Raw genomic sequence first — 72,089 nt, 5'->3', positions numbered from 1 at the left:
AGCCACAAAATAGCATCTAGATGGCCATTATTCATTTGAACTGTAATGTGTGGCATGAATTTCCATTTTCCCTAGCCTCTCCTGTAGCTGATTTCTTCAGGGTTTATTAGGATTGGCTTTGACTAAGGGACTTACAATAGAGTCAGTCTGTGAGAGTTCTGCTATCTCAGTAGCCTCCTGATTTTTCAGATCCTGTTCAGATTGCCCTGCCAAATGGCATCCATGTAACTCTTGAAGACATGCCTTCAATTTCTGCGGCCTCATGCCTGCAGTACACAATATTGAATGCCTTCAAATACATCTCTTGACAACTTCTGCTGATGTTTCCAGGTAGGAAGTCCTAGATCCTCCAATCTTCATCCCCACAAGGAGCCAGAGTTAATGGCTTGAGAATGTGTTAGATGGATCATTCATTATATTTCTTACTTGAGTTTTATGTATACATTTATGAAACCACAAATGCTTCCAGCAGGAAGAAAGCATAGTACTCACCAAATTTGTTGCCATACCTGAAGATGTGTTAGTGTGGGGCAAGTTACCTACACTAGCTATCCTGGCAGAGAGCTCCCTCAAGACTTAAAAATTCAAGTACAGTCAGACACTTAAAAATGAACCACAGCTTTCTCAGCCAATTGTCACATCTCCGGTTAACTGCCAAAACAGGGCTTTCACAGCAATTTCTTTGAGAGATCTTAAAGACCCAAGCAGAGTATTCACAGTAACAGGGCATTGTGATCTAAAATAAGATTGTTTTTTGAATGTATAGAATGGTTTTCAGTCAAAGCAACGTAAAATTGAAGGAATGTTGAGGGGTTTTAAAAATAATTTTAAATGAAAATTGTGTGTGGGTGAAACAAGTTGTTTCTTTTATTTGTTCATTATTTATAACGAGTTACTTTTATTTACTTTTTAAATTTTCACTCTGTGTGTGTGTGTCTATGTCACCTCCAGGAATAAAACCAGCTGGGGATACTGAAGTCAATTCCCTTCTGTCTTCCTTTGTACAAAGCTGGTATTTATAATGAGCCTCCAGTCAGCTCTGTCATTATAAAATGAACTTTCTGAATTATTGTTGTTCGCCTGATTTCACAATCATCCCTTTGTAGCCCACAACACTGTCACTAGCAATCTAACCGAAGGCAAAAATTTCTCTAATGTCTAGACCAGTTTATGTTGGATAATCTCAACACCTTTCAGCAGCAGTAGTATTTAAATGCAGCTGGAGTGGAACAAAACAGAACTTTTTAAATTTTAAAAAAACCTCATGTGCCTGCTATTCTTTCTCTCCTCCTGGAATCCTGTAAGTTATAAATGTGGTGGGCTTCTTTCCATTTCTTTCTATGTCTTGCTAACACTTTGTGTCTTGTCTTGGGTGTAAAAGTTAGCAAGTTTTAAGATTGATAGTCTTGGACATAGGAAAGTGACTTCTTTGTTACAAAGCCAGTAGATTTATAAAGCTATATATAAATACTATGTTTAAAAACTTGGGTCAGGAAAAATCTATCAATTTATCAGATATATCTCTGTTTTTCTTTTGATGTGGATAGAGCGTTCAAACTATTGTCTTTTGGAACATCACAGGAATAAAATGGCCAGAGGCAGTACCTTTACTTGCAGCTTGAAGTCTATTTCTAGTTACCACTTAATATATATTTTTCTTTACTTTTCTATGACCACCTCTACTTACTGTTTTTCAGAGAAAGACAGTATCAGGTTGATGGGATTGGAGGAGGAAAGGAGAGGTTGTCTGTGCCCATTCTCCATTCATCATCTTTTCAATCATCTTTTCATCCCCTCTTGTACAAAAATGAAATCTTCTCAAAACACTAGTTAGGTAACTCTTCTTTCCAGATGTATATCTGTTGGGGTGAAATAAAATATTTCCACTGCCTGGTTCCAATAACTATGCTAAAAAAAGATGGATATAGAGTCAAAGCAGTAAGTAGTTCTTTTTAAGAAGATGTATTAGGTATACAAAACATTAATAAGGTTTTTTAAAAATTTAAAATATAATTCTTATCTCTGGAAGCAACAGAACTGTTTAGCTGCTAGGGTCCAGGTTGAGATGAGCTTTGAAAAAATGCTAGAGTTAGGCCACTGATGCATATTACCAGGATAAATCCTTTCTTTGTTATCTAGTCTTCTTCGTGCAATAAAAATGCACAGGCCTGTAAATTCTGCAGAAGACATGTGATTTCCTTCTAGTCCTATGATAGGGCAGTTTAGACTACAATCTGACTTTAATTCTGCTTCAGCACTGGCAGGAGTTTTACCTGTCCAAGGGTAGTACAGCTTGCCCAGGGCAGGGGTGCAAGAGCTTTCTACCTCTTTGAAGCAGCTCTGAATAACCTCACTAGTAACCTGAATGACTTGCCAAAAGAGTTATCAAAACTGTACATAGCTAGAATAGCTCTGTCACTGAGCTATAAATCAGAGGGGAAGAAAGGATGCATTCTCAGCTGTTAACTCACACTTTTTCCAGTACTTTAACTTGATATAAAACACGTGCACCAGCAGAGGGCATTACATGCCTCAATAAAATGCAGATTGATAAACAATTTGAAAGGAAGTGGATATTCTTCTAGCCTTCTTAGGATATTGGACATCTTATATAACTAACCAAAAGCTTAATACAAACTGAAATATCCCAAGCACATGGTCTATCAGATATTTCTCAAGTGCTCATTCATTCCAGTAGCTCCCTGTAGCTCCGTTACTGGGAAAAATATTAAATTAATTAATTATCACTTGTGAACAAAGGGTGAAACTAAAATTCTTAGAACTGAAAACATACATTTAGATTTATATCTATAATTATAATTTTCTATAAATCAAGCAAAGTGAACATAGTGACTAGAACTGAAAGACAGTGACAGGAAAACACAAAGAAAGCAGCATTTGTCATAGTTCTGTGGAGCTTTTCATTGCAACTGCCTTAATATTTGCATTTCATTTTTTTCAAAGTCTGAGGGGTTTAGCAGCACTTGTAATGATCCCTTAATTTCACACATGAAAACAACTTTACTGTGAAAAAACAAATTGTCCATGTTGAGATTCAAAAAGAAGTTATCTCACAAACATTTTTTTATCAAGTAATATCTTTCTACTTTATAATACTGTTGTATTTGTGTTCTTCAGGTAGAAGTAGGGTCTTCAGGGAAAGCAATACAACAGGAGAGTTCACATACCAATGCATCAATGCAGAATTATGTCTAAGCAGATAATCTAATACACACTTCTTCAGTTTAGTATACTAGTAATTTTCCAGAAAGTTTTTTTTCAAAAGACAAAAAAAAAAAAGAACAGATGGTAAAGAATCTTTGTTAATTCAAATTAGCAGACAGAATTTGGAAACATCTGTATTTCTGAAATACAGAGCTTACTGAATAAATTACATAAAACAATACATTTCTTTCTAGAAAAATACTGAATTATAATTGAGGTCGTTGACAAAACTTTGTTATGTGAGAAAACAAAAATATCTAAAATGTAGTTAAGTCATCAAATAGTAAGAATGAAACGTAATTTCTTTGGTGGAACACTTTTTGAACACAAGGATGTAAATAATATGGCAGCCAATGAGCTTTTTATTATACAAAGCGTTCCAGCTTTTCAAGTTTGTAGATGAGTATGTAATTTTAGATCTTAGAACATAAACATAACAGAATAATTATTTGTTTGCTTACAAGGCAGGAATATGCAGTGATTTAAATATATTGCTTGGATATCACAAGTCCATTGGGTAATTTTCAAGGTGATTTACAGAATATCATTACTGGGTATGTTGCACTCATTTGTCTTTTCATTCGGTGTGGTTTTCCTTCCTAGTATCCTGGTATAGAAAATTAATAGCTTATATAAATGTATATATCAGAAATATTAACATTTGGAAGTACAATGTTTGCATTTAAGTCCAGTCCTAAAATTAAAATACTATTTCCTACTGCTTTTGTGGACCAATAAAAATAAATGCCCAGAGATATATATACAAATGACACACTAACACTCTGTGTATGTTTCCTTCTGCTTGTTTCAGAACTCAGGAAAACATTTTGTTGGTCATAGATGAGAAAAGCCTCTGTCCAGCTAAGCCTAAAATGGTCTTAACTTTCAGCATCATCTAGGCTTCTCTACAAGCAGGAAGGGCTGTTGGTCTTCAAAGCAGCTGTCCTAACAAACAGAACATATATTTATGAGAAACTATGGAGCAATATTAATTCAAACTCTTAAGGTTAATAAGGATAGTATTTGAAATGTAAAACTCTCTAACATAAAAAAAAAAAAAAAAAGTGCTTTGAGTTTAAATGGACTGATGTTTAGTGATTTTTGTCCACAAAGCCTGGTGAACTAGAAAACAGCTGAAAGCCCATTTCTGGAAGTGGGCCCTGCAGTCCCATACTATCCTGTTGTAAAAGCTTATGCAGGGGTTCTGAAATTTGAGCTATCGAAGTCAAGGAGACTGCTCTCAGAAAAACAAATAAGATACATATATATCTTGTGCTTCAGGTCAGAAGGAAGACATGACAGAAAGCCTTAAAAATACGTTACATTTCCTACTGCTTTTTCTGACACTTTTTATTTTCAAATGTCAACTGCATATCACACACACTGTGTAACCCCGTTGGCATGCAAAGAGGTTAATTTACCACGTCAGCCAATGCTTCTTAAGTAAAAACCTCTGCAGAAATAAAGACTAAGTATGCATGTGGTAAATTTTCATCCATATCTTAACCAGTAATAAATTTACTGAAAAGTTATACTCTCTAGCTAAAAGATTGGCTTTCAACAAATAGTTGTTGTTACTACATCATTATCAGATCTATGATTTATTAATGTATTTGTGGGGGCTTGGTTTTTTTGACAGATGATAGAAGGGTGTTGCTAAAAGTCATCCCAGATTATAGCAAAACCTGGAAAAAAGATAAATTTAGACTAATTCACATAAGGAAAAATGTGCTGCCACTACTACTGGTACCAAGAACAGGAACTGCAGGTCAATGACAGCAGCTGGAGGGAGCCTAAAAGAAGAGGTGAGAGGATACGAGTCACTAGCATGATCAAGGGAGAGATGCCTCTGCATCAACTTGTAAACAAGCACTTTTATCATGTTTGCTACTTCGTTAGCATCTGAAAAATTCAGACTGAGATATGAAAGATGGTTTTAGCTCCCTTGTCTTTTATGCAGGTCCTGGACGGCTTTAAGCAAAACACTTCTCATCTGAATAATGAGGATACGAATAATAACATTTCTCTACCTCAAAGGGCTGATTATGAGAATAAATTAGATGCTCAGATGTTATGGTAATGCTTCCCAGTAAATCAAAAAGAATTTTCAAAACAAAATAATCACATTTACATTATTTTTTAGATACCTACAATTCAAAAATCTCTTTTTGGCAATCATAAGCCATTTGTATGTAAGCAAGGAATTTCTGGATGGTTAACCCCAGAAATGTGAAGAACACTTATCCGGAAATACTTCAGCTAGTTGACAGCAGAATATATAAAGAGGAGACTATTAAATTACTAAATGACCTACACTACATCTTCTCATATGCAGTTTTGCAGCTGGAGGACAAGTGACTGCTAGGATGCTTAGTTTGTTCTCTTCAAAATGTCTACAGTGAGGCTCTGGTTTGAAAAGTGATTATGTAAAAATAGCACTTCCTACTCAGCAGATCTGTTCTTGTGTGCTTTAGTGGGGAGAGAGAAAAAAGAAGAAAATCACTGCATGACTTCACTGCTGAGCCACCCTATCTCTGGGGGAAGAAATTGCATTATACTCCAGTTTATGCAACTTCATCAAAATCACCAATTTAAAGCTATAGCGTACCTAAGCAAAACCTATCATTTCAAAATTGTGCCCTTTGAAATCAGACCTGCATAACCTCATTACCTTCAGCTGAATGGAAGTGAATGAAATTAAAAGAAATAAACCCTTCAGACTGAAAAATCATGATTGGATTTCCTCCAGTTTCCTATCATCACCCAAACTAATCAAGCTATTTCACCCCCAGGTGGAAAATTAAAAGAAAGAGACAGGTGATGATGATTCTTTTTTTAAAAATATTTGGCAGGTAGTCTCAGAACACTGAGCCCATATAAGTTTCAAGAGGTTACATGAGGTCTACAGAAGGCTAATAGTATGATAACAGCAACCAGCACAGGGGTGTAACCAACTCAAAAACCAGATTCATGCAATTTGGCCAGCTTGTTGCCAGGGTTGTCAGACACCTGAGCGATGGAGTGGGCTTTGCTACTATCAGCTGCTTCCAAAGGATCAATATATCACAACAAATCTTCCTCTTTCAGCCGTTCAGGAGAAGTCACCTTTATCGGTGTGATTTTTTTCCCCAAGAAGATCAGATGAGGAGGCTCTTGTAAAAAGGGGAAAAAAAAAAAAAAATTACAATTCTTTACACTGGAAAATGCATACTTAGTATCTGTCTAGAGATTTGAAAGGATACTTTGATCATTCTTGCCAATTACATACCTGTTAGAGGCGAGTATATTTACATATTTAACATTCAGTTAATCTCCAAAAACTTCTTTGATCAAATAGACATGCCATTTATCCTCAAACGCTGTGCCAAAATCTCATCTCTAGATAGCCTAATGTGTGAAGTGATGAATTTGTTTTCAAGTCTTTTACAGAATGCCTTCCATTTTTCACTTCAGATTAAAACACCTACACTTTTAACAAGTGTATTGCCTCTCCTGAACACTATCTTTAAATATAAAAGAAATCATACCAGAATGGTTCCCTTAGGGTTTTGCCTTTTGACATTTCTCTACTTAGAAAACTTCTGAGAAGGAAAACTAATGGCACTATGCTTGCAGACACAATCATTTTCTAAATGAACAGAAATGTCTACATATTTCTGCTTCCCATCTGTGACATGTTCTAGTGTGCCTTATAGACACATATCCTGCATGACCTTCACTAAGTCCCTGGAGCAGTGGACTTAGAAGCAAAACTAGCCCTAGAACTGCAAGTTCTGAGTTACAGCTTCTGCACAAATTGGAAACGGAAAGATTACTTCATCAGTCTGCAGAAAAAAAGCACATAGGTTCTGACAGAGGTCAGTCCAGCAACAGAGGTTTTGCAATATAATCTGGACTCAGGTCTGTTACGTTAGACATGACAAATCCCAAGCAAAAGTGTTGTATTTTTGTGATCAAACTGTGTTCTTACAGAATACGTGCTTTCCAAGCAACATCTAAGATTGTCATTCTTTTCTTCTTCTTCTATACCAAGCTTTCTCTGAAGTCTCTTCAAAAAATTCCCCAAAATGAAAATCCATGAAAGAGTGTTTTATTCAACAGAGGGAGATGCAAACACAGCATCACAATTCCTTTATGTATTTAGAATGCAGAATTTGCTTTGAACCTCAAACTGTGTCTTGGAGACCTTTCCAGCATGGTCTACATGTTTACAGAGGATGTTTTGGGCATTCCTCTCCTTACAGTACCAGTCATTCTAACAGTAGAAGGTTAAGACCTCTGGTAAGTAAGGCATACAGTGAGATAACTAAACTGTAATACATCTGAAGTCACTGTCAGCAAAGCACCCCTTCATTACAGTCCTAAAATTGAAGTACCATGATAGAATCTCTCAGAAAAAAACAAAACAAAACAAAACAAAACAAAACAAAAAAACACTGTTAGAGGTACAGCAAGATTTTATTTTCAAGGCCTACCACAATTACTTTTGTATTTTTTCAGAATACTCCTTAGTGTTTGGTTGGCACTTTCAGGGAGCAAGTGTACGAGGCTTTGTATGCAGGCAGCTCTGGACTATCACACCACAGTAGGCCAGGGTTTGCTCATCAGCAGTATGCCTCATTAGTGGCATTTGGGACTTTAAGGAATGACTAATGTGTGTAATTGTTTTCACGGTGTGAGATGCAACTGTGCTGACTTAAAGCATGGACCACAGAGCTTGTTAACCTGTAAGACGCAATATAGACAATGAAAATATGAGAGAAACATTTAGTTACAGAAAAAAGTGCTATTTAATAGAGTGTAGCAAACTTTTCATCCTCATCCATCACAAAAAAATTTTGGAGGTTTTTTTCTTAGCAATGATTAAATGAATAAACAGTACAACTTACTGTAAGGATACAAATAATATTATTAAAAATTCACAAAGATAATGAGCCTTCAGTGAGGAGGTTTTTTAGGGTTTTGTTTCCAAATCACTAGATTTTTTTTTTCTTCCTTTAGTCAGAAGACTCATTTTCTTTGCAAAAATGTTTTTTCTACCTGGGACAAATTTGTAGAAACAGATTTACTGAGAAGAATTCTGACACTTTCCTGGCAACTTGCAGTGATGCCTGGTGAAAACAGCTAAATTTTACTGTAGAAGAAATTTGCAAAAACTCATGAAAACAGCTTTTGAACTCATCCAAATGTCATCCCCCTAAAAACAAATCTAAATAAAAATGTCAGGATTGTAATTTTTTTACTCACTTCAGGAACCCCATTTGGTATACTGCCTATACAACTGAATATTTAAGGGAATTTTTTCCACAGAAAAAAACCCTGACTTTAAGTGTTGATCCTGATTTTTCTTTTAAAACTGCCTAAACTGGTTATATATCATATAATTTTGCCAGGAGACTGTTTTGCTTCTAGTGATTTCACCTCGAAGTCTCCAAAATTTGTTAAGATCTAATGACGAATGAAGAAAAATGGTGGGTATCCCTGTTTTGCCCAACTACCCATAATCAGACACAAGCAAGTAAAAGAGGGTCCAAAGTAAATCTAAGAGCTCTTTTCCTGCATGTCATGAATTACAGTTCAGTCTCCTTCGCCTTGTAAAAAAATGTAAGGCTTGTAGTACAAAAGCTACCAAAGGACATCACCAGTATTTCAGGCTCCCTACAGTAGCAGGAAACTTGTTCTGCTTAAAGGAACTCAGCAGTTCCACAAACTGGCTATTTCTCCTGTATTAACAACATTTTTGTTTCTGTTTTGGTGAGCACTCATCTTGAAAAGAAAGTCCACAAGAAAATTGCATCCAAAAAACCAGCATGACAGGGACTTCAAACTGTGCGTACCTGAGAAAACTCATCTTCAGTGCAACATTTTTTATATCCTGTCTTGATAGTTCATCTCCTAAATAAAATTTAGAAGCCTCTCATTTAAATTTTTCATGGGTATAACCTGATAAAAGGGGCTTCAGATTACAACTTAATAAAGGCTGATCTTGTGAAAACAGATGTCAAGAAATTGGACAACTATTCCTGGTTTTCCTTATTTTTTTCTAATTCTTAGAAATTTGATTAACCTTGCTGTGCTTCATTGTATTCTCTAGAAAACAATGATAATGATACATGCCTATTCTACAGATATCTGGGAAAATAATTATCTTACACTGAAAAGCTATGAGAATGAAAAGTATCATTACTTCACTGGTATTTAATTGTATTAAAAACTACCCTTCAACTTCCATTGAAGTCTTTGGTATTAAATATAACAAGAGTGGGTAGAAGTAATGAATGCCATAGTGCTTTATCTTCTCCATGGGCAAAGGTGTTTACTAATACAAATTGATTCACAGATCAAGTCCTATTAAACAGAACCTATCTTCTGTTTGAAGGGTAGTTTTGAAGAATCCCTATCAAATTCCTAGCCACTTTGTAGTGTTTCAGGTCTGGGAGCTTTTGGGTTTTGCTAGCATTACAGAGCTGCTCTAGAAGTTACACTGAAAAAAAAAAATAAAAAAAATCTAAAAATAAGCTAAAGAAACCAAGCTCTGTGGTGTTAACGTCCCAGATGGGAGGACAGTAGCATGCTGACTAGACACAAATCTCTCTGCAGCTTTTTAATAAATCTACCTTAATACAGTGTTGACATAAATAAGGTGTTTCAGATAAATTTTTGTTAAATATGGATCTTATTTTATGACTGATCTAAGGTTCCACTGAAAATTAGTAACAAGTAGGAGCAGTGCAACGTAACTCCCTCCTTTATGCTAACCAATGACTGTGTTGTGTTTCTGAAAGCAACTCTTGCAAAATCAGAAGAGTTGTCAGCAGGAGGATTACTACATCAATATCATAAGGTCAGAAGCTATTTGATCTATTGAAAGGGAATATTGTGATAGCTGAGCTACACAGGCGAGATGCAGTAATAAAACCATATAATGATATTCCCTGTTCCAAAAGAATTTATTATTAGGCAGAGGAAATAATGGAGATGTTTCAGATGTTACTGACCACTGCAATAAGACCACCTTTGGGTGTTTACTGATTCTCATGACCACTGAAAAAAAAACCAAACAAAAACCCCACAAAATTTGTGCAAGAATAACCCTAAGAATAAAGGGTGCTTAAAATAAACATCCAGGAAGAAGTTCACCAGAGTTATTTTTTTTATTTATATTTAATAAGTTTTTATGGCTTCAGATAAAATGTAGATATTGAGTAGCAGATCAGAGTTACAACTGAGCATGCTGGCAGGTTTATATCATGTCTCACTAAGAAAGCAATTGGCATTATTCAAACACTGGGTCTTTACCTTTCCATATTTCCATGTCTTTTCCTTTCTGTGAAAAGAAGAGCATATTTCATCCTCTAACTATAAATGTCTTCAGACATTACAATTCCCTGCAACTCCGAGTCACAAATCATGTACTTATTACAGTCTGGACTCTCAGTATCTGATTGTGTTTTGATTCCCAAGTTTTGATTGCAATGAATGGTGCTGCTCTTCTGCAACAGCTAGTTTTAAAAATCCACACAAACATGACAACCATATACTCAGTTTGTTTCTGTTGTAGAAAAAAAGATTAGCCTGTGATAAAAGAAATTAATGATAATGTTGAATGGGGTCAGTGAATGAGTTAAATGAAGGTTCTGTAAGACTTCTCTCACACTGAATCACCAGAAGAGCTACTGTTATCTTCTGAAATGATCCTTCCTGGCTGCAGGGTAGAAAGTCAGAGTAAAGGTAATACATTGACTTTATTAACGTCAGTGATAGTAAAGATAATACCAAATGAAAGGCCACGAAAAAGCCTCAGGGTCGCTTGGCTAGATGAACTTGCAAGAGCTGCATACACACATTACACAAGGAATTTAAGCTACCCTGACAGTCAAGGTCTAAAGGGTCCAAAAGTTCTGAGCAAGAAATTTCACTGAAATTTTTAAGGATCTGGGATAAAGTTGGATTGAACAATGTCTAAAGCTGCTTCTGTGTCAGAGAAGAAAAAAATCCTAACTAGAATCCAAGGAAGTGTGCCATTTGTAAAATTATTCAGAACTCTTAGATGTCTATGATGCATCTTTCATTGTGGCTTTCTAAAATATGTTTCTAGTGAATTATTCCAGAAAATAAGTTGCTTTTACCCTCTCCTCTTCACAGCTGAGGTTCAAGAACGCAATCCCTTTTTCTTTTATATTCCTTTACAGATTCTGACAACTTTTGGAATGTAGAAGACTATCATTAGATATATGAAGAGCTATGCAGTCACCTTCATATAATTTTAATGTTAAAAGATGTGTACAAAGTGGAATGTGATTAAATAGCCTTAGTTAGGTGGGGTCTTTTTGTTTTGTGTATTTATTTTTTATATATCTATAACTTTATCCTTAATACAGTCATATATGAAGAAACACCATGAGTCCAGCTGGATACCAAAAAATTGCATCTGTCATATAACTTTTAGCTATGTGCTTATTTACATGCTGGGTAGTTTCTAGTGGCTTCTTCTGCCTAGAGACTTGAAACGATTTGGATGCTATTCTGTTCACATGTCTTAATCACTAACTTTGTGTTAATTATGGATTCAGTTTGCTATTATATGCCAAAAATACAAGTGGCTTTATTCAGGTCAATTAAAACATACTGAGAAAAAGTATCAGTTACTTTCCTACTGAAAGCAAAGGTCTTGAGCTTCACTTCCCATTCTGCAGCAGAAGCCTTCTTTCCAGAGAGTAGGAGTATTAAATCATCAGGGCTCTGCAATTACCGACTACTTAGAAACCAGTTGAGATTTAGGTGTAAACTTTGTCTATTGATCTGCGTTGATGCTGGCACAATCTAAATATGCATGTTTACCTGCCACATAGGTTTATGTGTGATCTAGAGTATGCTTTGAGTTCTGTTTTTTTCAACAGGACATGGCTATGTGAGGCACTGAAACACTTAAAAATTAGCTAGATACAGACTTTAACAACAGCAAAGCCAACAAAAATAATTAGTGGTCATTCTCTAATATTAACACATTGTTGCCTATACACTGCAAAGCTGCAGATTCTGATCGATTATATCCCAGAAAATACAAAAAAGCAGAACAATTCAGTTAAATACAGTTCATTTCTTGGGGGAGAAACAAAAGGTTTGTATTATCCTTGCATTTTTGCCTGCTTCAGTAGCAGGGTATTAAGTCATACAGAGGCAAACTTACTACATAAAATAAACAGTTGTATTCTTTTTCTTTAATATACTGAGATTTTATTTGTTCCAGGATCAGATTCTGCCATTGCTATAATGTATAGCATAATGTTAGCAGAATAATTTTTATACTTTTATATAGCATTTATACTTTCTATCTTAGAGTCCACTGAAAACTTTCTTGCCACTGTAAGGCTCAACACACAGAAGAAACGCCATGTATACCCTCACGCTTGCACGTAGCCCCATTGATTTCAGGCTGTCATTTTACTTGAGAAGTTGTAGACTTTAGAGAGCAATTTTCACACTATAAAAAACCAAATCAAATAAATCTTCCTTTCTCATCCCTGGGTTTTCTTCAATGTTTTTTTTTTTCTTTTCATGTAATTGTATGAAAAATTAGAGATTGACTAAAACAGTTATAGGCATATAATCCCTATGAAGACTTATAGTTGTTTTACTGCCACATATTTGATTATTTATTTTTTTAATTTCTTTGGGTTAGTAGGAAATTGCAAACTGCCAGGAATCAAGATGAAACAATTTTTCACATGACTTAAAGGGTGGAGATTCAGGTATTTATTCAGATCTTCTGGAGTACAAAATGCTCAGTCTTGTAGTTGCACGCAAGAATGAGTTCGCGTTAACAAAATCTTCTACTACCATCAATATGCAGTAAAGCAAAAACATTGGCTTCAGCATTTACTCAAGGCTTAACACAAGCACTAGTCTGCTTACTCGTCCTTGTCTTGCACATTAAGATATATGCATTGGCCAAATAAAACAAATGAGAAAGATCACAAACCTATTTCTTATCACAACAGTTAACTGTGTAATTTCTACGAGAGACCTAATGCCTACCTGAGGTCATCTGAATCAGTGAAAGCTTTTTAACTGGGCGTACCTTAAATAGGACTAATCGGGACAATCTTAATCTGGTTATTATACCCTCCACTGATGTATTCACTGCAAAGTCTGGCCTGCCAAGTTATGTCATGAAAGAGCTTAAGTCATTTGGGCTTCGTCAGTTGAAAAGCTCAATGTCAGGGCTAAGTGCACCGATAGGCTGTAATTGCCCCGATGAGCCCCACCTAGGACCTCCACTCACAACCCCAGCCCATGGCCCCAGAAGTTGCATTTAGCCTCAGGCTGTGTGCTATGCTATTAGGTGTACCTACCATCCCCACCTACCATCTCCATCCCTGCAGTGTTGTTTGGGTTTCCTGGATTCACCTTTGATCTGGCTCGTTGCCTTGCTTTTGCTTTATGATCTCTGGACAGTTCATAGGATCTGTTACTGTTACCAGCCTGCTTTGCTCATCCCTCTCAGGGGCTATCGGACTGTGCCCTGGCAGTGAGGGCACTGCTCATCCTGTGCTGCGGCTGCTCTCAGCTCCTAGTTTGCTTTTAACCTTAGAGTCCTGCTCTTGCTGCTCCCTGGTACTCAGTGTCCACCATTCCTGTCAAGAATGAATCTCTCTTAGCAGTGAGGCACCTGAAAGCATTCAGAATAACATTCAAATAGGTATGTGTGGAGGAGCCCAGGTCTAGCACTCTCACTATCAGTGTACTTCACTTAAAAGATTTGCCTTGAGTATCTTTTTTCTTTCTTTTCCTTCTTTAGCTGCTCTTGTTTTTCAGAACCTTTCCCAAATGTGCTAGTGACACTTCCACATGATGCAGAGACCAGGGTCTAGCTGTGCTTCAATCTATGTGGCTTTGTATGAGAATAGCTGAAAGCAGAAAATAACTTGCAGTCAGTGCTAGTGGAAACAGCTGCAGAAATGGCCAGAAATCTGTGTGGTCAAAAAAAAAAAAAAAAAAAAAAATGATCATTAGCTATTTTCTGTAACCTTCTGTAACTTCTCAGATCTCAGTTTCGTGTTACACCCTTCTTCTTGTCTCTCATCCTTTTGTTTCCTGCCTTGTTCTTTTATCCCAACTTTCCTTCACTCTTCAATTAATCTTCTCCTACCTACCTTTACATGCCATAAAGTTGTGAAACTAACCCAATGCTTGCTACTGCCATATAGTTCACTCACATGCATATTATTCTACATAGACATATTCAATTTATTAATTTCGACAGCGGTATCTTACCTAGCCTTACCTAGCTACCATCTCATAATTTTTATCTTTCTCACCATTGCTCTAAGAGCTGGAGGAATAAAACAGGGCAGAATACTGAAGCCATTTAATTTCTTCTATTATATACCTAAAAAGTATGGTGTACACCCATGGATGAGGGATTCTAGGAAAGCACTCGAACTGGCTGGGAACGAATCTCTTCCAGAGATCCTGTATATCTCTCCTAACAATCTAGTTTCATATAACTTACTAACTAATGTGCTCCTCACAGTTGTGAAGTTTCACTTTTACTGCCCCAGCCATCTGCGCATATGTCAAAGACTTAATAATAGTCAACTACATCATCCAAAAAGCAAAAACAAGTAAAAAAAAGGTGTAAAACCTCTGCCAAATTTGGAGAAAAACAATTGGTTTTTTTGGAAAGCATCAAGAGTTTGGAGGAGGCTAAAAGAAAAGATTATGTTCTGTTAAAAGACCTTTAAAAAGAATCTGCATGATGAATATTAAGCACAAATCTTTTGGTAAGTCTGTTGGATCTAATATATTCTTTCTCAGTTTCTCATAAAAATCACTTAAGCCGTAGAATATTATATCCTATGAACAAAAAGCACACGTTAATTTTAATAATCTCAATACAATAAATTATTGTTTCCATGTCTTTTTGGTAGCATGTTAGTAAAGGATGGCTTTATACATTCCAAAAGAAGACTAAATCAGTGTCTGTAACAACTCAATCCTATTGATTAAGATTTAAATTCTCTTAGGAAAAAAATCCTATAATGTTAACCTTCCCACTTTGTCAAAATATTAAATGTTAGAAATGAAAGTAGAGACATTCAGATTTTTGACATATTTACAACATACAGATAGCTTTCCTCATCTTTCCTACTTAAAAAGCAGCATGTAAGAAATAGATACCTAACAGATTGTCACTCTAAGTAAATAGTTTTAAAAGCTGCTGAAATTATTGCACACAGGCCAGCTGACTATCAGTAAGAGGACTATTGATAGTGTATTATCAATCCATATATAACAGAGAAAAGATGCTCTACAAGTTAAATGTTAATTCATATAAATTAAATCACATTGCTCCATGTTTGATTAACAAAATCAGGCAAAATTACAGGCAATATCCCAACATTTATTAATTTCAGAATAAAATGTTTGCTATTATTTAAAATACAAAATACAGTAACTTCCTTTCAACATGACTCATTCAAGGGAAGCTCACAGACTGTTTGGTTTCAAACTACTAATCATGGTGGCATATAATTTTTCTCAGTTCAAAGGACTGTGTTGTTTCTAAAAAAATAGCATTATAAATTTAGCAGAACACCCTATTGATTTAAGAAAAGGATGACATAGTCTGTTTTTGACTCACTGTCAGCTAGAACCAAAGACAAATCAAGATATTTCCATGGAGAATGTCTCGTGCTTGCAGTTTACAATCAATGAGTAGGACAGAGGTGATAATATATGACACTTTCTGCTGACACATTCATTTTGTAACCTAATATACCTCTAAGACAAGTTACAAATGGCTGAAAGCATAAACAAGACATTTCTATTCCCATCACGGGTCATGTGGAAAAAAAAAAAAAAGTAATAAAAGTAGGTATCCATAACTTTTTGAAATAGAAGAATGGCTTAATTTACCCTATTATTTGTAAAATATCATTACAGATGAATAGGTTACTTCTACACATGAAATCTAAAAGACAAACATTTGCCTTGATACCAAAGTCTGAAATATTTTTTTAACATTTGATTGTGTGACTACATTTAATAGTATATCAACTGTTATCTAGACGTGATCAGTTTGTTGTGTTTACGAACAACATTTGGTTCTACATGTATCAGTGACTACAGGCCAACGGAACCCTTCCATTGCTACAATCTCAGGCTTGGTCTTAACAGAAGAAACAAACATGAAGACACAAGCAGTAAATTGGAAAAGTAATCCAAGGAAGGCCAGACAGCTGATCATGACAGCTTGAAACCTATGTCTGTGACCACAGATTCCATTTATTTTAATTTCATTTCAGTCATTTCCATCCTTAAAATATTTTAATTTTTTTTCTAGCATGTTCTTTCAATGTTTTAAAATATGAACTGAGCACAGCTTATGTTCTGGCAGCTAAAATAATACTTCTGGCTCTGCGCCATCCTTTGCCTGCAGTCAGGAGCACTCCCAACATGACTGCTCCAGGGGGCTTGAGCGTGTTAACACCGCCCTAGCAGAGGATTTCATGGCAAGGGAAAAAAAGCCTCCTGCACTCTCCTAACCAAACGTATTCGGGCATATCACCTCTGGTAATTATCACCGCTATTTCTGCTTACCTAGGGAAAAAAAATAAATTTCTGGTACTATTGTATCACATCTCCTCTGACAAAGGAGGTAAGAGTTGTGATCACTTAAATGGGGCATGAGAGGTGGGATGCAGGGATAGATTACAGGCATCCCAAATAAATGTATGTGACTCAAACCTCAACACATTTTATTTGGAACTGATTCTGTGTGCTTCAGAGGAGCATGATCGTGATCCACAGCATGTGTAACACTGTTCAACTGCTTAATGAAATTCATGTCTAAGAAGAGTGTATTTCAAAATCTACAGCAATGAAAATCTCTATTCCTTAAAAATTACAAATGCCTTAGCAAGGTTACAGTACCAACTGCCTCTCTGAAGGGGGTGGGAGAGGTACAGAGGGTGCAGTTCTAAAAGAAAATTAAAGTGGCAAGTCAATCTTAAAGAGGAGTAGGAATAAATACCCTCTGAAGTATCCTGGCACATAGACATGGTCTGGAGTAAATGATGATTTACTCCTTCTAAAGATGCGTTTTCCAATCAACTCACTTCTGGAGCTTTTGGGAAATGTTATTCCGATCTAAAGCTTGGTCAGCATAAAACCACTTTTATCTAAAACAGTTATGCTCGGCTTGTTTACCCCAATTGCAGATTAGGAAGGCCAAAGATGCAGAGATGCTAAAGCTTGTATATGCAGATCTTACCACTCTTACAATCAAAATCTTTCAAGTCTCACCTGTCAAAGCAACACCACACAGATGTGACTAAACCACTTCCAGAGCCAGGACACACCTGAAAGAAGCGCAGCTGCATAGCTGCAGCAGCCAGTTGTAGAGGTCCACATCAACAGCCTCAGGAGCCAGCTTGATGTTTCACTACTCATCAGAACTGGGGGCTACGATGTGATACACAACTGTGCAGTCAGACTAGTCCATTACAGCTTAACTGTGAGTGGCTTAGTGCTGAATGTGCAATGGAAAGGACTCAGCTTGGGTTTGGCACTCAGTGGGGGCTGATCCATTTCCCTTCCTGGAAACCTGAACACCATTTACTATAAATCTTTGGAAATAGCCTGATGGCTGCTGAGGTACAGATGAGAGCCACAGAAAGTACACTCCAGTTATCTGTGAGCAAAGAATGAAAAATAAAACATTTTAAATTTTAAAAAAATCATCGGCAGGCCAAACATCAAGGGTAAAAGAAACTGCTTTCCAGCAGTTATTTAATTACTTTTCCCCTTTATGTTACTTGCAATTTTCTCAGTACTACAGTATTTTTTGCTCTGAGACAAGATGTTAATGCAGGCAGACCAAGTCTGCAAGACAGGAGAAAACCACTGTAGCACTCCTCCATTTCAGAGCCCTCTTCCTGAAACAGGCTACACCAATGACAACATACAGTACGGTGTGAAGTATGCGCTCACTGTATCCCATTGCCAGAAGTGATATCTATTGTAGGGAAAAGAGGACGATATCTGAGAACTGTAACTGCTACTTATATAGCACACACTTTTTATGTTCTACATCTGCAAAACTGACCAGCCAAACCTGTCAAGAAAGAAAGTCCACCAAAAATTAAAGTAAAAGGAAGAAGGCAATGAAAAGAAAAATTAAAAAGGCAAAGAAAGAGCTCAGTGCATGTACTCTATGAAGGCAAGAATATCAGGAAAATACCAATATGAAAAGGCATACAAAACAGACACAGTAAATCAACTATGATTTTAAAATGCCTTATAATTAAAGCTGAAACAGAATGAGCAGAATAAGGTTAGATTGGGGGAAGGAAGTCTAGTAAGATGGTGGAAACAAGAGAAAAAAATTAGTAACGTAAAATGAGTGAGAAACAGGATGTTACACAAAGACTCACCAAAAGTTGTAAGTTTTAAACATAAATTAAAAGTATATGAGCATTCAATGTGGTTTCAGTATGAAGATGCTATCTTCTTCATTTTGTGGAACAGAAGGAAAGCAGCAGCTTCTGATCTCCACATAGGTCTAAACATTGGATCAAGTTCAGAAAACAGTGGGTTCTTCTCATCTTACTTATGGCTACTCTTGGTGAAATTCTTTGTGCAGTTTTTCAGCTGAAGTTCTTGAGCTACAACATTTTAAATTTCTAATGACTTTGTTACACTGGCCATGTATTGTCCCGCTGATGAGAATAATAAAAGAAAGAGCAACTACCATTAACTGTGAAAACTCTGGTCCTACCATCTTTCTGAGGACAACTTTTTGGTCCTGTTTCATTGGTATAATGGAAGATGATGGATATTTTCAATAAGAGAAAAATATGTGAGAAAAAAATCCATTACTTATGCAAGAACTGGCAATATTACATCTTTCACAATTATTTTGTTCAGTTGAACCCATAACAATTGGAATTATTTGCTGAATTAGAAATTTATAACTTTAACATTTCTCAGTTATTTTACTTTCAATTACTTTCAATTTTTGTCTTAGCTTTTTGTCCACCTATGATGTAATATCAAATACTACTTATTCAGATCTTTGTATCATCCCACTCAAGCCAATATCTGAATATACAGAGAGAGTCTAGGCTTTAAACAGAAATTTAATCTTACCTTTATGGATCAGGTTATGTACTTACATTTCCATAGTATTGTGATTGTAACATATTCTACATTGGTTCATCTCTATTTCACTGCTCTGCTCTACTGGGATATTTTTTTAGATGGGCTTTCTGGACTACATGCAGACACAACACGGCATCCTGGTTTATTTTATTTAATTTTATATCCTTCAAAAAGCATCAGTTTAAAAACTCAGGCAGAAATAACTTTCAATAAAAAAGAAATTCTGGTTGTTTAGATCTCAGGGCCACCATCAATTACTTTTTATTTTTTCTCAAGGTGACTTAACTTCTATATAACTAGATACTAGTTATAACAAATGTGATTGAAGAAGTGCTGACATTCAGAACACTTCTTCAGATATTTGTCAGTAGGGAAAATGAATGGCAGGTAACCCAAAGAACAGTAAATATCCATAATTAAAACAGCTCCATTAGAATTCATTTCTATGTCTTTGCACACAGTGTCTTTTTCACTCATCTAAAATGAAAGCCAAGGCAAAAAGGGAAAGAATGAAAAATTACTAGAAAAATTTGGTTTCATTAACCACAGGAAGAGCAGAATCAGAAAATTATCACTGTTTAAAATTATAGTAAGTTATGAATATTTACTAAAAAGTTGTGTCAAGATTGAAATGCTTGCACCACAGTAGGAAATAACTAATTAGAAATAGAGCCAAGGTGCAGATCTCTTCTGTCCTTCCCCTGGCATTAGCTTTCCATAGCTCAACAAGCAAGTAAAGAAATTCTTACTTGGTATGGATAATGCTTAAGAAAACCAAACCTTAACAAATCCAAGAAAACATTGTACTGTTATAACTTTATTAAAATTAGACTGTTTTGCAGAACATCAAAAAAATTTTAAATAGTCACCTAAAGCTCTTTCAAAATTTTTGCAAGTTTAAGCTTTATTCAATTACCAAAATGGCATACATCTCTAAAAATAAATTTTCAAGAAAAATATTTGTTTTGTATATATTTTCTGTGGCATCTGAAACTATTTAAAAACGGCTATTCAATAATACAGAACACGAAGTTGAAACTGACTCAAATCAAGCCAACTTAAATGCAATGATAAGTAAATGGTTTTCATTAACTAAACTGAGATGTGCAAAAAATATAAGCAGTGTAGATTATGCATTATTTGTTAATTTTATGTTAACAAGATTACATTCAATGAATGCAGTTTGCACCACTCTACTTTTAAGCTAATGCCATTTTCAGGAAGGCCAAAAAGCTTTTTTAGTCTCAAGAACAGCTTTTTTCTACATAAATAAGAAATTAAATACCCCTAACTACTTAATATATATTGACATCTTTATTTAGATCAGTTTTCATTATAAATTGCCATGCATATCTAATTTTCTGCTCAGTACTTAACCTTAATGATCCCTAGTAGTAAATGTCAAATTTATATAAAAAATGACAGTCTTGAGTGAATATTCTTCTATTAGGCATCTGAATGTTATAACCTTTACCAGCAGCACAGAATGAATACAAACTGGAGTCTTCTACCTAGTTCAGACTTCCTTTACTTGCACGATCTTGAAAAAAATGAGTATGAGAACATAGTATCAAAAGAATAAATAATGCTTAAATGTGCAGAGACAGGAAAAAACACCCAAACTTTCTAAGAATAATGAACTTATTGGGTGCATGTTAGCCTACACAACCCTTTATTTTATGAGGGTGAAAGGACGTTCACTGTGCTTCAATTAAGAAGTGCTCTACGCAGGTTTTGAACTCAGAAAATTTATAATGAGGTTTGATGGTCCTGTCATGTAATACTTACTTTTTTTGAGAATATTAACATAAATGAAAAGTTGCCCAAATTGTGCACATCTCAAATTTAAAATAATTGTGACAACAAATATATTTCACATCATGATTCAGAAGTTATACCGCAACAGAAAATATGTACCTCGCTTCTATTTTGACAATAGATGACGGGAGTTAGAGCACATTTAGAGAATCGTACATGCTTGAGCAGAATTTTCTGCTACACCTAAATGCTGAAGCTTCTTTTCAGCTCTGAGACAAGATGGCAGAATAACCTTCCTAACTGGATATCTGTGTCCACTGTAAACGGATAAAAATTGTATCAGTTAACATGGTAATTTAAAGGGAAAAAAGCTATCTGAAAAATTATCTTAAAATTAAATGAGCAAAATAGGGCCATAACTTCTCTCTTGAGTGAAGACTGATTAAGTGCACCTTGTCTGACAGGTAATGAGCATGTGTTGGTCAGGCGCAAAAAGATACAGTATGGGAGAGAGGGAATGAAAAACAGGAAACCCTCATACATACAACAGGCATGGAATTATGCACACTTATTAAATCTATCTAAAAATTCTTAATAGAAATAATATTCGATGCTCAAAGCCAGCAGGAATTATTATCTGAGGGTAAGGCATATTTAAATGTAAAAACGGAATTTATTTGTTTCTCCTCCCCTCCATTTCTCTTATGCAAGGGGGCATCAGAAGTATGTTGATTTGTAGGACTACCTGAATCCCTCAGTACACCTAACAAAAGACAAAATTATTTCTCAGTCACAGCCTAGCAGAAACTCCCCCTTACATTGCCAATTATCTCCACCTCAGTTGTTGCCATCTACATTCATTGTGTGCTGCAGGTATTAACTAACTCCATCCCCCACCAGAGTAATACTTACTCCTGGCCTCCTACCAGCTGCATTTTTGTGTACTTCATTTCTCAGGGCTTTTACTTAAGAAATCCTGTTCCACCAGTACACAAATTTTGGCTAAAGCTCAAAACTTTATGCCTCTCAGCTGCATTTCGCAAAACTCTAAATGCTTAAACCACTCCAGATTAAATTATCATTGTAAATGTCACCAAGCTACATAAATTGCTGTTTTTATTGTAACATCCGTTCTAGATCTTCAGGTTTTCATATCCAGTAGCCTGAAAACCATAAACACTACACCTTTTGTCTGATCATTTGGTGAATATGAACTTACTGTTCCACAAGTGTGGATATCATCCATTTTCTGATACTGATCTCTGGCATTTCTCATTCCTTTCCTCAATGGAAAACTGATTAGCCAAGCTCCTGCAAGTCCTGACACCTGTGTACTTTTAATTCTTCAAAACACCAGAAGCAGTCAACTTTACCCACTAACTCCCCAAATCTCACCTCATTCCTCCAACCCTCTTTGAAACCAAACATGCGACGATGCCTTAAAAACCTCACTTAAGATCTGGGCTCGAAATGACCCAATACTTCTGATCATCTCAGGCTTCACCAGCCTGTGCCGGGGTCCCCGGCTGTCTCGACCTCCACTTATGCCGTTCCACAGTACTTCCTCCTTTCCCAAATTCCTCTGAATTTTCCTTGCGATCTCTCTTCTTCCCTGTGGTCTGAGAAACCAGCTCCTATTTCAGAGCATCGGCAGCATCAAAGCCTGAAGCCCCCCTCTCTCGGAGGGGAGCAGTGCCGCTTGTGAGAGGCCCCACAGAAGGCGGATCTGAAGAGATGCCGTCTTCCCCCTTGGCTCTGCTCGTCAGAGAAAGGCGAAAACGTCGTACACTTAGAAGGCCTTGTAACATGAGAGCAATTTTGGATGGGGCAATTTCGGAAGGGGCAGGGGGCACGGGGCACCTTGCGCATTTGTTCAAAACCGGGCCTGAGAACCTGCCCGGCCTCTTTCGCCCTCCTGCGGTGCCGCTTGCTCCCGGCCCCGGCCCCGGCCCCGGCCTCGGCCTCGTCCCTCCACCCACTCCTGCTTTTCTTCCCCAGCGGCTGACAGGCAAAAATCTAATGCTAAGTTGGTAAATGATGAGAGTTGTATTGTGGGAATGCCTTTGTAACCATTTTTGCAAATGGATCATAATTTGTGTGGTACGTTTTTTGACCCCCCACAGGACTCTTACTGTATTCTGGGCAGATTGTCTCTGGAAGGAATCAGGCTTTGATAAATGGAGCTGTCTTCTGCAGAACTCCTGCCTGATTTGCTGGGAAAGTTTGAAGAATATTTTGGATGTGTAGGTGGACAAATGTGTGAAAGATCTATTGGTATTTTAACTAACTTTGGGTGAATAAATATGATGATAGAAGTGTAAGAAGTATGTGAGTGAGGTCAGAGAGCTATAATGACGGCTTTGGAGATGGACACTTAGTCTGTTCTTTACAACAGTGTCCCTCAGAAATGCAAGGAAGAACAATTGGATGTTGTTGGGAGGTCTACAGTGAGGAGAAAGTCATGAAATCACAGAAACAGAAAAAAAGTATGTAATACTGGATGGCCAGATGTTATCACTGGGTCTGTGCAGGATTAGGTTTCTTCCCTGCATAATCTCCGATCTTCAGTCCAGAATTCTTGTAAAAATCTTTCTGCCTCTCCTAACTGCCTTCCTGTGGGTTTTCTTCATCCAATGTCAGACTTACTGTTGTGACTTGCTTTAGATATCTGACCAGTCAGTTTCAATTTTGCAGTGCTCTGTTTATAAATTTATGAAGTCTTGCCATTTTTATAGTTCCGATCTTGGTAGATCAGTGATTTTTATTTCTCAGTCTTCTGTTGGCTGTTAGTCACTGCCCCAAGCTGCAGCAGCTGCTTTTGAAGAGGCTTCTGCTGAATAGGAGACTCAGAACAGGACCTGACTGCCAGACATGTATTGTAGTTTTCTGTGCCTATGTTGGACCATACCAGAGCAGTCACTTGGCTGTGTTTCTGTAAACTTGAAGTGTGATTGCTGAGATGGTAAGCCTGTATTTTGAAGCTACAGGGAAACTTAAGCATGATACCAGTGCAGATGGAAGTCTCTAAAGAGCATCTTGCCTGTGACTTTTTTTAGGCAAACCTGAAAGAAAAAACAGTAACACAAATGAAATTTGAAGTTTCTACTGCAAGACATGGTTAGTAATACAGGGTGGTTTGTTTTTGTTTTTTTTTTTTTTCCCCAGAGATGCTTGTAAAACTTAATACAGGCAGGATTAATTTTTTTTCTTGCAGTGTTCTAGAAAGGTTTATGCCAGGAGTGTTAAGAGTTCCCTAAAACCAATACATTTTTATGGACAGTGTTATGTTAATGGTTGGACTAGATGATCTTCAGGGTCTTTTCCAACCTAGATGATTCTGTGATTAAAAACAATTCTGATATATTTAGGCAGTATGGGAATGCTCATCCCAGTTTTCAGTGCATGGTGAGAAACACCTGAGATTACAGTTACTGTTTCTGGATGAGAAGTGTCTTTACATGTACTGGTTCTTTTCATTTCCTGCTTTGTTTCCATTTTTGCAGGAATGTTGGAGATCTGCTGTTTTACCCTGATGAACTGAAAGGGATGCTGTGTAGCTGATGATTAATTAGCTGTGTAAGAAAAGAGTCTTGAGGACTACAGCACCTGGCACTTCTGAATGCAAACATCATTGAATATTATCTCATTTAATATTTTACATATTTAAAATGTAAATTCCTCAAAGCAGGAGTGGAAAGAATATATGTGCCATCTTGTATGGCAAATGAATAATCAGGTGTGTGACTGGATTAAGGCACTCCAGGAATCTTCTGGTAGGGTCAAAAGTTGATCTGTGTGCTTCATCTTCTCCAACCAAAGAGTGTGGATTTTTTTGATGAAGTGTGGTCATGCTGTTCTACTTCTTTATTTTGTTGAGTTCTAGGTAGTAAAGTGAAGTAGTTTATGTTAAATATTATGGATATAATTACATTAAAACATCAGGAAATAACTACTGTGCTCCAGTTCCTTTGGGACTTATTTGTGTGCACTGGCTGATAATGAGAGCCTTCAGGCCAGCTTAATGCAAGCTCTTAAAACAATTGCTGCTGTTGTGTTGCTTAAGAAAATAAGGCTGGACTTCTGAATCTTGAAGAAAGGATAGAATTTGTAGCAGTTTAGGATGCTGAGTATCATTTTTTTTTTTCAGGACTGAGAGATTAGCTGAGTGCTGTTCAGAACAGTAGTGTTAGTTCTCTGTCCTTTTTGTCCTGGCACATCATGCCAACTTCATGTTTCAGAGTTGGTGTTGTTGCTACACAGTTAATGGTGATGTTAACTAACCACAAGGAGCTTCAGATTCTGATGAATGTACATGTGTGGACCAGAAGCTTACCTGAAACATTGAAAGTAAGAAGTAAACTGAAAGCAAAGATGCCCTTAAAAATGGAAATTTGTCTGAAGAAGCTTATTTCTGAAAGCAAAAAGTATTAGGAGCTGTATTTAGAGAGCAGCAGTGGTGTCCATCACTTGTATGTTGTGACTACAATTGGTATGTGACTTACTTCTCAGAGAATTTTACCAGTCCTTTAAACTAAAGCAAAAATTATAAATTGCCCTTCATTGTGATGAGAAAACACTGGTTTAGAAGTCATCATAGAGCAGTTAAGGAAAAAAAAAGACAAAACCCCAAACTCCACAGCCCTAAAATAGTTAGATGTGACATCAGGAGTCACCATGGTAACTCAGGCTGCAGATTCTGGTGTATTCTCATGTGGGGGAGTTCTAGAGTGGGGAGGTGACTGTGGAGAAGGGGTAAACTGCTCTTCTGCTTAGAGGGCTGTCTTGTGGCAGAAAAAAATTTGGGGCCCACTGCTTAGAAGATGCATTTCATGAAGGCTAATTTTGGAGTTCTGGCTTTGTTTTGTATAACTAGCAAAGCAAGAATGTAAAGATCAAGATTGTTACAATTTCAGAACATTTTGTTCTGAGTTGCATGGAGTTGGAGATTTAAGATATTGTGTTAAGGTAATGTAAAACATTGAGTCTTAGAGTTCTTCTCGAGTACTGCATTTCACTCCAGATTTTCTCAAAGTAGTATTTGCTCAGCATACAGTTGCAAAACAAAGGAATTTGGATTTGCAGTGTTTCTAGGGTGTAAAAGATAAATGGAATTAACTTTTAAAAACTTGAGGAAACAGTCCAGAACTTGCTGACAAAACCTTAAAATTAAGATTAAAAACTAATAGGCTTAAAGCAAATGGTTTGGCAGCAATAATCCTGTGTCAAATACACTTATATGAAGGTCCTATAGGCCATCTTGAGTTATCAGCATGGAGTTGTTAGAACAGGAGGTAGGGTTTACTGAAGACCTGCATTCTTTTAAAGTTTTGCCATTGCAGGCAGGGTAAGTCTCGGTAGAGATAGCTGAGCAGTTAAGAGAATGGACAGTCTTTGTCTTGGTTGCTAACATGCACATTTTACTGGAGATAGTGTGTTTATATGCACACGTACACAAAGAATGCATGCACAACGAACCAGTTGTGTGTCAGTGTAGTGGCTGTGAACGGGTTCTCTGTTCTGAGAGTTTTTACAACCTGGTGATCACACATTGCACATTCAATTCTGGTTACAAGTCAGTGTCTCCAGGTTTGTTCTTTTGGTCTTTCTTCTTACGAGTCTTTTGGCTGATGGTACCTTGACTTTTCAGATGGTTGCTTTTTCAGTTCCAACTGTTGCGTTCCTTTTGAAGGACACATCCCTCAGCTTTATGAAGTTTATGTTCTGTCTAGGAGTCTTAAATCACACAACAGCTGCTCATATTGCTTATTTGTGGGGAACTAAGGACAGGATGTGGGCAGAAGAGTTTTCTGTTATGTTTACTAACACTAATTGTTGCTCTATCATAGGTCCAGTAGCCTATAGTTAGCGTGAGCACCTAAAGTAGCACTAGAGGTCTGTGTTTAAGCACCTGAGTCACAAAGCAAGTATCAAAAGGCTGCTTGTAGTTATTACAAAAATTTTCTTTGCATGATTTCTAAATAGATGATGCTTGTTAAAGCTGTCAGTAATCGTGATTATTTCTTTTTTTTTAACAATTGTCTTGTTAAAGTCTTACATGATAGGTGCATATTTCTAATGGCAAATTGAGCAATCTTGAAAAGTACTTGCAGGATTAATAGCAGCACCTTTGTGATACTGGATAATGTTCCACCAGGAGACATCTGACTATCATTGGGTATTTTTTTCTTTCTCCAGCTGATGTCAACAAATGTTTATGTAGTGTTGGAGTCAAATCAGAGTTCTTACACAATATTAGTTTAAGATGTAGTGAAAGGCAGTATGCAGTAATATAGTAGACACAAAATACATGTGCTCCTGAATGTAACTATTCAAAGTATGTGTATTGGTACTATTCTTCAAGCAAAACAAATACCTTCTGTCAGTTCCTGTTGTCTTCAGGAGTGAAAGGGAACTAAATTTCAAAGTGAACATTTCCGAGTTGACATGTCTTATTTATTTATTAAAAAAATCACAAAGGCTGCTTCTCAAAAAAGAAATACCTACATCAATTTATAGCTTCCATAAGTGAAGTGATAAAGTAATTTGAATTGTTTATGGTAGTAGTCAGTTACTGAATCACATCCAGCAACTGAATGCCTGTGATGTTCCTGTCCAAATGAAAGGCTTGATTCCTATAAATGGTTGTTTTAACATTGAAAGAGGAATTACGACTGTGTGGTTGGGAGAAATTTAGAAGTGGTTACTATTTTGAGAATTCATTTGTGTTATTTCTGTAGCAGATGTTTTCAGTGGATATTCAGGAATTACCATGTGGTGTTCTGGACATTTGAAAGAAAAAGTGAAGTAATACTCCTCAACTTGGTCAGGACCACTGTGCTATATAATGGTCTATATATTGAAGTTAAAAAAAAAAAGAGAAGAGAGCTGGAGCCACTATCTTGGTAAATGTATTTTCAACACAGTGGTTTTTGCTTGATAGGTATGGCTAAAAGGTATGCAAGTTACCGCTTCTGAAAGAATGCACTCTGAATTTCACTGAAGGAGATGCTTAATTTCAGCAAACAAAGCAAAAGGTTAATATTCCTGCCGTACTAATAATTTCAAGTAATCAGGAATGCTGTGTGTATTTCTACTAGGACATCAGTTTGCCATTAAAGGATTTGTTTCCATCTGAAAATCTTTGTCTGAGACTCAAGAAGTTCTTGTTTACTCCTGTGCATGTTGGATTCTGTCAGGTGGTGTTTTACTGGCTCTTCTGCTGGGGCAGGTGACCCTGCTGTTTATTTGCAAAACTCTACCCTTTGAGAATGAACTCTTGATTTTCTTTCCATTCAGTGTAGTCACCTGCTATCCAGTTTCTTAAGCTTTGCTGTGTTCTTTCTTCAGGAAGTGCTAACTTTGGCATTATTGCAGTCAGGAGGTCAGTGAAACTGGAAGGACACAGGAAAGCTGAGTTGCTGATTTTATGACTTTGCTGAGCTGACAGTTGCAACATTATAAAACCCATAGGCCTTAGTCTCTGATTATTTACTTTGGTTAATTGTGTTCATTATAACTAAGACTCATTTTTCTGAGTTTCCTGAGATTCTATGATGTTTTCTAGAGTAATTAAGTTGTCAGAAAAAGTCAGTGTAGAATTTGACTTCCATTGTGGCATGCTGTGGATAAACTGGAGTTGCTTCAAGATAGAACTATGGCAGGTTATGTGATTGTAGCAGCCTCTTGTGTTATATCTGTAAACTACACTCCTTTCAGGTAAAAACCATGTGCTTTGTATGATCGAAAGAAAACTGATGGGATAGGATTATAGGGATCAAGGTAAAGTTATGCTGTGCAAGTGCTGCATAAGTAATGATAAAAAGTTCTCAGCTTCCATTTCTTGGTGAAATATTTGTATGAATATCTTGAAATGGTCACTGACACTTTCCCAAATGCTCCACATCCCCTCCAGATGACATCTGCTGATGTTTGTACTGAAAGTAATTCATAACTTTGGAGCCATATTTGCAGTAGTACTTGATTCATACCTGGAGACAAAGAAAAACAATAGTGCAGAAGCATTTTCAGGTTAAAAATTTGCTTATTATGTATTTTGTTTTTGACTCTTAAAGAAGGCCTATAAGTGGTTTTGTTCAGGTATTTCTAGTTCTTAGTTTAGGCATGCATGTCCTTGGGTCCAGCCAGTGTGAGGCTAAGCACGTATTCTCAGTAGCACACAAAGACACATATTCAGCCTGTATGTGTATAAATACATAGTTAGCCACCACATCAGCACAGAAAACACAGCACCACTGCAAGCACAGTGCCAGTGGCCTTATCCTGTTGCCCTTTCTGGATGGTCAAGCTAAATGTCTGCTAGTGGCAAACATGTGCATGTATATAGTACGGATCCTTCTAGTTACTGCGTTTAGACAGTCTTTTGTACACTGAAACTGGCCTTTGGGTCCATTTATTCCCCACTGCCACTTGCACATACATGCTCAGGCTCAGCCACCAACCCCAAACACCACAGCTTCTCCAGCAGCTTGCTTAGACCCCTCTTTTCCCCCAGTAGCCAACTCTTTCAGTTGCCTCACTTGGACAGTCTGCCCCATCCCTGGTTCTCAGGCCATGCTGCCAGTTTGCTGGCTGGTCCAGCTTGGCACTCCCTGTGATCACACCCTGGAATGCAAAAGCTCACCCCCTCCTCCTTTGCTGGCAGCACAGACTCATGAGTCCCTGTGACCTGTGGTCTGACTCTGTCACGTAGACACACATGCACACTGAATAGAACCTCAGGAGAAGAGTTACAAAAGGAGATTAATGGGCAGACAGGACAGACAGTAGGATTTAATGGTTGGACTAGGTGATCTTCAAGGGCTTTTCCAACCTAGATGATTCTGTGATTTAGGGGAGTGCACAGCTAGACACACATACTGACCTGCAGCCTGTTCACGGGTGACCCTCTTGTCACTGTAACCTTCTGTTCCTTTCCTAAACATCCCGTAACAGGATTTATGCAATCCCCAAGTGCCTTTCCCTTGCACCTCATGATAAATCTGGTAGCCCTGTAAGCAATTACACCTCAAAAAAAACAGCTGATGGTTCTGTGGTAGCCCTGGGAGCAGCTGGGTCAGGATATTTGGGTAGGTTCCCCACCCTTCAGTGTGGCCCTCTGTTCCTTTGTCTGCGTACAGAATAGTTTTTTATCGCGTAATTTATCAGGGTTAGCTATGATATGTGCTGGCAGTTAATCTGTTCAAACATTTGCAGGCCCAGTTGAAAATTTCTGGGAGACCTTACTAGCTGGCCATAGGGGTAGAATTAAAGTGATACTGTTATGAAAGTAGTACTTTGAAATGTCACCTCAAAGCAGGGTATTTTAATAGAACTGGAAGAGAGGGATCTTGCTAGAATGATTGGATGAAACTTTCTGGAATAGGCTTTGGTAATAGTACTAATGCTGTAAGCTTTTAAGTTATAAAATGAGTTGTTCTTTTTTCCTCAATGATTTGCATTTTGTAGAGACTTCGGTAGATTTTAAAAATAGATTTAGTTCATACTTGATTTGTATGTTTTGAAAGTTTTGATAAATCATCACTTTGGTAAGAAACGAAGGGATAGTTAATCTCTGTTTTGTATAAAGTAAGCATTGGACATTTTAAGAAATAGGGATTTATGGACAAGGTCACATCTTTTTAGGGTATGCTGTTTATTGATTTATGGTGTGTCTGGAGAATGAGGAAGATTATGACGGGGGCCTTATGGTGTGAGGCATGCAGGATATGGGGACTAAAAAGAAGAAAGTTAGGTGCAAATACATGTCCATTGCTTGCTTTGACAAGAGAAAAGTAACTGTTAGTGTGAATGTGTTTTAGTAAACATGTTAGACTTTAAGAACTTGGTGAATTCAGTGTGATGCTTCTGGAAGATTGCATTAGTGAAACAATTTTGTGTCGTGCTGAGGAAGAGAAGCAGGAAACAGCAGTAGGCCTTACTCATTCTTCCCACTTGAGGATTACAGGCCTAAATAATAAAGTAACTTCTCAAAATGTACTGTTGTATTACACTGGACCATTTTAAGAATTTGGTAAAAAGGATCAGAACTTGAATTTTTAAATTTTATTTAGTGTCTTATGAGAGGAGGACACAAGAAATAAGTTGAGATTCTCAGGCTGTGAAAGTCAAGATTTTGATAATACAGTATTAAAAGTTTTTTATGCTGTGATTATTGCGTACTGTTTTGATGCTTTTAGATATATTTCTAAAGATCTGAAAACCCAAAGGTTTTAGTGCACTTGAGCTTGATAAAGTTGATTGTTATTTTTGTTTTTTTATTTGGGCCTGGGTTTTTCTGTAGAGACTGCAGTAAATGCATAGCTCTAAGATGAGGTTTCAAGTGTCAGGAATGTAACCATCTTCTATTTTTGCACTTGACCTCATTTCTATTTTCTTTCGCTAAAGGCAACAGGCGTATGTTGTTCTGTTACTGCTGGAAGTAAGTTATTTAAACTTGAAATGTTTATATGTGATAAGCTTTTTGAACTTCAGCATTGACTGAAATATTCACTATTTTGTCATGGGCCACATTTTGCCTAATCCGAAATTACATGAACTGTGACTTGGTCTCCTTAAGAATTGTAGCCGTGGAAATGACATTTGTGGTAAAGTTATGAAAGTATGTTTCAGTTCTACTGAACATGCTTTGTATTTCATTATAAAAGAGGATTCTCCCTCCCCCCCCCTTGCCGATCTGTCACTGGTTCCTCTATGAAGGTGATAGAAGGTAAAGGTGCATCATATTTTACTGTGGTTTGTTACCTTCTGGTCAAGGCAAACTAAAGCATCAAGCATTTAATTTCATGAAGAGAAACAGGTTTTGTTCTAAAAATGTTTGAGTATTTGGCTTGGTCTTTATGTCAAAGTGTCTTAGTTGGCTTTTGATCAGGATAATGTTAAAATTTGCAGAAATGTTTGTGTCTTTTGCCTTTTTAGACTAAGATTAGATATTCAAGTGTGGGGTTACTTTTTTTTTTACATGTCTCTGAACTCTTCTAATTCTTAACGTTTGACTGTTACGGCTTATATAAACCTGCTTGAAATGAGTATTCTCTGTTAAATACCCTTGTACAAAGCTGTGTATTGTGGCAATGAGTTTGCAGCCTGATCGCTCTGTAGCTCACTAATTCCTGTGAAATATGTGCACAGACAGCAGTTTCTCTTCTGAAAAACAGGTGCATGATACAGACTCAGTGAATATCAGACATCTGTATGTATTAAGCATCACTGATTCATATCTGTCTTATGAAGTCCTGATATTTTAGTCTTGTCAGTGAACAAGCTGCTATTACCTGGTACCTCCTGTTCCTGTGGGTGTGTTAGACCCTCTAGAGAAGCTTCTCATCTTTCTCCTTTCTCCCAGCCAGTCTGTGATAAAGCAGTACTCTTTGACTAGTTTATTCTGGACAGACTTAAAATAGTTGTAGCCTGAGAATAGGCAGAGCTGTAGGCACATCTCTCAGGAGCTGAGACTGTCACAAAGTATGCTGTAAGAGGACTGCCAGGTTCTTTCATGGACTCTGCTGTCACAGGAAGGATAGGGGATCTTCTGTGTGTTGGACATTGGGTTAAGCTCACATCCTTTGTTTATGAGATCTTTCAGTTAACTGTGACAGCTCACCAAGCCATCTTAGGCTCCCCAGAGATGAGACAATTTTCTGTAGTGTGTTATAAACAAGCACCACCAAATACTTTGAACAGGTGTGGGTAGAGAAGCAATATTAAATGTTTTGAGTTCTACAGTTGATGGATACTATAGGGTATGCAGTATTGGGGCAGAACTAGTGTTCATTCAGTCATAAAGGTATACATACAGCCTTTTGATGTAATCACTGGTTTATATGTAGCTGACCTCTAATGAATGGTAAGCAAGAGACTGGCAACTATTGTTTTGCTGATGTATGTTATCATCATGTGCTGTGAAAAAAATCGTGCCATGCTGTTCTGGTCAAGTACTATTACCAGGAACTGTCTAGCTCCACCACTCAAACTGCATTGTATGCTGCCACAGACATCAGTTTTTGTCATTGTCAATCAGGTGTTCAGACTTCTGTTAGCAGTTAACACTCCTCTCTGAAATTAATGAAAGAATTTAGAATTTTTAAAAAAATCTTGTAGACAGTATCACTGGACTGACACACAACAAATTTTGGTTCTGATGATGGTAGCTAACAGCATCTTGCTGCTTTGGAAAATGATTTTCAGAGCATTGAAGAGGCTATTATCAGTACTTCTCCATCTGCTTCAGACTATGAGGAGGAGCTGGTTCTGGGAGCTGAGCAGCAGAACCTGTTTATTAATACTGTCCATCAGTAATGGACAAACTTATGCCTGACAGACTGTCTTTTGCACAGGTAATAATGGCAGGTGCTTAAAGACTTAAGTCTTTTACAAAGATGGACTAATCAGAGTATTCCAGGGCTGCTTATCATCTCATCAGCCTCTCATCCATGGAGGCTTTTTCATTTTACAAATAAGAGCATTTTTTAAGAAAAGTTTTATGGCAGATACTGGCTAAATTAAAATTACCTGTGAATTGCATACTATGAAATCCTTTTGAGAAGGGAGTGTTTCTGTGCTTAGTCCCAATGTAAAGCTTTTTGTAAGATGAATTACTAGATTTACAATATTTGTAGGTATGCAAATCCCAAAGATCGGGGGGCGGGGGCAGAATACTTTTGTGTAGATGACAAACAAATGCTCTTTACTAGTGATTAGTAAGTCAGTAAACTAGGGTGGTGAGACAGCTTTCCTGTCTCTCAGCAGGGCATTTTTGCAGGATGTAATGAAGAAAGGTCAGTTAATGGCCCAGAGGGCATTCTATGATGTGAGCACTGAAGCTGGGTCTGGTAACCATAGTGGTAACTATTGGAGAATCATAAGCATAGCCCTAAATAGATAGAGACCAACAGCTGAGGACTTGCGGCTCTCTGAGGGTATAGGGCTGCTTTAGTACTTGTAGGTATAGATCTATGTCTTTAAAGTAGAGAAACTATCCTGTACTCTGCGTTTCACCCCAGCATGGCAAACTGCTCTGCTGTGGAAATGGTGAATCTTGTTTGTTCTGAAGTAGGCATTCAGAACATGTTTATGTGTGTCACAGGTGGGAGATTTTGTTTGAAGAAGGAACTGCTTCTGAAGCCTGGGAGGCTCAGCTTTGTAGACATTTTTTGGTTGCCCAGATATTAAGCAGTAAGGAGAACTGAGTCAGGATGTGGTGTTAAGCTATGTATTAAAAGTTCCATCCAGGAAATACATAGGATTCTTTGCTTTGCTTCATAATAAAAGGTAATTAATTTTAAAGTCTTTATCAGCATATCTGAAAAGAGGTCTGGTATATAGAACCAGGTATATAGGAAATGTTCCTTTCAGCATTCAGTCCTTGCCATGGTGTGAAGAGGGTAGATAGAATTTCAGATAAAAAAACAAAGCCAGTACAGAACGTAGACTGAGAAAGGAACGTATCCCAGTCCAAAAAAGAGGGGGGGGGAAAGTGTTGTTTCTTTTCTGGGTGGACAACCAACAGAATTACCTGCTGCTTTAAGTTCCTGTGAGCTGTCTCTGCTTAAAAAAGTAAGAAAGTCAAAAGGTTCAGTAGACATTCGGCAAGTTTGCTCCAAAAATTACACCCTTGTGTAACTACCAGGGTTAAGGTCATTTGATCATGAAATCTGTTCTGATTTGTTTGTCACTGCTCATACATTTGTGGAGTGCATTTCTCTCAATGCATCTTCTGAGGGAAATGCAGTACCATGTGTGCTGTTTTGATATGTTCAGGTGACTGGTGGTGGAGGAAGAGTGAGAGCACACACCTGGAATCTTGTATAAACAGCTGTTGAAGGCCTAAACAGGATCAGGGCTCAAGCTTACATCAGACTTGACAAACATTTTTCTGCCCAAGTAGGTCAATGCAATTCAGGTTAAGTCAGTAGTTGTAGCTGTTTACATTCATTTGGCTTAGCAGTAATCCTGTGATCTGTTTCTTGTTCCATTGCTATATTATACAGAACCTTGAAGTATGCTTTGTGGAGTGTATTACATTGAAGAGCTGACTGTACTTGTTTTTGTACTTGTTTCTGTTTAACTTGAAAAGCTTCTTGAAATGATCTACTGAAGAGTAGGTTAGGAGTGAATGTTTTTGGAGTGAGATGAGTCTAGACTTCAAAAACATGCAGTGTTTCCAGTAGAGTTTTTCCTTAATGCACCAAGTAGTATGTTAGTCTATCCTGTAGTTTTACTTTTTTCCTAAATTATTTGGAGTGACAAAACAAATAGCTGTGGAAGGCAGTTCAAGTAGCAGCTAATTTTCCAAAGCACTTGGACTTTTTACTGCCTTTAGTAGCAGTTTAGCAGCAAGGCATATGTATAAAAATTATTAAAAAATGTTTGTAAAGACTTCATTCTGAAATACCTCTGTGTCCCATAGTTTATTCTGATTTTTGTAGTCATCTACTATGATTACATCAGGCACACAGTTCATATTTTGGTTTTCTCCAGCCTTTGCCTGGTGAAGCTAATGTTACAATTTCTCTTTTCCTTTCAGATAGTAATCAATCATTCTGTTTATTCAAAAGGTCCTGCTGAAATCTTACACTCAGCTCTGCAGTTTGGAGTTGAATTTCCTCTTGTGCGGCACTGTTACAATACTTGGGAGGAAAGGGGAAGCTAAACTAAAAATGGAGTCCTTTTGTTGTAGGAGTCACTGGACGGGATAAGGACAGGCAAAACATGATCTTGAGTTCATTATGGCTGCAGGGGTGGCACGAATTCAGTCTGAGCACAAGTAGGTCTGACACTTGGTTGGTGGCTTGGGAAATGTTAAACCTCTGCTGATCGGAGTGGTGTTGCTGACTTCTGCCATGAGTAAACCGAAACGTTGTTAAATGGACCAAAGTGTTTCAGGCACTTGTGCACATTTGTAGTTAATTCCCTCCTCTTTCCACTCTCGGAATATTCCTGTTTGGGGATACTTAACAGCTGACTCTTATGTCTATATTAATGAGTAGTTAAGTGGTTTATTGTTTTGTCGTCCCCCTCCTCCTTTCCTGTGTAATGGGAAGGGTTGGCCAAGCAATTTTGTGTGACATCCATGAGTTTGAAGTATCTCAGGCTTGATTCTGTGTGGTGTGGTGTGGTGTGCTCCAAGCTGATATCCTAGTGAAAGTAGTTCCCAGGAGGAGACTTGCAGTAGTTCTGAGGAGCAGACTTGAAATATGACTACTGGCAGTTATTATATTTTCTGTTTTTCATCCTTTGAAACAAAATAAGTCAAGTTAATATTGACTCTTGTCAATACTTGTATTTTTAAGGAGTCCTCTATGTAGAGTCAGGATGTGTCGGTATCTTGTAATATGTAAGATACTTGAAATTTGTAAGATACTTAACAGTGTATGGATTTAACAAAGGTGAGATTTTTGTCTGTCAAATAAACTGGATACCTTGCTAGCATGGTATTTAATCTGTATTTAAGAGTGTGCAAGTCCTTAGTGATCTAAGGAATTAATTTGAAGTGTGAATGTATTTTTAAAAATTCTGAATAGTGCAAAACTTGTGTCCCTTCAAGAGCTGGCAGAAAAAGCTTGGCAGACATTACATCTGATTACTAACTTTGCAGATAAGAGTTTTTCATAGTTTATAAAATGGTGAAGGATTAAAATGCACTCAAATTATCATCACTTACATTCACATAGCCAAAGAACACCTCCTCAAGTAATGGGACAATATTAAAAAAAATATTTATTATAAGGAATTTCAGTAAAACTGGTTGCAAGTTAGTTTTGAAATAGGTTAGAGGTGTTGTAGTACAGTTGTGTGGATTTTTACAGAAATTGTAAACTATGTTGACATTTCATTTTTATTGTGAATATAAGAAACTTCAAGATAAGATGTTTCAACTTGTAAAAATAAATTAATGGATAGTATTGAATGAGAAACAGATTTTTTTTCTTTAATTATAGTTGGTTTTAATCAGTGAACCCACTTATTTATTCAAGACTATATTGAAATTTTAACTTGTAAACTACAATTTCTGTTGGCTTCTGTATTCCAAAGATTCCTAAGGCTAAAGGCAAATGCTGCATGTTGTTAATGTTATTCAATGTTCTCCTTTCTCCTGAAATTTCTATATCTCTTGGTGTAATTGGCATCAGAATGCTGCTTGTGTTCTTTGTGGACAGCATGTGTCTCAATTTAGGTGTTGGTGAGCTTCACAGGATGCTTTCTGTGAGCTTTGCAGCTGTGTAGAAACTTTTATCATAGTATGCTTTGCTGTCTTTATCTTGGTCCGGGGTCAGATGTCACAAGGGCATATTGACTAACTTGTCCTTTTTCTCCATCTGTGTTAAAATAGCTTGTGAGGTGGTTTCTTTTGTGTGCTTAAAACAGTAGAAAATGTATTTGACTTCATGTCTGTTGCCTCTGTTAGAAGCAAGTAATTTTAATTTTGTAAGGTAAAAGCTTACAAATAAAAAACCCTTTTGTCAGCAGCACAAGAGGTCACTTAATTAAAAGGTCACTTTCCTTCAACTTCCTAGGGTGTTTTTTGGTTTGTGGTTTTTTTTTTTTGTAACAAAATACCACTTGAGTATCATTTTTGCTTACCTATAGCTGTAGAGAGTAGAGCACCAGTTGATTAATAAAAACAAACCAAAAGCAAGGTGTCTGAAAAGCCAACAGTATCACTGTCTGGGTAATGTTAACCTTTTTCATCTGGGGCAGTGTATCCTGAATAAGACGGGACCTTCAACTGCATTTCCAACTAGCCCCTCTGTTTTGCTGTGTAAGCATCCCATTCTTGAGAGGAAGCTTTGTTTTTCTCCCCTGTGTCCCACAACGTCATGCTGTCCACCAGACCTTTTTTGTTCTTACCTTTGAGATTCTGTGTGATAACCCTAATGAAGGTGAAATGCTTGGCAGGGTATCATCAGGAGAAAAGTCTATTGATACTACATTAACTTTAACTGTCAGATAACACAGAGAATATAAAATTATAAAATACTTGAAAAAAATTAATTTTGATTTAAAGTAGTTACTATAGAAATTAGAAGACGTTATTTATAGGAAAGAAATTTTATGTGAAACGAGTAAAGACAGTTTTTGATAGAAACGATAAAGCTTTAGGTTGGAAGAGCATCCTTTTTTCCATCAGCCGTTTGTGTATTTGCCTGCTCACTAGTTGAGTGTGGATAGTTGGTGAAGTTCTCCATCTGCTGGTGCGAGGTGGTGGATGCACTCTTCAAGTAGGACTGGAAGTGGTATTTCTGTTTCTTGAATGTAGCAGCTGCATTAGTTTTCAAGAAACTCAGTTCTTATATTTGCTTTTTAGTTAAAATAATTTTCAAATGTACCTCAAGACAATCATGACGTTTTAGGATGGAGGGATGGCAAAAACTATTGCTCTAGTTACTGTAGATTATTTAACTTGTTAATTACCATTAGATTAAGTAGTTCATTGAACTTCTAGGTTTGATGCAACTGCAGACAACCAAGCAGGGCTGGAATATTTTTATAAATTATTTTTAACTTTAAAAAAAAAAAAATGTTCCCACCAATTTCACATTTCCTGTCTAAATAGTCTGTCATTTTTTTCCACAAATAAAGAGATGTTCCCATGTGATTGAACATACACAGGCCTACTTAGTTCTGCTGTGGAACACTAGAATGTTGAGAAGTGTGGGGTTTTTTACTTTCATCAAAGGTTTTCCTGCTGGGGTTTATAATTGCACCTGGTGACTTTTTACTTCTTTGTACTCCAGTATGTCAGTGAGAATTGATTTTTGCTTCAGACAGAAACACACAGCTGAGTGGTGAACAGTAATAATTTCACCCATGATTTTATCAGGGCTCTAGCAGCCCTGAGCTTTCCCCCACTCTTTTTTTAAGTGTTTTGAAGGAGAATCATTGTGACTGCATCATCTGGTAAATTTGAGCTTGTTGGTTGAAATTTTAAACCTAGCTATGTATCTTAGCACTTATTCATCTTTATTAGCTACTTGGTGTTTTATGTAAAATAATAAAGGCAAGGATAAAGAGACACGTCTGTAGGTCAGAATTGCAAATATAAGTGAGACTTTGTGTGTTGGAATACTGTTTTGTGATGGCCATCTAGATGGGAGCGGTAGGAATTGTACAACCTCTGATGCTGGATGCTGTAGAAACTTTATTAAGAAAATAGCAGGCCAAAACATTTTAAAGCTTATATAAGAGAAAACAAGATTAAAAACATGTACATCTTCATAAGTGCCCTTTCTTTTCAGAACTGAGCTTTAATAGTTCTAGTACTCTTTTGATTCTGAATTTAGTGTTCAGAAAAGTGAATTTACTCATTGGACTGCAGTCCAGCAGGTAAGTACATTTTTTTGCATTTTCAAGGATGTTTCAGTGCTTTACTTCAGAACTGTTCCTGTTTGCATTTTAATTTTTCAGGAAAATGGTTCAAACTCCAAAAGTCTTTGTTTAATGTTGGGGGGGAGGGGGGGAAGAAACCCACCAAACTTGAAGTTGTTCATAGTTTCTGGATGTTTCCATTTGGTTTTATGGATTCGTGAGTGTGCTAAGAAGATTATTAATTTAAAGTATTTAACAATAAAAATAATGTTGCAGTGATCCCCACAATATAAACTTAAGAACCAGCTTCATTCTGATGACTTAAATGATCTTGGGCATCCTGATTGTGTTTGTGAATTCCCAACTCGTGAATTTGCACGAATAGGTATGTACAAAACAGGAATTTGCTGAATTGTGTTGGAGTATTCTCAGATAAAAGATTATATTCATAATAAAAAGAATGCTTGGTAAAATAGGCTAGTTGGAAGATGCAGGTGGAATTTTTTTTAAGAGGTGATACTCAGCACCTCTTGGTTTTGTTCTTTTGTTTTGCTTTTTTCTTTGTTAACTAGTTACCTAGAATGTGCAACAAGATTCATGATGGTTGTCTTCTTTTGGCTAAGCTGGCTGTAATTAATGTTAACAACTATCTCACTATGGGTACTCTGTTCATCCAGAAGTGGTGAATTAAACTTTTTTGCTTTCCTTTCTTCCAGTCTGCTGTTGCTATTTTGCTGGTAATTCTTGCAGTGTTAAAAATTTTAACGTCTGGATTTTGAGTTTACTGATGAATAATATAATAACTGCAGACAAAATACAGACCTGAAAGAATTACTTTGAAGTGAATATGCTGTGTAGAATTCATGAAACCTGCTAGTCACTTAAGAGCAGTCCAGGTGTTGAAAACTTCTAGGTACTTAAGGAATTCATACTCCTCTAGTAAATGTGAAAGACATTCAGAGGAGCTGGAATATTTAGAGGGTTTTCCTGTGTTGAATCCAGAACAGAGCAATATGTGGTTGTGTCTGCATTAATACTCTGGTTCAACTCAAAAGTAAACATCTGAGGAGCATATGGGGGACATCACCACACATCTGGCTCTCTCTTCCCCTGTAAGGTGATTTCAGAGCATGTAAACCCAGTTCCTTTCAAATGTAACTAAGTTGGTACACCCTCCAACTGCTGTTGGACACTTAGTTCTCAGGATGGGACTAGAGCTAGTCCAAAGGCAGTTGCTGTGTCCCCCACTCAAATGTATATAATATGGGTGGTAGGTTCTTAGCACTGTAGTGTTTTCAGTGTTGGTGTACTCCTATGCTGCTTTGCTTGCTAATGGAGACAGCCCATGTTGACATATTAAAGCTAAACTGAAAAACATTGGATTGAGTTAAAATCTGAAGGGCAGAGTTCTGATTAAATACTGGCTGTCCTGACTCAATAGTTCTGCTTTGTAAAGTGATCCAATATTAACAACATTTCATCATCCTCTAATAGTTGTTGATTTGTTTTTCTTTTGAAACTCAAGTCATGTAAACATATCTATTTTCCAGGGTTCGTTTGTGATGTGCTCCTGAAAGAAGAACTGAGAATCTGTTACGTACTTAGAATTTTGGGAAAGCTTTTCTCCTAATGTATTTTGCAAACTAACTGAATTATCATAGAAATTCAGCATGGGAGGAGCTGTGAGTGCTGGAGAAGACAATGATGACTTAATTGATAACTTGAAAGAAGCTCAGTACATTCGCACTGAGAGTGTGGAGCAAGCCTTCAGAGCAATTGATCGTGGTGATTATTATCTGGAAGGATACAGGGACAGTGCTTATAAAGACTTGGCCTGGAAGCATGGAAATATACATTTGTCAGCACCCTGCATTTATTCGGAAGTCATGGAAGCGCTGAAGCTTCAGCCTGGATTATCTTTTCTAAATCTGGGTAGTGGAACCGGATACTTGAGTACAATGGTGGGATTAATATTAGGTAACTTGAATATTTTTATTATAATATAGTTTTTCTGCATGTTTTTAGAATCTCTGTAAAACTTACTTTTACTTCTTCAAAAATGACAGTACTAATACTTAAGACTGGGTGTTTGTGTTGTTAAAATACCGTATGTTAGCTGCAATCTGTTCACTGACACTGTTATTCAGTGACATTTCATGGAGTGTTTTGGAAGAGGCAATTGTTCCTGCTTGCCTTTCTATAGTCTAAAATTCTCTTTTGAAAGAAAATATAGCCCTCTTTTTTCTTAAAAGGAAAAGGCATTGAGTAACAGTTTCTGAGGACTAAAATTTTAGTCTGCATTTGTACCCTGTTTATGCCCTTACTCTAGGGTTACTGTTTTGATCTTCAGTTCATGGAAAGAAAAATATAAATTATAAATGCTAATGGATCTTGAAGAAACTTAATTGAAAAATAAATCTCTTAACAGTGTGGAAACAACTATTTTAAAATACATTTATTTAATAATTAGTGAGAAAATTTAGAGATATAGACTGATAAAACTGTGTAAGCACTTCAGGTCCATAGGTTTTTAAACCTATTTTAACAGATTAGCATTGTGTGTTTTCAAATACGTTTTCTGTATTGGAAAAAAAGATTGAATGAAATATTGCTGTCTAAATTTAAATTTTAAAACCTCTCTTATAGAGAAATTGCTTTAATTGTTCCCCCTCCCCAATATTTAGAATACAGAGCATGTGTACCAACAAATTTTTTTTACAGATTAATTTCATTATCTGAAATATTTATTTTAATACGTAGTTTTCATAGATACAATTTTACTGACTGTATTACATGGAGTTTTCATATTACCTTGGTTGCGGAAACTTTGCTGGCAGGTAATAATACAGATTTTGCATATATTTATTTACATACACAACTGAGGTGTGAGGAGTTGATTTGTTAATTTTCAATTAGTTAGATGCTTTCTGTCATCTGTTCTTATTTATTAAAGAGTAGACATTACTCCTAATAGTACATAACAAACATTTGTTGGCATCTCTGGCAGCATCTTTTGTTTCAGTTAATGCCAATAAATTCAACAGATTCCACTGTTGTCTTGTGGAAATAGAAATTACATACCTTCACAGGTAAAAATAACAAGATACCTGATCTGATAGTGTTGCTTTGCCCTTTTTAAGAGTGTTTCTGTTTGAGAGTAGATAATTTCAATCAGATTTTTATATTCAGCGTTCCATTTCAATATTAAAACAATTAGTAAATATTTCTGCATTTTTTTCTCTAAAGTGTTTGCTCCAGGTAGTGAGTAGTGATCTTCATTTAGTTCTCTGCCTTGTGGAAAGCTTTGTTATTTCATTATTCTTTCTTAACCATAATGTTCAAAAAAGTAACTGACTTATGTATGTTGCACTTGTATCTGTTTATTTATCTAATCTATATTGTGTGACTGTTGGTTGACTGTTGAATGGCTCCTGGGTTTGACCTCTCCTTATCGAGCAGAATTCCTGTCCTTCAGAATATTATATGCAGCGTTGAAGAAATTAAACAGGAAAAGACTTGTCTTCTACAGAGGGTGAGATTGGCTGACAGCCCCCAAGGATCACAGTTACACTGTAGATGTTCCCACAGAGCCAGCTCAGGTGCTGATACTTCTCTAGAAGTGCTGAGGAACCTGGAGCAGTGACTACTCAGCGACTTACAGAAGTAGACTTGCTGTATTTCTGTAGTGCTGTACCCAGTCTCCAAAGTCTGCTTAGTGTTGTAATGTGGTTTGAGTGCTAGGCTGAGGCATAGAAGGTATAAATACAATTTGTGTGCCTTTATTTTCTGTACTCTGCTGTCTTTGATAAAATTACTGGTTACATATAATTCTTTATTTTAGTGTTTGTTTTAAACCAGGGAACAGCTGCTTTAACAAAGAACAACAGACATTTTCTGACAAATGAACCATATATATTTTTAAAAGCTTATTTTTTTTAAAATCGATTTCAGTGTGCACTGCAATTAGTAACAGAACCATGTGTTTCTTGACAGTAGTTGGGTATCTTTCCATTTGACAATTTAGTGAGCAGTATTTTTGCCACGTTGGCAGTGTCAAAATGACTACATTAAATTAGCAAATAATTTGAAACACTTGTAAGTATAGTAACATACTAAAAAAACCCCCACAGCTCCACAGAAATTAAATTACCTATTGCTGATACTGTTAAAATTAAATGTAGTTCAGACTAGATGATGGAATTGCTAGCTCATTATGCTGAAAATAGGCCAGTTTACTTTGGAGAGCAGCAGATAAGTTGGTTTCACACTTCTAGAGTGGTTGACTCTTTGCTTAAATGTATAGCTGTGACTTTCCTGATGAAGGAAGAGAACATGTTTCTTGTATTTCTGTTCAAATTATGAATACTGTGGTGGTGTCTTGCATTCATAGGTTTAATTTCAAGCTCTTGGAGCAACTGACATTTAAATTTTTTTCAGTTCTCTTTTTCAAAATTGAGTATTGAAATTTTGGCACATGTTAGTGCATGTCTTTAAGTTATGACATTAAAGGAATGGCAGTGAGTTTTTAATTTAAGAAAACATACCTTGGATGCTGCTGCATTCTGTAGAACTGTAACTACACTGGTTAGAAACCTCATAGCCTATTACTGTGCAAGGGAGTATTAAATAATGAAACAGCTAGGAAGGGATTGCCTGTGCTAATACTTTTCTCAACGTGATAGATAATAAACTAAATTTACAGTAAGTGTGTCAACAAGAGGTAAATGTTTTCACAAGTTACTTGAATGATCCACCTACCTCTTGCCTGCTACCAGAGAGGTCTTACAAGCACTGCTTATGGTAACCTAGTGGATTGGTTTTATTTCACATAGTAGAAAATGCTCTAAACTGTGTTAAGAATTGCACTCATTAATCAGCTTAAAGGCATATACTGTTTTTTTTTTCTTGCAGTAAATGAAACTCTAGGTCTGTTTTGATAATTGGTGTCCTAGAAAAGACAAATTCTCTTTCGCTGAAGTAACATCTTTGAGCTAAATATTTAGGAATGATTTAGAATACAGTAGAGGATATAAATACAAGTTTTGTCTAATCTTATTGATGTTTACTTTCCCTTCTTCCCCTTTCCTCTCCTTTTTCCAATTCTGTGCTCCAGTGACTAAAGTCTCTGGGCTATGAGTGCATGTTAAATATAGAATCCCCACAGCCAATGTGACTATCTGATTCAGATTCCTTCCTGATGTGGATAATCCTCATAATACTGTCTCATGATTTCTTCTTGTTCCTGAAAAATAGCATGAACTTTTGGCACACAAATTGACTTGGAAATATACTTGAATTTGATTGCAGGAAAGCAGTGTTGCAATCGTGATGGGATTGTGATAAGTGGATATAACGCGGTCAGTTTCAATGTTCTAGATGGAAATTAATTACTATGTAAGTAAATCAGGAGCAGATTTTGGAACCTGTAAAAGCAGATGTGGTTAAGGGATATAATAACCAATCTCTGAATTTTCAAAAACTGAGAAGATTGCCATAAGAAAGAAAACTTCAAAATTTAAATGCCAAAATACAGACTAAATTATAATTTGATAGTTGTATTCCAACTAAATACTGTGTTGAAAAAGAAGTTTCTCAGACTCACTTATGTAGTCAGATTCATTTTTCTCCTACATGCTTATGAAGAAAATTCATTCTGTAAAATTGTTTTGCCACAGTTTTGTCCCTGTTCTTTCATTGATCTTTCTCTTCTGATCATTGTTCTTTCATTGGCCTTTTACCTTTCTCCTAAGCATCGGTAATGCAGTTGCCAAAAATAACCTTGGCACTGTTGGGAGACTTGTGTTTCATGTGATGTTAGTGCTTTCAGAGATTAAAGGTATAATGCTGTTCCATGCTGTTGTGCTGTGCATAAAGAAGAAGAAACAAAAAAACACCCTGCTGTTTTTATTTACAGGACCTTTTGGGATAAATCATGGAATAGAGCTTCATTCAGATGTGGTAGAATATGCCAAGGAGAAGTTGGAGAGCTTCATAAAATATAGTGATAGCTTTGATAAGTAAGTATCAAATTTGTCTAGTACACTTGGCAGCAACGTTTTTGTTTTTAAATTGAGCGCATCATTGCTTACAAGTTTAGGGAGGGGAGAAGAATGGCATCACGCAACCAAAACATAAAACTTCCAGTTTGTGATATTAGTTCATGAGGTAAGTCAAGGCTTAAAAAAGGACTATTTAGAAGTGTGGGAGTATTCCTGCTGTGTAATACTTAACAAAATTGATTTCCCTGCATTTTGGTGGTGTGCATACATACACATGCACACATATGTATGTACACGTACATGCATATATACATTTAAGAGAATGATGTTATATGCAGGTGTCTTTGCATGTATAGAGTAATTTTTATACATTAAGTCAGTTTTTATTATATAATTGTACATCATCTTTCTGTACAGTATTAACTTTTTTCTAATCTACCACTATTGATCTAGATATAAGTAAATGTCTGATTGTCTTCATGTTATTACTTGAAGAGATGGACTTGGAAGTATTCATCTGTACTCATACACCATTTTTACTGGTATACTTCTGGGTTACAGGGTTTTAAACTTTACTGGTTCTACCTACTCAGCAATTTCTTATTAAGAGTTTTAATCTGGCCCATAAGAATTTAAGTCTTTGGCTTCTCTGCCTCTGTGAAAGGGAAAGCAAGGTTCTAACTAGGACTGTTCTCTGTAAAGACTTTTTTCCTTACAGGCAGTAAGTACTCCAACAGTGATTTTAAGGTAGCTTCTGGAAATCCAGAAAAGCTTCTGAATTGTAGGGGTAGACTAAGAATTGCATGTCCTATGCAATTCTTTCTACTTCTCTACCTTTGTTGTAATGTGCTTTAGAAACTGCTATGCTCTTGGTTATGTTGGATGGAGTCAGTCTACTTTTTTTCCATACCTCAGACTTTGGAGCTCTTGTCTGACCACAGGCCTTCTTCCTTATGCTCCTAAGTAACAGAAGGCTCTTAGAGTATAATGTTAAGTTTGTAGTATCATCCTACTGTTAACTGTGTCTGAATTCAATTCTGTACTTCTCGTATTGGCTAGATGATTTTAGTACTACGTTCCCCCATTAGAATAAAGTTATATATGACAAAATATGTATGTTTCATTACTACTGTCTTAATATCGGCACCTATGTTAGCTGAGGTTAATATGTACAGAAGTCAGAACGTATAAAAATGGATTCAGTTGGGAACTTTACAATGCACTTTATATAATCTGTTTTAAAGTGTGTGAAATGTGATCACTTGTGGTCATTATTAATACTGCTGCATTGGTGGTTCTGTTAAGTTAGATGTACCTGCCAGCTAGCTAATCCATTCCTGCACATACCTGTACTCCTGCATTCCTATAGGTGTGTGTCCTCAGACACAAAACGCTGGGTTTGATTGAAATGCATGTCTTTCCCATCTGTTGGTATGTTTATGTACAGAAATTGAGAGAAATTGAGCAACATGGTAGCAAGGAAATGTCTTACTGTTTAAAAAAAAATGATTAGGGTATTTATGTAAAGAAATATCAGAACATTGGGGTTTACATTTTAAACACGCAAGAAATGGAAAAAAAATACGAAAGCTGCTAAACTGCATAAGTGAATGTCATTGTTGTATGCATATTGTGTTTGAAGGAAATAAGTGATCATACATAGTAAATGATCTAAATATTCTTGAAGGAGAAGAGGTGTATTTTCCCCTAATTCAGCAAAGATCCACTCTGGAGACAGTGTTAAGTGCAGTGTTAAGTACTGAGTGCTAATTACAGTCATAGTTAAATTGATCCTTAGGTATACAGCATTATTCCAATGAGGGAAAAAAGCAGGTTGGTGAATATGATCTAAGTTTTGTCACTAATCTGTATATTCTATTTTGGCGTATGCTGTTTAACAATCTACCTTTTTCTCACAACAGTAAAATACTAAGCAGTGGCTACAGAAACACCCTCTTCACCAACCTAACAAAAATTAGATTTCTGTGAAAGTGCTTTTTCATACAAACCTACTTGGTAACAGCTGTACTACAGCTGACATGGTACTGATTGGCTGGATGGATTTTGTGTTTTGTGGGAGGATTTGTAACTTCTCTGCTGCTGGTTAACTGCTTTCTTTGTAAATAATCTGTATTTTAATGTAGTTAATAAAGATGGTGTGTGGGGTTTTCTGTGATAGGGTCCTTCTATATTCTTTCTAATCTGAGCAAATATCTGCAGCATGTCTTAAATTTTATTCTGCCTTTCAAAGTAATGTGCTTTTGGGTCAGTAAGTCTGGTTTTGATTCTTGTTTCAGTAACTTTTTCCTGCATCTTCATTTATAAGTGAAAGATATTTACCCAAAATTGTGCGGACTGTGGCATCTGAACTTAACTACTGATTTGGTCAGCTTAGTATTGGACGAAAGACCACCCAAGAAAAAGGTGTGCGGTGTCTGTCTACTGTTGAACACTGGTGTATACCTAGCAGGCGTCCTTATTGTTTTAAAATAGATTTTATGTGGCAGACTGGTATGAATGAAGTTAATTGTCTGAGTGGATGTGTGTGTTTGATGTGGAAAAATACACGTGCCAGCAATCTCTAATGAGGTCTGTGGGGGACAGAAGGAGCACAGAGACCACGATCTGTTTTCCTGACAGTAAGGGACTTACCTGGATGGGAAATTCTGTAAAACTTCACATTACTGCTTCCCTGCATTCTTTTGTTAGCATGTAATGTTCTTCAGTCTGTTCTGAATATTTTAAGCAATCTCATTTTGAAACAAAACCCCAGGGTTTTAATCTTATGGGCAGGTACTTGGAGAGCTTCAACCTAGATCCTAAATAAATACTTTGCGTTGCTCCTTTGCTTGGAGCAATAGGCCATTGGCTTTGTATCTCACTTCTGTGTGGAACTGGGTCATGATGGTTTAGGTGGGGTTTTGCCTGATAAAGCAAGATGAAATACTGCTTTCATGCCATTTTTATGGGGGAATGATACAGTGTTGTGGTGTAAGACAACTTTTTTTCTTGATTCCTGGTAAGAATCTTGTTGAAATGTAATTAAAAATTTAATTTTCTATGATTGGGGTAGGTGCTTGACCAAAGACTGGAAGCAATATAAAAATAGCATGTCCAGAAGGATTTGAGACATCCTCTCTGCCTAAAGGGGAGGGTTGTCTACTTCTGGTATCTGGACTTCTTTCAGTTTCGGCCTCTTGAACTGTTCATCGGAGGAAAACCTTTTCAGATACCCGTTTCAGAAAGACAAATAATTCCAGTAATCATTTGTATCTGTATCCATATTCCACCAATCTATAAAAATAGTTTTCCTCTAAATGGAGGTGGAGTTCAGTCTGAGACGTAAACTGCTGCCATGATTTTAGTTGACAACATGTTTGCCAGTAGAAGTAAAGGAGTTCCATCTGAAAGTGTCATGGTTGAGGCACAAATATTTCAGCTGTAGACTAAAAGTTCTCTTGATTCTGAAATATGCATAAGGCTCTCTTTCATTCTTAAAACCTTCAGGGAATGCATGCCAATTAAGGGGAAAAAAAAATCATTCCTTAAGAAGGCTCTATCTAAAACACATATGTGCAAGTACCAGGCCCCGCTTCACCTGTTTATTGAAGGGGAATGTGTTGTCTTTTCTGCTCCCAGTCAACTTCTAGACCTAGAATATCCAGCTCGGAGAGAGAGCCACAGGGCAAGGCTAGGTTGCCCATCTTCTAGCACCCTATCAAAAACCAAACCTGGGTAAGCTGGTGAAGTCCCTGCTGTGAAAGAAAATCACCAACCCTTCTCAGGATCAAAAGAAACCACTTCAATGGTAAGTGACAAGAACCCTAGTACTACTTGTGGGATAACTGTTACGGGTGAAACTTCTTCCTGAAGTCCTGTAGTGGATTGTGTTGTCATTAAAAAAAACAGTAAGCTTAATCTTCCAACAGAATAATTATTTCATCGCAGTTCAGGGCTCCTGCTAGGACTCTGAAGGTTCACTCTCTTCGTTCAAGCAGATTTGAAACAGAAAGTTCCTTATACACAAAGGAAATAAAGCTCCTGCCAGCCTGTGTAGCTGGTTAATGATTGCAGTAAAAAAATCTGATCAGGAAAAGCAAACTGTCTCCAGAACTCACTGATGGCTTTCTTGGTTTAAATCTTACTGATAACTTAGTCTTAGTTTCAAATAATGTAAATTTTTTTTAATTTTTTTTTTTAGTGCTGAATGAATTCTTGTTGAGATTTAGCCTAACCAGAACAACACAGAGACTACAAAAAATCCAATGGGATTCTCTGATACCAGAGGTTATTTTAAAAAGGAAAGGAAAATATGCTTTCAGAATATCCCTTTTTGTTACAGATATTAAAGTTTCTAGTTCTATACCCCGTAAACCAGAAGGCTCCAAAATTAACATTTGAATCTACTCATATCTAGAAAGGAACTAAACCTGCAATGTTTGAGTATATGATACAGGCAGAAATACATACTCTTGCCCTCCCAGAACCACACATAAAATACCTTTTAGAAATAAATAAATAATTTCCATGGTGGACACTGGATTTCTCTGGAAGTCTTTTGTTGCTACAAGTTTGGATAGTATTTAGAATATTTGTTACATTAAAGCAAGTGGTAACAGTGCTCATCAGTGCATGGTTCTTACGAAAGCTGTTGCTTCACAAAAACCCGCAGTATAAAATATAACAATTTCAATATATAAACCCATTTTTCTGCTTTAGTAAAAAAAAAAAAAAAAGCTCTTCTTTTTTTGTAAACCAACAAGTTGTTTTCCAGACTCCTATCCTGGATATATTAGGGCCCTGACAATAAACAGAAATGGCAGAATTTTTTTTTTTTTCCTCACCTCCTTGTCTGCTTTTCTTAAAATTCACCATGGAATTGATAAAAAGTATTCCTTCAGTATAATTCTTTATTTTGCCACCAACATTTAGATGTAGTATATAATGAATTTTAAAATCTTGTAAACCAGTGTTGAAGGGAAAGTGAGATTAGTCATAAGTATTTTTAAGAACCAGTGTTTGAATTTTTCTTCAGAAATAATTAAGGTCGACTTCAGTGAAACTGATTAGAACATCAGAAATTATAAACAAGATAGCAGAGGTTACGTAAGAGAAGAACCAAGACAATTTTATTCAAAAATGTGAGATGGCAAATACAAGTGAAGTAGATATACACGTTTCTTACTGTCCCTATAGCATTGCCTAGGGGCTGAAATGTTCAAGACAAAATTATTCAATAAAAATTTTACTAGCATCGCTTTTGGCTATTACTCTAATGCTGATTAAAATTACTGTTACTGTAATTAGATGCAAGAGACTTAAAAGTAGTCATGGTAGATTTTGTTGTCAAAGATTTCATATTTTTATTTCTATTTAATATTTGTAGTGTACATGCAGAGGGTCTCACACATAATAATACTAATAGGCAAAATATGTGTAAGTTTTCAAAAAGCATGCTAGCAATCCATGAATATGCATGAACCAGAGTTCAAAGAGCTTGAAAAAATGTTTAAATAAGATGGAATGAACAATTGAGGAAAAAAATACCAAAAAAAAGTGTATAGAACTTGCCATCTTGCCCTGCTGTTTTCTCACTTAATAGGAAAAGAATTAACAGTCTTTAAAAATTATTTTCCCATATTGACTGATGCAGGTTTTAAGTTACTTACCTAGTATTTTAATCTTAAATAGACTGACAGGACATAACATGGGAAGTATTGAGAAACGAATAGGAAAACCTTTTCCTGCAATATATAAGTACTACCTTTAAATCTGATTGATACTAGTTCTAAAACGCTTGGAGTGGAGTAAAATGAGAAAGGCTAATGAAGCATAGAAATTACCATTCTTTTGTGTGTTCTTGTGGCATGTTATATCACACAAAGCTATGTGAGTATTGACCGTCATCTGTGGTTTTCAAAGAAGAGAAGTCTTATGTCAGTTTAAAACCTGAAAAATTGACTAAATGATCTGGAAGCTTTTCAGGGTTTCTTTCAGTGAATGTGTTAGTGTTTAAACAGGTTCTAGGAGTACTTGAGGTAGGATTACTGATTTACAAAATTCTTATGTTTGACATAGGAGGAGCTCTGAGTGTTCTGTCTTTGATGCAAATGGAGAAAGGAGCCAGAATTTCCTGGATTAAATTATGTGTAGCTTTTCAGTCTGTGTCTTAAAATAACCACTGGAAACACTTTTCAGCTGCTGTAGCTGTGTTTTATAAAGATAGGCCAGTTTTTGTTGGTGAAAAGGGTAAGAACTTCTTAACCAAACTGTCAGAACTGATTTTTTTTTTTTCTTTCCTGCTTTCTCCATCCTGAGGAGACCTTTTGTTGAAAATATGGTCAGCAGTATATTAGTATAGAACAAAAGTGTTATTTCCTTGTCACAGTAGCAAAAATAGTTTAATGTTTTATCATACTTTTTCAAAGTACATATACTGCAGATTCATTTCAGTGTCTGGTTATTAGTGTATTTGATGTTTCAAGGGAAGTTTGATACAAAGTGAGTTCTTATGCTGGATTTACTATTCTGTTTTGGAATACGTATCAAAACCTGGGTTTTTTTTCCATGAAGAGTGTGAAATTTGCCTTGCAATGCTTTTGAAGTCTTTGTTCTATTGTAGTGTTACTGTAGTTCAAATGGCAAGTGTTAACAACTTGCCAACCTTTTCTTATACATCATTAAAGTTGAAGAGTCATTCTTTGTGCCCTAAATTTAAATAAATTTGAATAAATTTAAATAAATTTCATACTAGAGGGGAATTAATTGTAGCAGCTTGATGGTACTGAATGAGATTTCAGACTTTTTGGAGGGTTTGAGTTGACTGACTAAAGGAAATGAATGTGGATGGGAGAACAGTGTATTAAATTTGTACTGAAATAGGTTTTCTTCCCGTAAGGGGTGTTGAGCAGAAAGCTGAGATTTGAGTGTGGTTAGTAAATATAGGGATAGACAGAAGTGTACTATTAGGTGATGCTCTGGTATGAATGTAGTAGCTGAGAGGTATAAAATGTAGCTGGAGTGATGCTAGTTTTAAGAACTAATTAATTTTTCTCTTAGCAGAAGACAGATTTAAGTGGTTCCTCAGTATAGCTTTTATTTACAGCATCTTGTAACACGTTTCCTTCAAACACAAGCCTGTGGATGTTGACAGTTGTTTGTCCTTCAAATTACTTGACTTTTATCCCCCATTTTATTGAACTTGTTCCTTTTTAAAGAATCAGGTATATATACCACTTAAAAAAAAAAAAAAAAAAAAAAAAAAAAAAAAAAAAAAAAAAAAATGAAATTCATGCCTACTTCCATCTAGTTTCATCTTCAAGAGACATCAGGATGAAATCCTGCATGAAGGTTGTATAGATAGAAGAGCTTAGCCCAAGAAGCATCCTGTACAATCTTCAGAGTTGGAAGTAATTAAAGGGTAGGTTCTGCGGGTGGATATTAATGGTATGACCAACCAATGAATCCACTTGTAAAAAAACCCAAACCTGCTTATTGGGATAGGTTATTGTACTGTGCTCTCTTACTTTTTTATTATTAATCTTGCGATCACACAAATACTAGATTGGTGGATATGGATACAGGAGCAACAAACTTTAATCTTAGTTCTTTGCTATAAATTTTTTTTAATGGATGTTCATTTTATCATGCTAGTAATACTTCATTGTGTTGATCTATGGGGAATCTTAATTAAAAGAACATGGGCAGTAACAATATTGATAGTTTCCTTAAGCTGCTGCAGCAAAGATAGAAATGCACTTTAAATTCTACAGAATTTTATTTGTACATTTAGCTGGAAGAAAAGTACTGTGGCTGTGTTGAAAATGAACTTGAAATGCCCATCCTTGAGGGACAGATTACAAAAATGCAAAAGATGGATGGGCAGAATCAGGTCAACAGATGTTTTATGTGCTTGAGGCTGCTTGATTATCTTGGGCCATTGCTAAATGTGATCTCTCTGTGCTTAAATTTACCCTATGCCAAGTGCTTGTTTAAACAAATTTTCTGTTGCTATGTTATCTATAATGGGAACTCTTAATTTCTGTTCTGATAGCTGTTGGTTCTCTTGTAATCAAGAGAGCAGATTCAGCTGAAGAACCTAATGTGATTAAAATTCTCCAGATTGTTCCAGCACTTTATTTTTGCCCTTTTTTTGGCTTCTGATGTGTGAAATAAGAGGGTTTTTTCATGTTACCTACATAATGCTCTGTAAGGCCACCCTGGCGATTTGGTAGAAGTGCACAAATGACAAAAAACACTTTGCATTTCTTAGTTACATTTCAACTTAAACTAAAAAAGAAAAAAAAATATTACCTCATCTTGATAGGTATGTTATGTGATTGTTAATACTGCATGTTAAAGCAATAAACCACTTACTTTCAGCAGTGCCATTAATCTAATAAAAGTGTAACGCAGAAGGAAGTTGAATATCTGATCTGGTTTGATATCCCAAAGGCAGTAGGAATGAAATAAACTTGTTGGATATAGTGATGATTAGGACTAAAAGAATTTGAGTTTGATTAGGTCAGGTACCATTGTCAAACAATGCAGATGATACTGCTTTGACACTGTAAGACTAACAGGCTTGTGATGCTGTTGGTAGGTACTTTTAAAGTCACTTGCTCCCCTGTATTTGCAGAACATTTTTATTTCTTTTAAATAATTTCCTGATCAAATTGAATCTTTTTTACTTGAATAAAACTGAACTTTGTTTATTTTGAAAATTATTTGGGCAAGTTAGAACAAATGCTCAAAGTTATACTTTAGCCTCTATTGGAAGGTCCTCACAAATTTATGAGGTTAGATAAATACAAGAAAATGGTGCATGCATTTATCATCTCTTTCTGATTCACAGGTGTGTATCTTTTTGTGAAAATGGAATCAACTGAGGATTCAGGGAGTGGGCAGAGTCTTGTTGCATCACTGTTGAGGCTTACTTTATGTGAGAGTGGGGGGGATTAAGGTTCACCGTTGTACAACTTAACTAGGTTTGAAAAGCTCATAATACTCTACTTCTGAAGCCTCTATGCCTTTATTTCAGGTATTTTGTCATTGCTTGTATCATAACAAATCAGTTCTGTGGGAAGCATGAATGAAGAGGGTTGGCCTTTGAACTCACATATTGCTATGACCAGTGACAGTTTACCACCTTTTTCTCCCATTTCGTCTGCTTTCAGCTTTCTGGGTAACAGGTAGTTCAGGAATTGCCATATGTAGCTTCCTATGTGGAGCAGGCAGCTAAAACACCAGTGCAGGCCAGCTGGGTGTTACCATTGCATGGCCAGGTGAGTTAGACCTGCTCGTTTTTCACCTGATGTGGACTAAAGAAGTGTCTTCAGGAGTTACATGTAACCTAGTCCATACAGTGTCTAGGTTTGCAGTGTGAAATAAGTCTTTCAGGAAACTCCAGCTGTTGACAAATGGTGTTGGAGCTAACTGAAGATATGTGGGGGGAAATTTTTTTGAAGTAAATGGACTAATAACTAACTTGCTGTTCTGGTCATAAGCCTCATGTCTCCACAAAACTCTGCTAGGACACTCCAGCCAATTTAAAATGCCCGTAGATAGAGTTGGTCTCTAGAGCTTAACCCATCTCATTATTATAGGTGTAAGGGGAAGTTGCTTCTGTGTCTTTGCACTTTATGGCCTGGTTACGAGCTGTGGAGCTAAGTGAGAAATTATTGTATTTGTAAACACCACTGTGGATTTTCATTCACAGCTGATGTATAGAGTATTTTGTGTCTGGGAATGTTTTGTGGGGTTTTGTTTTGTCTTGTATTTTTGATTTCTTAGAGAGTTTGGGGGTCCACTTGTTTTAAGAGGGTGTGACCAGTGGGCTCATGAGATTTATGGTGGTTTCTAGTAGATGGAGTTTAGTTTGCCAGCTTTTAGAGGAGCATTCTGAGAAGACCAGAAGTAGTTGCGGAAGCTGCCAGGTTAGGTAGGCAAGCTGTCTTTGTTTTTCTAGAACTAGGGACTGTCTCAAGATTTAAAACTGCATTTTAGAGAAGTACCATATTCTCTGTCTCTCTGCCTTGCCCTTGTATTTTTGAAGCCCACAAAGGTACTTTGCTCAAACTTTAAATTGTTGTGGTGATGCTTGACTTAAGCTGTAGGCAACCTGAAATGAAAACTGTATAATGAACTGCCTCATTGACCTTCAGTGAATGTAAAAAAAATACACAACAAAACAAGTGCTTATGAAATAAGATTGCTTCTTCAGCAAAATGATCTGTGCATTGGATTTCATTTTCTTCCCAGTATTTTAACCTTACCTAATGTATTTCTAGATCTTTCTGTGTTAATCTGAAATTATTTCAACCACAGTTCAGACTGAGCTAGCTGCCCACTTGTGTGCCACAAGGCAGTCATTCCCCTTTCCCTCTCCCTTTTCTTTTTAATCTACCGGTGTTACTTGTAGTTTCAAGTTTTTCATCTGGATTTGGATGAGGAAACAGCATTATGGACTGTTGGCTACGTATAACATGAGCTGTGCAATAGTTGCTAAAGTATTCTGGGATCTGTCTGTGACTAGGCGAAGGAAGCATTGCATTATTTTCAAGACCAAGCATCCCATCTTGTGGGGGGAGGAATATACTTCGAGCAAAAACTTCAGTTTAATGGAGTGCTGATTTGTTAATGGCAGTGCTATAGATAGGAAAGTCAGCCAAGCCTTACAGGCAGTATCCCTAAGCAGTGAAAGCGGCCAAGCTTCACTGTAACTGAAGAAATACTGATTTGAATGTTGTCAGGTGTTGTACTGGGATTTGCTACTGCTAGCCAAGTAACAAAAATTCTTTTCCAATGACAATCAGCTGTAAAGTTCATAAAATGACTACATGTATTTGAAGTTTTTAGAAAAATTTATTCCTTCTGGATGAAGTTTGAGATACACTTGAGTTTTGATACTGCCAGTTGAAATTTATGAACTGTTTCGTGGAACAACAAGGTTTTAGGTTTTACTTAATATTTTTTCCAAAGAAAACCATAAATCTTTTCTTTTCTATGACCCACTTTGTAACCTCTCTTCTTAATTTTAAAGTACTTGGGGAAAATGAAAAGTTAGTTGCTGAATGATATTTTTTTTTTTTACAAGGTAAATTGCTTTTAAGGTAATAACAGCTGAAGCAGTAAGGTGCTACAGTGATTTGAAAAATAACAGAAAATATCAGTGTAATGGAGAATATGTGCAGCCTTGACAATAAAGCTCTATCCTGTACATCTTTCCTTTGGTATTTTATGCAGTGACAAAGAGTACTTACAGTCCTTGCAACTTCTGTTATAAACTTAGGTCTGCTTAAAAGTAGTTGTATAGCTTTCATTTGCTGATGAAATCAGAACAGATGTTCCTGAGAATTTATTTTTTTCTTGCTTGTGTGTGATCAACAAAATGACAAACTTGTTCATTAAATTTATTTTTTTTGGGAAATATGGATTGGACTCAAGGTGGAAAATTGGGAGGTAGAGGGAAATGAGTCTTTGGAAAGCCTAATTAAAAAAAAAAAAAGGGGGGGGCTATTAGGAATTGAACTGTTTTAGTATTTATTCAACAGCCTCGATATCACACACTGTTGATAAATTTACTATTTTAAATGTACTTTTACTCTATGGCTTGTAAGGTTTATTTAGACAAATCTATTTGCTTGCAGTTAGGAAGTCTGGTGATGCTTTGAGGCCTTTTCTGTTTTGCACAATACATAATTGTAACTGCTTAAGGGTTTTTCTTTGGTGGTCCCTGATGTGGCATGAGAAAACAGATGATTTTCAAAGTAGTATTACCTTAATATAGACTTTTAAAGTATGTATGATAATCTTTCTTCATTACATAAAGGAAGCTATAAAAAATATTTTTCTGTCTTTATCTGGACTGGCTTTTCTTAAAAATCCTAATTTGAAACATGTCCCCTCTTTCTTTGTTTTTTTGTTTGTTTTTTTTTTTTTCTTCCCCTTAGATTTGAGTTCTGTGAACCTGCCTTTGTGGTTGGTAATTGTTTGGAAATAGCCTCAGACAGTCATCAATATGACCGGATTTACTGTGGAGCTGGAGTCCAGAAAGACCATGAAAACTACATGAAAATTTTATTGAAAGTTGGAGGCATTTTAGTAATGCCTATAGAAGATCAGGTGACTTAGTGACAATTTCCCGTTTTTCATCTTTTAGTATGAGAAATATATATTTTTAAGGAATGCTTTTAAATGTATATGTGACCAAGTTAATGTTCAACTAATGATATTTTGATTCATTGTGTTGTTGCAGTTAAGCAGATCCTAGTCTCTTTAATGAGGTCTTGAACTTTTTTCCCTTAAACTTGTAGGAAAGCATCAATATCCCACTTCAACAAAGTATGTGGCAAAACTGTGTTTTCAGTGAAACTAGAACTCCATTTGTAGTATTTTCAGTGTATTATACCAGTCGCAGAACTGCTTTGAAATATCCTTGCCACACAGATGTTTTCAGTCAGTACTTCCAACAAAGAAAGCAACCTCTAAACCAAGAGAACTTATTTCAGAGGAATATCAAATAATTCTGATTAGTGGGATATTGGGAGGAGAAAAATGAAGGAAAAAAAGTACTTCTAGCAGGTTTTAGTATTGTTTTTCCATGTTAGATTAAACGTTTAACAGGTGTATTATTTTAATAATACTTCACACTTTTATCACTTTTCATCCTTAGATCTCAAAACGCTTTACAAACGTAAGTATTATTCTCCCTGTTTTACTAATAGGGAAATTGAGAAAGATTGTGACTTAAGTTGATGTCCTCCTAAATATGGATAATTACTGAAATGCCTCTTGATAAACATGCTAGTTACTTTATATTCTGAAAAGGATTATTATGTATCTGCTTTCTCAAAATACCAAAGTGTTTTAAATGTAGCTTGCATGATTCAGTTCTGTAAATTTTTTTTTTTTCAGTATTTATTGAACTAAGATACTGCCTGTTGAAATTGATGGGATCCAATCTAAAAGTAGTCACAGTTTAAAAGCAAAATTAAAACTGTGAATATTTCTACCTTATATACAAATGGTTAGGGGGCTAAGAGCATGTAAAGTATAAGGAGCAGTTGAAAGATCTGGGTTAAACTAGTGTGCAGAGAAACAGCTAAGGGAACATGTAATTCCTGATTTGGCATCCTAAAGAGGTGGAGAATTTACCTAGTAGGCAGGAGTCCAGTCCTCCTTGCACATGCACAGCAAACTGAAAGAAGAATGTTATAAATGACAGCAAGAGGGCATTCTGCCTACTTATAGGGAAAACAGTTTTTTTCATGATGAGTAGTTGAACACTGTAGGAGGTTGCCTAGACATGCTGAGAAATCTCAGTCCTAGGAGATCTTTTTTAACATTGGAAAAGCTTCTGAGTTGCCTGATTTAACTTTGAAGTTGGTCTTGTTCAAGCAGGAGGTAGGACTCCAGATGTTGCTTCCAATCAAATGTATTCAGCGGTATTTTGCAAAAATCGGAAAGAGCAAAACTTACCTTGGGCCTTAATTTTTCAGCTGCATGTCTTCCCATTGCCAAAGACGTTATTCAATATTGTAACAACCAAGTAATACTTCAAGGAATATGAAAGTCCTTTCTGTTCATAAAACAGCCTTTATAAGTTAATTTTGAAGCAAGACAAAATAGCAGTTTGTTTGAACACCAATCTGAATAGTACTGAGTATGACAAAACTGTAACCACTGATTTATTTTGTTCTTGTTTTTATGCAGCTAACACAGATCTTGAGAACAGGACAGAACACGTGGGAAAGTAAAAATATCCTTGCTGTTTCATTTGCTCCACTAGTGCAACCAAACAGAAACGACAACGGCAAGCATGACACTGTGGGACTGCGTAAGTGTCATTTGTGCTTGCTCCCTTTGTCTTGATGGGTTGTTGTAGTGCCTCCTGGTGGTGTTTTGGAAGTAGGGAGACTATGCTATACAGACATGGTATGATAGAACAGGAACATAGTTCAGTAAAGCAGTAGCTCACTGATATATTTTTGTGCTTCTGACACATGTTCTGTGTTGCTAAACAGTTAATAACCTGAATTAAAATGATACAGTGTTTCCAGCTTATTTTTCCAGATTTCTTTTCCTTTTAGGTTCAGCTTCTCTAGCAAGGTATAGATGAAATAGCAAGCTAATATTAGGTCTATCAAGAGTGCTAACTTTCTGATGGTCTTCCAGATAAAAATATTTTTTTCCTCTTCCCCTGAAATGGAAGGAACATGTCTAAACTGCAGCTGTGGTGTGGTAGGATATTAATAGCTGAGTGTGCTTGTGTCTGTCTGCAACTGATAGTCATGCATAGCTGTATTTTATTAGTCATTGGGGTTGGCTTTCTAGCTGCGATGCTTTGAATTAGGTTAGTAAAGGTATTTAGAAAGTACCTGAAAGCCCATCTGCCAAGATCAGACAGCATGGTAAGTGGAGACCAGAGATGAGTGCCATTACTCGGGTCAGCATTGAGACTGGCGCTATTCAACATCTTTGTTGGTCACATGGACGGTGGGATTAAGTGCACCCTCAGCAAGTTTGCTGATGACACCAAGCTGTATGGTTCGGTCAGTATGTTGGAGGGAAGAGATACCGTCCACAGGCTTGAGAAGTGTGACCATGCAAACCTCATGAAGTTCAACAAGGCCAAGGGCAAGGCCCTGCATATGGGTCGGGGCAATCCCAAGCACAAATACATGCTGGGCAATGAGTGGATTGAGAGTAACCCTGCGGAGAAGGACTTGGGGGTATCGGTGGATGAGAAGCTCAACATGACCCGACGATGTGCACTTGCAGCCCAGAAAGACAACTATGTTCTGGGCTGCATCAAAAGAAGCATGACCAGCAGGTCAAGGGAGATGATTCTCCCCCTCTACTCTGCTCTCATGAGACCCCACCTGGAGTGTTGTGTTCAGCTCTGGGGCCCCCAACACAAGAAGGTCATGGACCTGTTGAAGTGAGTCCAGGGGAGGGCCATGAAGATGATGGGAGGATGGAGCACCTCAAAGACAGGCTGAGAGAGTTGGGGTTGTTCAGCCTGGAGAAGAGAAGGCTCTGGGGAGACCTTATTGCAGCCTTCGTATACTTAAAGGGGGCCTAAAGGAAAGATGGGGAGGGACTCTTTATCAGGGATTGTAGTGATAGGATGAGGGGTAATGGTGTTAAACTGAAAGAAGGTATATTTAGATTAGATATAAGGAAGAAATTCTTCACTGTGAGAGTGGCGGGACACTGGAACAGGTTGCCTAGAGAGGTTGTGGATGCCCCCTCCCTGGAAGTGTTCCAAGGCCAGGCTGGATGAGGCTTTGGGCAGCCTGATCTAGTGGAAGGTGTCCTTTCCTGTGGCAGGGTGTTTGGAAGTAGATGATCTTTAAGGTCCCTTCCAACCCAAACCGTTCTATGATAAGGGGTGGAAAAAGTGGCAGAGAAAGGTGTAGAGTTGAAATTTTCTGTCAGCATCGTCAGGGCTAGGAGTAGAATAATACACAAAGCTTAGCATGTGGGAACTTAAATGCAACAAAGAACCTAGAAGATAACAGCTTTTCTCTTCTGGTTTGTTGTGTTAACAAATAACGAAAGGGAACTAATCCACCTGTTCTCTTCACATGTTTCTTGCCTCCATGCATATTTTTAACTATGAAACACGTATAAACCCTCAGGAGTCTAGGATGTCCTATCGGGTTGCATTGTCTATAACTATTGATGTGGCTATTAGTTTTGAGAGTGTGTGTGTTTGACAAGGATAATTCCTTATTATAGTGACCTTTTTCTTGTTCAAAGTATAGAAGGCCCTTTCCTTTATGTAATCATTTCTTTTTCAGAAATAATTAATTTTGCTTGTGTCAACATTTGCTTTTTGAAAAGACTTCAGAAGTTATTTCCTGAAATTAATGTGTTAATACATGTTTATTTTTTTCCTCTGTTCTTTGCTTTAGATGTAGTCCATAATAAATAGACTGTATCATGGCTAATAGTGAAATTCAGAGGTGGCTTGTTAAAACTTCTTGTGTTACTATGATCTTGTATAGTCTAATCCCTGGAAGAGAATTTTCAAGTGTTCTCTATCCACCATCCCTGAATTTTCAGAATGCAAATAGTGCAGACAAGTGACATTAAGAACTGAACTGTAGTACAATAAAGTGATTTTTGTAGGTAGCTTAATATAATAACTTCAAAATGACTTTTTATTGAGAAGAAGAAAATGACATACAAATGTGCTACAAAATCGGCACTATTTAAAAGAAAAAAAAAAAACAAAACACATAACATTAGGGGCTTGAATTTGCATGGTAAAATGAAATCAGTAAGATAGGCTTCTTTTGTCTGCTCACTCTGGTCTAGCTTTATTATGAAGCTTAAAAAAAAAAAAAAATGGGGTGGTGGTGTATGTTAAAAAACCCAAACAAACAAAACCCAAACCACAAAAAACAAACCCACACCAAACAACCCCCCAAAAACTGAACAACACCCCCCCAAAAAAGTAGTGATCTGAAGCTCAAGAAATACAAATTCTATCTAATTTCTCTTTTATAGTAACATTGCGTATTTGTTTCAAATCCACACACCTCTAAATTATCTAAAAAGTTCATAGTTGTCTAGTAAATGTTACCTTGCTATAAACTTTAGCCAGAAATTGCAGATGTCACTACTAAGTAAACGTGGAATCTGCCATACTTGGACAACCCTTGAATGCCTTCTGACATATATGTAATTTTATATATAGACTACAGTTATAACTCTAATATGTATATAGAACTCATTAAAAATATCTGTAAGCCAGGCATTCTCAAAGTAGAATCTTAGAGAACTACAGAGATGTTGCTCAAAGGATCATTTTACCATCTTGGTTATTGGTTAGGACACAGTTCACTGCTACTAGACAGTTGGGAAGAAGCAGACATTAAACATCAGAAAATTGCGTCCTGTTCCTCTCATTCAAAAAAAAAAAAAATCCACAATGTGAATAGCTTGATGGATGCTTTTAGGAGAGAAACTAAGGCAGATTGGCAGTAAGTTGCATTCAGATTCTCATGTTATATGTAAATGATTTAAGATGGCTTATTAAACACTATAGTGGTTACACCTGTGTGGCATGTTGTCAGCAAGGATGAACTCTGTGGTTGGGTAGACTGTGAGCTGTGTGATAAAGATCAAGCACCACTAGCATTGGTAGTTTCTCTGCATCTCAACAAAGTTCTATGTTTGAGCAGGATGTTAACATGGTTGTATAGCTTCATGCTTAACTTAGTGTGGGAAGTAGACTTGTGTTGACTCAGGGTGTACTGTAGATGCTAAAAACTCTGATCATGAGCCCAGTACATCACTGATATGTCACAGTGATAGATTTTTATTGGTCTAATTTTTTTTATCATGAGAAAAGGTGAAACTTCTTACATTCAGTTCATTTTTACTATATTTACAAATATCAAGCAAGGTTGAGATCACTAATCAAAACAAAAGTGAGTTGTATTTCTTGGTCAGTTTGACTTAAATCCATGAATATCATCAGTGGAACTTAAGGCTACTTCTGTTATTTGATGTCTTCCCTAGGGGTCCTTCTGAGTAGTTCTGAGTATTCAAACATATATATTTTATATTACCTGCATAGGAAAGCTTTCTGACTGCCTCGCTGTAGGACTTCCCAACTATCTGTCCTACCTACCAAATTTGTTTGTTTGTTTTTCAAAAATGTGTCAAGTCTGGAGCTTTCTAAAAGCTTTTTCTCTTTATTTCTGTATGTGTGTCTGGGATCCCTGAACAGAAGTGCAGGAGTTTTAGGCCTTGACTTCCTTTATGATATGTTGGTAGTTACCAGTTATAACATGATCTAGGATGTGACTGTGAGGAGCTTATTTTTGTCTAGACTCTGTTGTCTTCAAAATCAAACAGAATATAATCAATCGTAACTACCACTGAAATGAGTAAGGCTGCTTAATATTATCTTACAGGATAAGAAAGCTGAGAGCTTACTGCTTTTACACCTTTTTCAGGACTCAGTGTTTTGAAAGTTCTATTCCATCCTTTTTTGAAAGAAAGAAATCTTTTTTTTTGCTTCGGATATTATGAAGTCTGTCTTACACAGTTCTGTATATGGGACGAATGTCTGCTAGTCCATTACTTTATATACCTTGTGTTTGCATTTACTATGATTGGCATAAATCTGCAACCATGTCGTCTTTAGTCAGATCTTGTAAACGTGTTTGGGATGGTTAGGGTTTTGTTTATGAATTTTGATTTGGTTTTATATTAAACAAATGGGGCTTGGGAATTTTTATTTCTTTCGGCATCAGCTGAAATCAGTATTATCAATTATAATCATTCTGTCTCAGATATGAGCAACTAGCATGCAACTGAAGTCAGTGTATGAAACAGTAGATTTTGTTTGAAATACATTTAGCGGTTTTTAAACTGCAGTATTGAAAATGTAATTATCAAACATTTCTTCACTACCTTTTTTCCTGCTGTAGTCACTATTAATTTTATGCTATTTCATATAGGAAGAAAGATGACAAGTAATTTGAATATGCTTCAGTTTTGGTTAGTGTGCTTATTTTGTTATTGTTTTCCAGGGAATTAGCCAGCTGTAGTTCATCTAGGGCAGGCATCCACCAGCCCAGCAATACTTAGCCATCACCTGCCTGTCTATCATTGGAAAATAGGTGGCTTGTGGCTTTTGGCTTTTTGTTACTTGCTTTTTTTTTTTGCTTCAGTAATTTTGATTCCTTTTCTGCTACAAAGATATGGGTGACTTACCTGGTTGATCAGCTGTGAAGTTGACATGACCCTCCCTCATCAGTTGGATTCAGTAGGGAAGTAGTGGAAGAAAAAGGCAGAAGGGAACTTGCCTAAACAAATGTGATGTAGGTGTAGAAATTGTTTTGCAGCAGCAGTATCTTAACAGTGCCAGCAGTCAGTCCCAAGACATGCTAGGTGCTAAAAGGTGACAGTATTTGTTGTATGCTTTCTTATATTTATTTGTGCTTAATACTTACCTTGCACATGTGTCAAAAGATTAGTCTTTCTGCCATGCAGCTGTTTGGGTTTTTTTTGCTAGAGGGAATTTCACTTAGTAAACTAAGTAAACTTACTTTTCTTTCATTTTAGCTCCATGTGCTGTTAGGAATCTGCAGGACCTAGCTCGAATATATATCAGACGCACCCTTAGAAACTTCATAAATGAGGAGATGAAAGCCAAAGGTATTACTCAGAAGGCTCCTCCGAAACGAAAACGCAGGAGATGTCGTAGACGCAGGATTAACACCTATGTGTTTGTTGGTAATCAGCTCATTCCTCAGCCTCTAGATAGTGAAGAAGATGAAAGAATGGAAGATGATAATAAAGAGGAGGAGGAGAAAGATCACAGTGAGACCTTGAAGCCAGAAGAGCCTCCTCGAAATCTGTTGAGAGAGAAAATTATGAGTCTACCATTACCTGAATCTTTAAAAGCATACTTGACCTATTACAGAGAGAAATAACTTGTTATAAGTAGAAATAATGCCTACTGATAGTTCCTTTATTCTTGAAAATGTAGCATTTATTAAGTAGGTGGACAAATTATTATTAGTTTTTCATCAAGACTGAAGTACAGCGATAAATCGTAACTTGTCTCTATCTTGTCTTTGCTACAAGGAAGACTTGCATTCAACAGTAGAATCCCTTTTTAAAAATCTATTTTTCTTTAAATTTTGAAAATGCTGTTTTAACTCTGATAGAAATATATATTCCATTATGCAGCACTAACCAATATTTTGCATGGTAAGTCTTTTTTGATCCCTAACAGATTTGTATTGATAAAAGGATGAGTGAAATTTTATATATGCTAAATAATTGTTAAAAATGTGCATCTGACTTGATGAACAATTTGTCTGTAATTATAGGGGAACATTTTAAACATGCAGACACTTACCCTCTAATGTCAGAATCAGACCCTTTTAAAGTTTATTTTACTACGGCTGTGTTGCAATCATTATTACTATGTTGGTATAGATGTATTCCAACAACACAAGTGCAATAAATGTATACAGACACTGAATGAGCTGGCTTTAATGACATATGAAAATAGAAGTTCTGAAATGTCAGATGACCCTCCTATTTCTGCATTTATATCTTTTGCCAAAAGATCTTGAGAATTGTAACAGCTTCTCTCAGAGCCTTAAAGAAACATCATACCGAATAAGAAAGGAATGCTTACTTCAGCTCTGCTTATATTTAACTCCATTCTACACTTTCAGTATTTCTAACTAGAGGCAGTTCCTCATTTGTGGGAAGCTTGGGACAGTATATTTTATTTCTACAGCTCACAGCATTGAGTAATGTTTGGTAATACAAGATTGTAATTTAGATTTCAGTCATCTATATTTACTGCTTTTAAGTAGAGGTAGAATTTCAACAAAGTTTAGTTTGTATTGCTTATTGGGATAGCTATAATAGTAGAAGTTAGAATTTGTTCAGCAAATGCACTTTAGTAAGTGAATTTTATACTTAACATGCATCTTCGAGAAAGTAGACTTGTGCTAGCCTATATTTTGTTTCTGAGCATGGCTCTTAGCACAAAAGTATTTATAAAATCATACGCATCTCCTGGAAACCTAAGAGTAGCAGTGCAACTGTGGGGACCCACAATAGTGCTGATTTAAATCCTTCTATGATTTTTCCTCTTCTAGGTGTGGAGTTACTTGCAGTTCTCATTTTTGACTTTGTTTGCTTTTGCCATCTTAATTACTTCATTCTGTTGTAAAGTAACCATGAGGGGCAATACACTGTTTATTAAGAACTTGCCATGATACGCATTAAAAGCCACAGTCGTTGGAAACAAATACCTGTTGGACCCAGTGAAAAACATTCCTCTTGAAATATCCTGCACAATACGTTTTATAATACTGGTAATGGGATTTTTTGTGTAATAACAAGAAAAATAGTTACTCTTTCTGAAACAATAAATGTTCCTAGACCAAGGATTTATAATGAGCCAATATTCACGTGGTCTAACAGTCCAATATTGACTTCAAAATATATAAGCATTTTGTTGCATCTGAGAAGGAAGATAATACCATAATCCTATGACATTCTTTATGGTGCATTTCATGCTATAGTCCCTGTTTTTTAAGGTACATCATAGTAATGTTTAAGTGGAAATTCATGAAGGCCTGTTGTACCAGCATGTGGAGTTACTTTCCGCAATAGATTTACAGTGTAAGTAAACAAAACTATTTGGAATAAATATTCTGACTTTATTTTAAAGGCAGGAAAAGCTAATAAAAAAGTTTTCCAAACCAGTGATATTAATAAAGTGATTGTGATGCTTCAGCTATAAGAATTGAACATAATCTTGTTTTAAACGGATTATTTTAGATGGAGTTTAAATAATCTGAAGTGTGAGATGCTTCTTGTCTCTCCTTTTCTTGGAATCTACATCCATAAACTCAGAGAGTATGAGATTACTAAATATTACTTAAATACTTTAAGGACTTTATACAGGATGCTTTTGGGGAATAAATTTCTGCATTCTTTCATGCCTGTATACTTGGAAAAATGGACAGCGGATGACTTGTCATGATTCTTCAGTATGTAAGTTTTTTTTGGAGTCGCTGAAAGAGAATGTTTCTCCTGTGTTTTATATGTGGATTTATTTTACACTCTTGAATTTATATTTACATAAATAAAAAGGTAGAATCGCAAAATTAATTAAAACTTAATTTTTGCCATCTCAGTTGATGATGGGGACATTGTTGCAATAAAACGTTTATTGTGGTTTCTGCTTGCTTGAATTTCTGTGTTTCTGTGCGAGTATTTATTTGGAAATTCAGGTACCACTGCGTTCATATTTAGGTCAGTAACTTCTTAATAAAGGCTGTTCTTGAATTTTAGAAATAGAGTAATACACCTTCTTGCTAAACTTTGACTTTTTCAAAGGTTGTAAAATGAGATTTAGTCATGATACAGGAAAGCTATTTTGGGCCCAGCATTACTTTTGAAGTACTCATGTGGAGAGTTGTTTTTTTCTGAAGAGCCCAGAAGCTACATTTGAGCTATATACTCAAGAACAATTTCATGTTTTTTTTTCCTAAATATTGAGGGTGTCTTCACCATAACAGAACACCTATCTGGGTGAAAATAAATAAGGAAAACTGAGGTAAGAACAGCAAGGGTGGTAACTAGCAAGTCGTGCTTCCTATTGAAACTCCCTCTTGGTGCAGCATCTGTTACCTCATACAGGTAAGCTCGACTGACTAGCAATACTGTAATTGTGGTCACTGTAAGGAAGGGTGTGATGAATTGGAACTTCAGGGACTTTTTTCCTTTGGTCTGGAGGAGAACTTGAGACCAGTGCAGACATTTCAGAAGACCTGGAGCTTTTAAGCCCCATGTTAAGGAAAAACTGAACAGCTGCCTCCAAAAAAAACCTGGGAACAGTTTTCATTGAAATGAACCTGAACAGCTCTGCTCAGATGAGCACTGTCTCTTGCTTGTTTAGGTGCTGGGAATGTAGTTTATTTCCTTTTTCAATTGTCATCCTTTCTCCAAGCTACTTTTTAAAATGCATCTTGTCAGTTTGAAAACAAATAGGGAATGTAATCAAATGTGCTATGTTCTAATTAAAGCTGTTTTAACTCATTAAATATTAATCCGTATCTCCTCAAGAGTGTCTCCTTTCATCATTCATGTAATTGAGTAAAACTGAAGGCTTCTACCTTTGTGTGATTTACTAATCAATTATAAAAGATTAAGGAGTTCTGTGCTATGTTCCTCTTAGAGGTGTATACAGAACTCCACCTTAACGAGCTGTCATATTTTGACAACACTTGAATCATGTATGAGGTCTTTCCCATAAAAGTTTTGAGAAGGTCATTGGAGTGTAACTGGAACAGTAAGGCTTTACAGTTGTGTGTTTCTCAGTATCCTTTAGTAAAATTAACTTCAGTAAAATCTAGATGGCTGGCTTGATAAACGCCTGTCTGGTTTCGGTAGCTTCAGTGTTATGTGTCAGCCTGTTGAATTACACTGTTCAAGTAAAGCTAGCTTGTTTAGCCACAGGCTTGCACCACGTTTATTGTCAGTATGGAACCAGTAATATTAATGCTTTTTAACATGATGGTAACATTTTCTTTCTAGAGTCTTCTGATTGTCATCCTTTGTATTCTGTGACGCTTTAAAGAGATTTGTCAGGGGAGTTAAGGGAATTTGTACCTCCCTGTTAAAGCTCTGTCCTTTGCTGCTGTGATCTAGGAATCTATGTAATACCTTGCCAGGATATTTTGCAGAACACTTCAGTGCTGGAGGGAAGCGAAAGCACTATAGAAAGCACTGAATTGTTTTCTCTCCCTCTTCCTTCATGCATTCAGAAGCAGCCATGGTGATCATAGGCTGGAAGAAGAGGGAACAGAAGGCAAAAATGTATCAGTACATGCTAAAGGCTGTATTTCTTTTTATGAGTGTCGCCTTGATGTTTTGCTAGCCTCTTATCACTGAAAAATAATTCACTAAGGTTTCCTACTCCTTTCCTGCTGACTTGATTGCCCTGCTTCAAACATCTTCAATACATGTGGATGATCTCCACAAACTGAGAAATGTTCCTTGCAGGCAAATAGACCTACACTTTTTTGTTGACACATGCTTTGGTAGTCTTCTCTCTCATATCCTTTTGAGTATTTGCACCAGTATATTCAGCTTGATAGGTTTCTGTATACTTTTATTTTAAAGCCTGATGGCTTCTATTCATGTCACATCTCTGAAAATCCAGCAGTTTAGGTAAGGAAACTGACCAGATCATGAGCCTTACTTTAGACTCTCATTCTGAAATTGTGTTGGTGTATTGCAGATAATTATTACAAATCTGTGTCCAAGATGGAGATTATATAAACCATCATGACTGAAATGGTTATTTTTACTGAAGCTTTCACCTGATTCCTAGTCAAGATCTAGAGGCTCACTAACCTGTACTAGAAAGGTACGTAGTTTTTCTCCTTGGAAGATGTTGCACTCAATCATTGTTTCAGGTAGAGGAATATTGATATACACACATATAAATACACATACACTTGCAGAGATCTTAGTCTCATTTAAGAATCATGGTTAGTTTAGACCTAAATATTTTAGAAAATAGTGCAGTTCAACTACGTTTATATAGAGGAAAGAAAATCACAGTAATACAATTTAAAACTATAGCACATGTGCTTCTTTGTTTCTGTTCCTTGTGGAGTTATGCTCAACCTCCCATCATTTCCCCTGAGTGTTAAATCCACAGCTTGCCACTGCTGAAGAGTGTAGCACAGAGTTCTGTGCCTCTGCAGTCCTTCATCAGAGGAATATTTGGTTGATGTTGCTTGTTCCTTCTCTCCCCAGTATCAGCTTGGGAGTCATTTGTATGTTGGATAATGTGCCTTTGTAAATTCTTTCTTTACTGTTTTGCAGCTCCAGCTTGTATCCAGTTTTTCTATATGATAATCTGTATATGTTAGAAACTATAATTTGTTAATCCTAAATCCTTTTTTTTTTTTCAAGATTTGGGTCTACATTTTTTTTTAACTGTTTGGAGGTGTGCACAGCTGTGGGATCTCCAGTACTAAGTGTGGTCCCTATCTCTGCCACCCCATGCCAGTATTCACCTATGCTGCTTCTTGTGTTCTCACTTCTCAGGCCCTCTGCTCTCATACCAGGGCTGCATTGTCTGCACTGTGGCATTGTGTGAGAATCATAAATACCTTGTTCTGACAACAGTAAGGATATGTTGCTGTTGCCTAGATAAAACTAGGCTTGTACCACACAAAGATAAACGTGTGGAAGGGGTTACCTACAGACATTGGATCAACTAGAGAGATTGCTTTCACAGCTAAACTGAGTAAATAATAAGGGCAGGTGACGAAAAACTCATGTAGCCAGTCCAGAGGCCTTGCAAACTCAGTATAAAGTATATGGCCTGCTGTTGGCAATGTCAGTACCATATTACAGGGTCACACAAGGGTGAAAACAAGCTTTTGTATCTTTACTTAAGTGATCAAAAAAGCTTTTTTTTTTTTTTTTAAGGGTTGGGCCAGGAACAGGGATGAAGGAGTGAGAGGTGGGAAATTAGTATAGGAGGAACTGACTGGTGAGTAAACAGTAGCAACAGGTCAGTTCGTATCATAAAAAATTTATCCAGTTTTGATTCTTGTTTCTAAATCTTTAATTTCTGCCAGTTCCTGTATCTGTAAAATCAATAGTTTGTGTGTGTAAGATTGAAAGGAGATTCTGCTCTGTGTTTTAACCACTTTAAATACCTGGTTTTAATCTTTCTAACTTAACTTTCTGTCCCGGCCTTTGGTTTGTCTCTGCTAAATGCTACACTGTGTATTTGTGCATTTGTGCTGTAATCACTAAGAGCAAACACACAATGCATAATTTTTGTACTGTGTTCCACATCTACAAATTTTGACGTTGGCTTTTAGTAGTCTATTAACAGTAATGAACTTTTTAGATCAACATCCTGCAAAACTCTTAGTTGTAGTACTTTGTTTATTTTAGCTTTTTTCCAAAACTCAGAGGATCAGTTTTTTACAAAATAAAAAGTTAGTACATCCCTAAATGCTTTGTAACCTTGCTGAGAATTCTATCAGAAACATAAATTACACCAAGAGAGGGCAGTGTTGCCTTACGGGAAGCTTGAAGGTCTGTGCTGACAACTAGTAGAGAAAATACCTACACTGATGCGTTTATAGTGAAATATTTGAGTAACTCGCTTAGATATATATATATATATGGAAGTCGTAGAATCATTTTTACATTATCTACATTATGATTTTTCCAAATTTCTGAATTTTCTGTTTTAGGGGTAAGTGCAATTTTTTTTTTTTTTCTTTTTCTGGGGCATGCTTCAATGTAATGAGACTTTTCCAGAGTTGCTGTTGTGGATAAAGTCCTCCATTCGTAGAAATTTAAGGTACCACAATGTAAAAGGGTCTGTAAGGGCTTGACCAGCTGTTTAATTGGGCATTAGATGTCTTCAGCTGCCAGAGTTGTTCTGGAATTTGTACTAATGCTTACTTAAGACCATATGTGAGTACTGGACATCTGGGCATGTGAGGAAAGCATGGCTGTGCAGAAAACAGCTATGCATGGTGCCATCTATGCCTGTGTGTGAATTACAGACCTGTGTGATGCAGTAGGCAGCTGCTGCTGTGCCTGCCGTGCAGTGCTGCTGCTCATGTGGCGTGGAGAGCAGTGTGTGTTGCGGAGGCATTGGCTGGGAGGGAGGCTGTAGATGTGAAGCAAACAGGCATTAAATGTTACAAAGGGTGTGGTGCTAATGCCTGGCCCCAGAGGGACAGCATGGCTCCGAGAAAGAGGTGTAACCTGAGGAGAAGCACCTTGAGCACTGCTTGTTGCTCTGCTGCCAAGAGTCCCAACAAGAATTTTGTCTAGTCTAGATTTTCTAGTTACGGCACAAACAGATCCCAGTCCTACCTTCAGTGTTTCCAGCAATAACTAAGATAGCTGTCCAAGCCTCTGGATTATGTGGACTGACAGTTTTGCAGTCCTGAGAGTTTATAGTCTCTGGCAGTTGCTTATTCTGAAAATTGGAAAAAAATATGTGGTGGCCAAAAAAGCAACTGCTGTGTTTAAAGCACGAGTCAAGCAGATCTGTCATACTGTTTC

The 72,089-nt window shown here is 36.6% G+C and overlaps 1 protein-coding gene across 2 annotated transcripts; it reads left to right on the top strand.

Moving 5' to 3' along the window:
• The first annotated feature begins 39,837 nt into the window (after positions 1 to 39,837).
• Positions 39,838 to 68,089, top strand: PCMTD1 (protein-L-isoaspartate (D-aspartate) O-methyltransferase domain containing 1). 2 transcript variants are annotated; one of them, XM_026843724.1, is made up of 7 exons: positions 39,838 to 39,859; positions 41,025 to 41,451; positions 45,389 to 45,491; positions 57,425 to 57,596; positions 58,147 to 58,167; positions 59,187 to 59,310; positions 64,563 to 68,089. In XM_026843724.1, the coding sequence occupies exons 2-7, from the start codon at positions 41,145 to 41,147 to the stop codon at positions 64,931 to 64,933; spliced, it is 1,098 nt and encodes a 365-aa protein (XP_026699525.1). In that variant the 5' UTR covers positions 39,838 to 39,859; positions 41,025 to 41,144; the 3' UTR covers positions 64,934 to 68,089. The 2 variants fall into 2 exon arrangements, with proteins under 2 accessions (XP_026699525.1, XP_026699526.1); XM_026843725.1 differs by lacking the exons at positions 39,838 to 39,859; positions 58,147 to 58,167.
• The last annotated feature ends 4,000 nt before the right edge of the window (positions 68,090 to 72,089 follow it).

The sequence above is a fragment of the Athene cunicularia genome (assembly GCF_003259725.1).
Source record: "Athene cunicularia isolate RWA chromosome 2 unlocalized genomic scaffold, athCun1 chr2_part1, whole genome shotgun sequence".
NCBI lineage: Eukaryota > Metazoa > Chordata > Aves > Strigiformes > Strigidae > Athene > Athene cunicularia.
Note: the sequence above shows the minus strand (reverse complement) of the source record. Positions and strands in the feature narration are given on the sequence as shown.

Excerpts from the sequence above, each read along its gene's own strand:
- PCMTD1 (XM_026843724.1), top strand. The coding sequence starts at position 41,145 with ATGGGAGGAGCTGTGAGTGCTGGAGAAGACAATGATGACTTAATTGAT. Across the intron at positions 41,452-45,388 it reads AATGGTGGGATTAATATTAG|GACCTTTTGGGATAAATCAT; the intron begins GTAACTTGAATA and ends TTTTATTTACAG. Across the intron at positions 45,492-57,424 it reads TATAGTGATAGCTTTGATAA|ATTTGAGTTCTGTGAACCTG; the intron begins GTAAGTATCAAA and ends TCTTCCCCTTAG.